The following is a 72,089-nucleotide window of genomic DNA, read 5'->3' on the forward strand; positions in this document are numbered from 1 at the left end:
ATGTAAGTCAAGGACTATTTCTAGAAAGTACCAGAATACTGCTGGATTCCTAAACATGGAGCTGAAATAGATTGTGTTAATATGGCTTTGTGAGATCATTGCCATGACACTGAAGCCTAGAAAAGACTCTGGGAATGATCCTCCCTCTCCCCTCCTCTCTCTCTCTCCTTCTCTCTGTCTTTCTATGGAAAGCTTAGGTCTTGGGCCTGATAAACTAAGTTTGTTAATCCGCACTTTTCAATCTTGCTGGGGCACATGATGCAACTTACAATTTTGTATGCACTTAATTTTCATCTTGCAGATAGTTAAAGCATTTTACTTTCCACTCCCACCTACTGTGTAGGAAATGTCTGCTAAAGGTTGGTGTGAGAATGATAAGTTTGATGACTTAAAACAGATATCAGACAAAAGAAGCTTTTCAGAAAAACAACTTAGTAGTTTTTAAATCATGACATTTTCAGGCCCACCATAGATGAACAGAGTATGTTATTCTATGCAGATGTTTGCCTGCAGTAAAAATAGACCAAGTTGGGGAAGCCTGTGATTGTGATATAAGTCTTCCCTTATTATCCTCCAATTCACCCCACTGTCTTCAGTGTTGTTGTGCTTGATCATTGAGATTGGTAAAAGATTTATGGACTTCTGGGGAAGAAATAGTAGACTGAGAACAACTCTGAAAAAAAATCAGTTTCCAGTGATACCAGTTTCTGGTGGGTTTAGAGCTATGGGAGATGAGAGAATAGCTATTTTGCTCAAACTGTACATGACCCTTTTGAAAGGACATTAATCTTGCATGTTTACTTTTCTAATCACTTTTGGAAATTGCTTGTTAACAGTTTTTCAATTATTAGGGACCTTTGGATGGACAGGTTTGACAATACTACATGAGTTTCTTCAATCCTTAGTAAAAGAAGTTTTAAATACAAGTTTAAGGACTTTAACAAAAAAGTTTTTGGGAATAAACAGCAAAAAGGTGATTAAAACTTTGAATTTGAAATAAGATTTTGGAATCTTTAATTTCTTTAATTATAAAGAATCCTTTCCATTGGAAAAGATTTTTTTTAAAAAAAAATCTTCTAAAAAAAGATTTAAAAATTGGACACTAGAGGGAACTATAGGAAACTAAAGATTCTGATTAAAGGAGAACTACACTCAAACTTGAGTTACAAATACAGAATGACATTGAAGATATTGAAGGAAATCTGGGCCCAGAAATTAGTTTTAAGACTATTTAGCTCTGTAGATAGACTGTGCTTAAAAGTCACATAAAAGTTCTTATGGAAGAGGAACAAGTTTAACTTGACAAGATTGAGGATTAAACATGATAGATTACAAGAAGGACATGGAAAAGGATGTTACTGGGCATACAAAATAAACTGGCTGATATCTTAATAACTAAAAGACATATATAAATAAATAAAAAATGAGGCTGTGACCTGGATAGTTTTCTTTTCTTGGATTTACAAAAGAGGCTTGTTAAGGCTTGATAAAGCTTTGAAGAATTTTGTGAAAAGGGACAAAGAAAAAAATGAAAAGAAATCAAATTCTAGGACAGTATTTGAAGAGAGGCAAGATCAAGATTGTTAGAAATAAAAGGAAAGAATACAAAATTGGCTTGTCTGATCAAGGTTAAAATATTGTTATCTCTGGTAATTCTTTGTGGACTTTCGCTGACATCAGGACTGAAATGACAAGGCGTTATGGGTTTGTTTATAGATAAGAGATGAGATATGGGAAGAGGAGATCATTTGTTGCATTCTAAGAGAAGGTGGTAAGTTACTAAAACTGTTTCTACTTGTGATGACGGTGGAAGTGATTTTATATGTACATATTTCTATTCTATCTTAATTTTTCTATTTTTTTATTTTTTATTTATTAAAAAGTTTTACAATACATTTTATTTTTAACAAACAAAACACAACCCCACCCCCTTCCCACTCCCCAACCCTTCCCAACCCCTACCCCCTCCCCCCTCCCCGACTTCCCAGAGCTAAGTACAGGGTATAAGAATACAAACAATCATAAACTACCTTATGCAAACAATCATAAACTATTAAAACTATTGCACTTTAACTCATATAAATTAACTCCAAACAGTATAAATATCACATCAATAATTATTCAAATACTGGATAATACTTTTTAGTCCCGGACTTCCGGTGGCTCCGCGGCGACGGAGACAGCCTTCCCGGGCTGCCCGCGGCTCAGCTGAGTGATTTTCGCCCGAAACAGCGCCGATCAGCTGTTCGGGCGAATTTGAAGCCCCCTCCTCGGGAGAAGAGGAGGGGGTGAGGCCCCAGGTAGGGGTTGAGTTCTCCGGGGCCGCCTGAGCTTGCAGCTTGGGCGGCCGAAGGATTGAACTCCCCCGTAGCCTGGGTCGCTCCCAGCTGGCCAGCGCCTCTGCTCCTGACTTTATGGAGCAGAGCCAGGCGTCTGCGACCACCCCTGCCTGAAGGAAGGACTATGGAATAAAAAGAGCAGGCAGAGCGGTACAAGAGGAAAAGGTGAAGAGGATTATTTTATTCTACTCTCGAGCTTGATGGACTTTTTAAACTCTAAGTGAAAGTGCGTCACAATTGAAAGTAAAAGATGGCGGCTAAACCTCCCCCTAAAACTCTTCGGAGTGCTGGAACTTCCCCGGTGCAACAATCATCATTGCAGGCATTGCATCCTCCTGATGTAGTGACATCGAAGGACTTACAAGATGCTCTTGAAAAACATACCCAGGTAATCTTGGAATCAATTTTGGAATCAATGGGTGATAAATTTGCACAGATGGAGGAGAAATTGAAGAAGTTGGAGGAGAGAATAGAGGAGAGGATGGAACAGAAGTACAGGGTGATGAAGGTAGACATTTTGTCTTCAGTGTATAAAGTGGCTGAATGTGTGGAAGATTTGGATGAAAAAGTCAAAGATTCGACTCAAAAGAATGCCATATTAGAAGCAAAAGTATTGGAGAATGAAGATTTAAGAGACAAAATGGATAAAGAATTGAGTCTTGCTCAATATTTCCAGATGCAGTTTGCCATTAGAATCAGAGGTTTAAAGGAGAATATTAAGGAAGATCTAAAGCAGCTGGTTTCTGAGGCTCTCGAAGTGGTATTGAATCAGCCAGCATCTGAAATAAAAGGAGGCATGGATAAAGTGTATCGTGTGAACTCATGGATTGCTAGACAGAGAAAGTTGCCTAGAGATGTGGTGGTTTATTTTACAAAAAGGGAAATTAGAGATGAAGTTATACAAGCTGCCTATGATACTAAGGTCGTGATTGCTGATCAAGAAGTTCTGGTTTTAAAAGAAATTCCTCCAAAGATTTTAAGGAGAAGGAAGGATTTTACATTTCTTGTGCAAGAGCTCAAGCAACGAGATATAAGGTTCAGATGGGAGATTCCAGCTGGGTTGATGGTGATGCATGAAGGTAAAAGTTACCGTCTGGTCACTGTGATGCAAGCGCGTGATTTTTACAATAATGTTTTAAAAGCAACCCCATTAACACTTCTGGAAGCTGCAAAGGGATCTGGAGAAGGAGAATATCAAGAGGTTGAAGATGGACAGACAGAGGAGAATGGTGCTGGAGGAGATCAAGTTATAACACTTTTGGATGATCCCAGAGAACAGAGGGTGACGCGTGCTGCTTTAAAACGATCAAAAAAGATAAAAGAACAAGATCAGCAGAAGTCTATGGAACTTTCACAACGTACTTACAGTCAAGTAGTGGGAGGTGGGAAAAGATTTGGGTGAGGAATGTAAAATTTATACAAGTTTGAAATCTAAGAGAGAATTTTTATAAAATGTTTTATAGATGGTATTTAGATTTTAAAAAGCTAAGCATGTATCTGAATTATTAGCCTAAATGTTGGAGGTGTGGTGATAAAGATGTAATATATTTTCATATTTTCATATATGGTAGACTTGTAAAAAGGTTAAGGCTTTTTGGATAAAAGCCTGATGGAATATACTAAGTTGATGTTGAATTTAATTACGGGGATAGTACTGGAAAGAGGAACTGCCGACTATAGAAGAGTGGATTTTAAAGGTTTCTGACCTGGTCGAAATGGTGAAGATTTCGGCCTATTTGAAAGATTACTCGTAGGAACGTTATATTATGGAAGGGAGAAAATGGCTTGGGTTTATTCAGAACAAGTATAGGGTTAAGAAGTTTTATATTTGAATAAGTCTTCTTTCTTTGTTTTTTTTTCTATATTAGTTTTTTTTATATATATTTATATATATTTAATATTACTAAGGTTTGTTTTATCCTATATAAGCTAGAGAGTGATAGATTTTAGAGTTTATGGTTGTTAGTATATGGTTGTTTATGATTGTTTTTTTTTATATATACCTTGTATTTAGCTCTGGGAAGTCGGGGGGGAGGGGGGGAGGGGGGAGAGGAAGGGGGGGAGGGAGAAGGGGGGGAGGGGGGATTTTTTAAGGGAAAAATTGTATGTTAAAACTTTTCAATAAAAAAAAATACTTTTTAGTCCCATATTTACTCCACAGTATCTCTCTGTTGCAAATAGTCTTTCAAGTACACTAAAATCTTTGCCATATCCTCCAAGTTGGGAACTTTTACAGTCCATTCTTCTATAATCGGCAGTTCTTCCTTCTTCCAATATTGCCCTACTAAAAGTCTTACTGCCGTAATTAAATTAATTAAATTAATTTTTCTATTTTTATTTCTCTTTTTCTTTTCTGCACTTTTTTTTGTTCCGCATTAGTTTAGACTGTTATAACTGTAAGCTATAATAGAGTTACTATAGAAAAGATTGGTACAGGATTTATAAGAGGTTATAGCTGGCTCTGCATACAACACGCCCCATGCTAAAAGGAATCTTGATTGCAGAGGACAGGAGCTCTGTGCATTCACAAACCTTTTCCAGGTCTTTATCATAAATGTAGGATGATTTCTAATGCTGGATATACTCAGAGAAGGAACAGGCAACCAGTTGCCTTCAACCTCTTTTCAATTTTCACTCTCGCTAGCCTTAGCCATTGTAGCTAGTACTAGATACATAGCTGGATATCTACAGTACTATTTTTCCTTTTTCACAATATAGCTCTATATAGAAAGAAAAGGACCCCAGACACAATTTTGAGCAAAACTCCCTATTCCTGCCCTTTCATTGTGGGAGTATACAGCCATATGTCCAACCTTCCTATTATAAGACTGTACAGTTAATTTGCAGTAGCCAACGGATTCTAGGCAGCATGATGTTGATAGATTTCAAAAACTTGTACTCTTGTAAAACTTTTGCTTTGACTCACATATCAGTCAATCGACAGGTCCTTCACAAAGTGAAGTAAATGCGTTATTGAAAGAAACTGGATAGAGAGTTTGTATTTCCAGAGAGTGGTTTTTTTTCCTGGTATCTCCTTACACATATAAAGGTAAACCTAAATGGATTAGAGTTTTGGACTGATGAAAAGAATGTAATGGGATGGATCCAGCATGAGGTACAAAGCTTAATGTTCCAGCTCCTTTTAAACGAGTCTTTCAAGTACTAAAAACTTCAGGTGCTTTCTATCCTCTAGTTGTTCTTACTTTTTTAAGTAGCAGATGGGTGAGTTTTACTTGTTAAGGTGAATTGACTTCTTTCAAAGGCATTTCCACCGTGTTGCCATAAATCAGTAAGAAAAGCAATTGGTGAGAACAGTAAATCAGCACCCTGGGCCTTGTCATTTTGCCATTCTGCCTTCAAACTGTGAGTCAACATCTGTTCTCAGCAACCGTTCAAATGAAAAGGTGTTTTAAACACTTTTTTCTACCAAATTTGCAGTTCCCTGACATTTTGAAAAGTGTTGGCATTAGAGAACGTTCTGAATTCTTCTTCACGGTACCAGTAACTTGCTGTCTTCCTGTCCTTGAGGCAAGGAGAAGGAAGGTTGGCATACTTTGCTTTGCTCTGATTGACAAGCCCTATTTTGCCCCAGTAGTGAGGCCAATAAGTAGTGATGCCTTTATTGTTTTAATGTGGGACAAGATAAGGAAACTGACTAAAGGATTCTATCAGGCACAAGAAATCAGGAACCAGGCTATCAGGATGGCAAGAGAACCATGTGGGAAAACTGGCACCTTACTTCCTGGTCTTAAATGCCCAGAATTGATTTGTGAAATCAGAAATCTAGTAGAGAAATTGCTTTCTGACAGCACCTGCCAGCCAACTTGAAAAACAGCTATCAGAGATTGGAGGGAGATAGTGCAGTGGAACAGGAGATATTCCACTTCACCAAATGATTCCTCCCCCCCCCCTGCGCCAACTGCACGTTTTTCAGGTTACTTTAGTTACTTTAGTATAGTATCTATTCTAAGTTCATTTGTATTTGGGGCAGAATGCTAAAGATCTGTTTTTCTTGTGGCGTCTGTGCCTCAGATTCAAAGTCACTTGGATTTGAAAGACCCTATGAAATGATGGCAGTAAAATTCCTTTCTATTGTTGCAAGGGTCTGTTTTACAACTCTTTTGAGACCCTGCCTCCAATTTTTACAACATCATTTTTTCACACACACACACACACACACACACACACACACACACACACACACACACACACCACACCACACAAGAGCCTTCTTCTAGCAAGGCTTAATGCCTTACCCTTGATGCTGATGGAGATAAGAGGTCATAATATCCCTTATGGAGACAATACCTATCTGTTCAGCTGCTGCTACTGAGTCAGTATGACACATTTTTCTTCATTGCACATTTTATTATGTTTGGTATTTGAAGATTATATGCTTACTTTGGGCAGAAATGACCTTCCTTCCTTCCTTCCTTCCTTCCTTCCTTCCTTCCTTCCTTCCTTCCTTCCTTCCTTCCTTCCTTCCTTCCTTCCTTCCTTCCTTCCTTCCTTCCTTCCTTCCTTCCTAGATTTCCAGGAATGTAGCAAAGGTTTGCTCCATCACTATTGCCATTAGGAGGTTTGAGGCCTGAGCCCTCCTCAGGCAGGTGGTGTGTAGTTATTTTTGATGGTTTGCAGTATTGCTGCCAACATTTCCTGCTGTTTCTTTTTTATTGGATATGGTATTGTAGTTGTTTCAGGTTAGTTTTAAAGACATAAACCTGAAGTTTATAAATTATTAAAAAAAACTTGACAGGGATAGTGTGGCAGTTGTGAGATGGAATGAAAGAAGCAGTCTACTTCTAGGATCAGCTGTTAGGCTATGTGTAACTACAAGTTCAGCACTACTATTAAAGGGTACTAAACGTATATTTGAAAATAGCCAGAATGTGGTCTTTTTCAGACTGGGGCTAAAGCTGTATTAAAATGTAACTCACACTTCTATTCTCTTCAACTCTGATAGCCTGGGGATGAATGGCAAGATCCACTAAATGTGGCAGAGAAGTGAGGAAGGAAGGCTTTTTACCCAACAGATTTCATGGATCAACTCTGTGTAATTAGAGAATTGGTAAATAAAAACTGGATTTTATTACTGTACAAAACAGACAACCCATGGGAAAGTGTTCAGGAGCCCAAAGGTCCATGTGTCCCCATAACAACTGCTAGGAGCTGGCCAGATCCCAACATTTGACAATATTGGCCAACCACACTGTTGATAAAGCATTGGAGATTGTGTTCATAGCAAGTGTTGGGAGAGAAGGGTGGAAATTCTTCTTTAAAAGATTACCTTAAGCTGCCTCATGTGTGGGCTGTAAGCAAAAGCAACATCATGTGGGATGTTATTTAAAGGCAAGGCATCTTTTGCTGCCACTACTAGAAGACAAGAATGAGCCTTTGCATCAATAAAGGAGAATGAAGATAGCTCAAGGAGTATTTTTTCCCCCCTAAAGCAATGACTGGCTTTACAAGCATGGTGTAGTCTAACGTACGGTCCAACATGGCTTTGCATGTTATATGGACCTAGCATTTTTGTTTGTAAATTGAGTGTACAATATGTTGTGTGAATCCAGCCAACTGGAGACGGCTTCTTCCAAGTATTTATTTATATATTTCTCAAAATTCACATCCTGCCTTTCCATGACATAATCCCTGCTTCTTAAATTCTTCTTAAAGCAAGGCAACAAAAATAAAAGCAAATAACAATAACATCTCACAACAACAACAACAAAAAGAGAAAATGGGTAGTTTAGGAACAGCACTTTTCAAAAGGTGGGAATAAAATCAGCTAGTCAGCTTCTACACCTTATGCAAGCTATTTGAAATTATGGAAACCACAGTTACGTAAGACTTGGATCTGTATTTCTGGTGGTTTGAGAACACAAACTAAGATGTAGTCCATTTTTCATGAATAATTTTGTTAGAAAATTTTGTTTTATTCTATAAAAATGGTAGCATTTTTACCACACAGATTGGTAGCAGAGGATGGTTACATAGCCATACAGATCAAATAAAATGTACAGTGTACTGTCATCATGAGCCTTGCTGCTTAATGGTTTCAACTGTCACAAGTAACTCCTCAGATCATAAAGAGCCATATATTATAACCATAGATGCAAATTAAGCACTGCCATCTACTGGCTGAACAATTCTGTAGTTATTGCAATACAAAATACATTCTAACATGTATTCCAACAAATTTAGAACAGGTGTCCTACCTTTTGGCTTGCCTGGGCCTCACTGATTGATGAGAAATTGTCTTGGGCCACATATAAAATATATAATATAGATAAATGTAAAAATCATATATTAATGTTGACAGTTTATAATCTTGTGGGACCACATTAATACCTGTCTAGGACTGCATATTGCCTGTGGGCTACGGGCTGGCATGCCTGATTTAGAGCATCACTCAACCACTGATGAAATGATACAGAGTCCTTCCCTCATAATGGATGTCCTGGCAGAAAGATTCCTAGGTGGTTCTGTAAGACATATAAAATCACCAGTGGAAAGTCTGCTTCAGAAGAGGAATGTCTGTAAGTCAGTACCATATTTCCCTTGCCCGCTCCAAAAGAGGCACCAGGTCTTATTTTTGAGGATGTCTTTGCCATGGTTTCACCTCATAGTGGTGGCACTGACAGTCCTGCCCAGCCAGCACACTTCTGCAGCTGCTTGCCACCACTCGTGCACATCAATCTGGATCGTGGTTCTCAGCTGCAGAGGCGTTTTCTGAAGGCATCTGACGATGATTTTTTATTTATTTTTTGGGTAGGGCATATATTAGGGCCACCCCAAAAAATCAAGTTAGGTTTTATTTTCGGGGAAACACATTATTAGAATTCCTGACTGATTTTTTTTAAATGGAAGCATTAGTTTTCTTATGCTTCCACCAAACTTTAGTCTCACTGAGGCTAGATAACTGGGTAGCGGATTGTGGACAACAGCTTATAGGACTTTCATGATGGGTAACATGCAAAAGGGGGAGAAGCAAAGAATGAAGGGTGGGAGGAAGAAGTGCTTCCAAGGTGTTGTGTCCAGATCCCCTCAATACTGGAATTACTTCTGATCTGCAGAGCTGAGGAAGATGTCCCAATTGACCACCTTCGTTTACATTTCAGATGGTCTTGGATGTGGAAATGTACCGTGGTTCTTTTACATTCCAAAATCAAGAAACTTTGTCTGAGCATCTTCTTTTTCACATCTTGAAACAATACTAAATATCTATAATTCCCATTATTATTTTGACTCCGGCTACATGTGACAGTGCAAATGTGTACATTATGCACAAAAATAATCCGTTGATTTTGGTGTAATTTGCTTCCCTATAAGAGAACATAGCCTTTCAGCTTAGTCTGCAAGGACATCCCTCTATAGCTCTTGGTAACAAAGTGACTACTTTTTGCTTTGGTTGTTCTGGGATCAAAATTTGAGATAAAACATTGCCAAGTTCTTTGAAAGATTTCAGAAAAGTCACAAAGTATACCTTCTTTTAAAAATTCTGCATTGTTGAAATTCTATCACAGAACCAGGCAACCGAATTCTTTAGGAGGGACATTTGCTCAGATGGCAGAAGTTCCCATGAAAGAGAATGAATGAAGTGCAATATAAACAGATTAATTTCCTAGCCCAGAACATTTCCCAGTTTCTGGCTAAGGCTGCATAATATTATCTTAGCATTTACCCAAGTCAGTTGTTGCTTAAAAGGTTGCATTCTTGGCCCGTGAACTACAGAGACTTTTGAGGTAGGCGGGTAGATTTGCGCTTTTACTTAATGAGCCAAGAAGTCTCAGTGATTTCTCATGGCCCCAGTCCTATTTTTTTTGTTCATGCATGAACAGTTAGAAGCCAGCCGAAAGGAATTTCGGGCAGCGTGCTGATAAAGAAATAATCCTAACTCTCCATTTCATTACATAAATTGTTACTCTTGTGACAAGGTCACATTTGAATCAACCTCTTTCCTTGTGGCATCAGGCCACCTGCTTTGAACATCTGCTTCTTTTTTTAGCCTCTTTCCATCTACTACCTGAATTTACAGTATTTTGTTTTTCTACTGCAGCTCTGCCCAATCTGAGGTTCTCCGGGGTGGGGGGGTGGGGGGTGGGGTTGGATTTTAATTCTCCGAATCCCAAAATAACATCATTATGGGTGGAAGATTCTAACAGCTGAAATCTAATACATTTGGGAGGCATCAGATTAGGACCTAAGCCTGCTGGGTCTGCTAGAGAAAAAAATAGCATTACTGCACGTTTTGTGACTATTAGTTTATTCTAGTCCTGCCTTAGCCATGAAAGCCAGCCCAGTCACCCTCTCTCAGCCCATCTAACCTCATAAGGTTGCTGTTACAAGGAAAATAGGAAGAACAAGGTGTGTTGGATAACTCATTGCTTTGAGTTATTTGAAAAAAAAAATAAAGGCAGGATATAGAATAACCGAATAACAGAGTTGGAAGGGAACTTGGAGGTTTTCTAGTCCGCTCAAGCCAGAGACTCTATACTATTCTGGACAAATGGCTCTGCAATCTCTTCTTAAAAACCTCCAGTGATAGAGCACCCACAACGTCAGCAGGCAACTTGTTTCACTAATTGTTCTAACTGTCGGGAAATTGCTCCTTAATTTGAGGTTGCTTTTATCGTATCCTGCAATTTTTGCAATATTGCAATTTTCAGGGTTGCATTTGTCTCTAGTTCCATGCCCAAACATGTCATTCTTGTTTTTATGAATTGTTGTGTGCCACTTAGAGTTATTATATAACAAAGGCAGCAATATATTGTAAATCCTGTAAAGCAGTCAGTCAGTCAGTCAGTCAGTCAGTCAGTCAGTCAATACTGAGATCTTACTTATTTCCTCACAGGGTAAGGCCATTTTGATTGCTGACCAATGGTTTTATTAGTGATTTTTCAATAGTTTGGGCCATATTACAAATGATGGGATTTGCACAAAGTGATAGAACTTTGCCTTATGATTTTCAGATTTACAAGATGTCAGCCTTGGGGTTTGTTTGTTTATTTTTTTTTTCAGTACAACTATCTCATGCCTTCTGGTGAAAATGATCACATAATATGCAGGCAACTTCTGGAGTTAACTGTATTTGTTGTAGACACCAGGTGAGGGTGATTCAGCCTGGCATGCTCTGGACAATGCTGCATGATTTTTGTGGGACGATAATCTTTTTTACTTTCACCTCATTGCTTCCAATCTCCCAAAATGTGGGAGCTCTTGGACTTTTTTTTAGTCACTTATGCTGAATCTAGGAGCATTCAAGCCAGATCAGATGACTAATGTATGCAATCTTGCCTTTGGATTCCCACTATAAATCAATCAGATGCCTATTAAAAGCTTATAAGCAAGTAAATTAGATACTGTTGAGCGAATTCCACTATCTGATAATTGGCAGACATAACCATTTTATTTCCTTAATAATAAAGAAGCTTGCCATAGATTTCTTCTGGAGGCATTTGGCTTCCCACTTTAGTGGGATAGATTCTGTATCAGGGGAACTCTAATTTTTTTAAAAAAAATGTTTTAAATCCCAAGATATGTGTTTCAGCCTATAAAGCTTTACACTGCAGAGGGTCTGGTTATTTGAAGGACCACCTGTCTCTCATAACATCAGCCCAACTAATTCAATTTAATCTTGCAGGATTGGTGTGTTCTAGGTTCCTTTAATTAGATAATGCCACTCTCAGAACCTTTCTAGAAGTGACTTTTGAATGAAGTTCCTCCCAACATCTGGATGCTGGTGTTCAGAGCAGCCGTGAAGCACTGGCTCTTTAGCCAGGCCTTTGGTGAGACTGCTCGCTTCATCACACTTTCCATATTTTATCTTTTATTGATTTCATTTTGATTGCTTTATTTCATTGTAGTGAGCTGCCCAGAGTCATTGGGAGTTTGACAATATACAAGTATAATACATTATTATTATTATATCAGGAGTTGCATTTATATATACACTGTAAATATTTATTTATTATTAAAATTACATACTGTCCTTGCCTAGAAGTGACTCTAAAAGCTTATAGCAATAAGATTTAGACTTATATACTTCTTCACAGTGCTCTATAGCCCTCTCTAAGCAATTTTACAGAGTCAGTATATGGCCCGCAACAATCTGGATCCTCATTTTACCGACCTCAGAAAGATAGAAGGCTAAGTGAAACTTGAGCCAGTCAGCATCGAACTCCTGGTTGTGGGCAGAATTAGCCTGCAATACTACATTGTAATCACTGCACCACCAATAAAACATATGTTTTTATACCAATAAAAGCAACAAGATAAAGCATTTTTAAAAATCAAAACTAAAATTGACTGAAAAATTAACAAATAATAGGGCAAGGAAGGGAACAAGATAGGGAAGAGGTGGGGGTGTCATCTCAGTCCATTAACCACCTCCATTACGATACATCTCCATTGGGGGGTCCAGGCCAATTGACAGAGCCAGGTTATGTATATCGATTTGTAGATTGGACTATGTTGTGCATTTACACTTGTCCTGTATTCTCTCTGTTGAACCTTTTTATACTGGAGATTCTTGCTTTATGCTATTCTGTTTTTAATTCTCTTTCACCAGTTTTTTTTTGTAATCTGCTTAGAAAATAACATTATGTGGTGACTCTGTGTACATTTATAATAAAAATGGTAGGAGAGGTCTTTTGCTTCCCAAAGTATGTCATGCTTCATGAAACAGGCACAGCAGGAGAGACATTTTAAGAAATTATGTCCTTGTGTTGAAAAAAAAAACCCAAACCCATTTGAGGATGTCTACACAGATTGCCTCTCGCCTTCCCTGCTATTCTACAGAGGTAGAAACTGCTGTTAGGTATGAAATTCTTAGGAATTCTATTATAAAGACAGTACTGTATTTTTTTTACTCCATTCAAGCTTTGGGGTATTTTCAAAAAGGTATAATATATTCAGAAGTCAGTCTTCATGTAATACTAGGTAACTGTGCAGATTCATGCTTGTCTGAGTCAGTGCCCTAAATATAATACATCTACTTATGCATTTGCTGATCACACAAATTTGTAGCCAGGTAGAATTGATGAAGACTTTTTGTTGATTTCCAGATCTGGAGAAAAAACACCATGTTTAAATTCTTCTTCACCTCTGTGTTTGTGTATTATATTTCCAGATGCCACATTCCAAAAACTGCAAAGACAAGAAAATTAATAACTTCTAATTTAAATTAATTGCCTGTAAAATAAGATTCCACATTCATCACATAAATTAATCCCCCATTTGATATACTGCCCGTTCTCCCTTGCACACATAAACTACTCTCACAAACAGAAATACACACAGATATATCTCCCTCCCTCCTTCCAGCAGACTGCAAAAAGGAAGAATACAAAAAACAAAACAAAACAGGATGGTGATATGGTAAAAGGGAAGATGTAGCTTCCCTAGGAAAGGAAGGGAAAAGAAAAGAGAAAAAGAAAAGTGGGTGAGCATAAGAAAAGAGTTGGAGAAGCCCCTTGTAAGGGTTAAAAAAGTCTTAATAATGATGAGATGAAGAGCTCCTCACAAGGAATAGCGAATCCCTAAAGGCTTCCATGTTTTTCAGCTGCTAATAAATTTAGTGATCTATACCCCTGCCTATTTGTTTTCAATGGTACATTCTGTTCTTCTCCACTGCTACAAAATGACCTCATGCTCACAGGTAATCTTAGCTACTAAGGCAGCTTGCAAGAGCTCCTCTATGAGGGAGATAGCAATAGCACTTAGACTTATACTGTATACCGCTTCACAGTGCTTTATAGCCCTCTCTAAGTAGGAGTCAGCATATTGCCCCCAATAATCTGGGTCTTCATTTTACAGACCTCAGAAGGATGGAAGCCTGAGTCAGGTCAGCATCGAACTCCTGGCAGTGGAAGGCAGAATCAGCCTGCAATACTGCATTCTAACCACTGCACCATTATGGCGCAGGAGGGTGGTTAAAAACTTTGATAGAACATAGAACATAAAATAACAGAGTTGGAAGGGATCTTGGAGGTTATTAGATGATAGACAGACAGACATATATGTAGAGAGGTAGATAGATAGAAAGATGATAGATAGATAGATAGATAGATAGATAGATAGATAGATAGATAGATAGATAGATAGATAGATAGATAGATAGCAAATTCTCTATGACACTGAATTTTCCAATTTCTCCTTGGATGGAGAAATTAAGCATCACCCTCTGAAGATGCCCCCAGGATCCAATTTTGCAGAATGGGTTGATCCAGAAGTGTAAGCCCTGGGTAGGTTGCTTTTGCCTTAATTGTGGAGTTGTCATAGCCTAGTTTATAACATAGCTACAGGGCATAAAAGTGGCATGAAGGATAATTGGTCACCCTGGGACTTCCAGTTTTGTGCAGTAGGGACCGGTTGTGGGCTTGCAGATTCTCCGCATCCTCGTGGCTAATTTTGCCCTGCCTGGAGACCCTAAATGGGTCTAAGTCACCTCGGAGAGGCGACGAAAAAGGAAGGGTGCTCCAGCGATTCTGGAATGGTGACAGCTGTTCTGTTTGACTTGGGGAAAGCCTTCTAACCTGACAGGAGAAAGGCTGGCCATATTGCATCGACCAGCCCAACCTACTAGCAACAGAATTCCAAAAGCACTAACCAGCACAACTGTGAACAGTGTGCTTGAAACTGGGTGAGAAATTCGATCTTCTCTTTTCTATTCTACATTTAATTCCTAGAAAAGATCCCCAAGAAGCAAAATACCTCTGGAAGGGAAGGAGGGGGATTTCTGCACCACCATTATACTAACGGAAGTGGCAAATTAATCTTTTTATGGAGGATCAAAATATATGGAAGTGAAATAAATATAAAACCTGAAATTTAAAACTTAAATCTGGATAAATGTAAAATTGTTTGAATGATTAAAACTCTCATTTTAAAAATAATTGCTCATTTTGGAAATTGGAAAACAAATAGTTGCTGACACCTAGTGGTGGATGAAGACTATGACAGCTATGACTTTAATATAAGACTTGGCAAAACCTGGGAAAAGCTAATCTGTGTTTGTGACCTTCAAAGTTTTAACAACAAAGAACAGTTGTGACAAAAAAGGACAATAATCTGGGCTGTAGACAAAGAGAATTATAAATTTCAGAAAGAAAAAATCTTTTTTGAACTAATTGGGTTACAAATATCTATTTAATTGGGACTCTAAAACTATTTGCAGAGAAAAGAAAGGAAGAGAAAAACTCAAATTCTTGGCCATCATGAATCAGAGACATGTAGAAAGAACATACCAAGAAAACATAAACACTTCACAGGAGGAGATATATGGTATACTGCAACTAATTCAAACAACAATGACTTTAAACCACAAAGAAATCCAAAACAACTTTGAAAATATAAATCAATCTATTTCTAAGTTAACTTTACAACAAAAAAAATCCCAGAAAACAACAGAGAAGGAGCAGATAAAACAGATAAATGGATATAGAATTGAGAATAGAGACTTAAAGATGGAACTTTACAAAACAAGGAAACATGATTTAATCCTAGTAGAAAAAAATTCACAAGAATTGGAAAAAACAACTTATCTCTTAAAACTACAAAATAAATCTGAGGACAAGAAAACAGATTGGATAAAATGGACTGTAGAGACATCAGGAACATCGGAGAGAAAGGAAATGATAGGAGAAGTGGAGAGAAAGAAAAATTTTTTTTTCCAACAAACATGGAAAAGCAGAAGTCCTGTACAAAGACACTTACTTTACCTGATCTACAACAACATTTATGAACATATGGAAAAACGTTTTGATTCAGCAAAATACATTGATTAAGATACTGGGCAAAGGAAAAAGACTAAAGTGGAAACCAAGAAAATAGATGGTGGGACTTATCAGAGAGAATACTTTAAAAAGAAACATTTGTTTGAATATGGTTAAAGAAATAGAAAAGTTTTGGAATATATATGTCACTCTAAGAGGGATGAATTCCCCAAATAATATAGTATGCTTTTTTCCCTTTTTTGTTCTCTTTCTTGATATGAGTAATATAAAAAAGTTGAAATGATTTAGATAAAGAAAACATTTTAGATACTTAAATGTGATTGAATTTAAGAAAATTATAATGGATAAAATGTTTTGAATAAGAGTTAAAGGACTAGATGACTAGATGTATTAAATGGAATGTTTAAAGATTAAATATTTTTATGATTAAAAAGAATAAGAAATTTAGGAAATAAATATATATTAGCTTAGGAGGGATATATATTTTAAGTAACATGTTCTTTTTTATGTTTCTTTACTCTTGCTCGCCTTTCTTTTTTCTTTTTCATTATTTTATCTATTCCTTAAGAAATGTAAAAGTGTGAGATGGTTCATATGGAAAAATAGAGTTAAATTTTTAAAGATTTTTGAGAAAATCTTAACCAGTAAGAATACCTAGAATTTAGTGGGAGAAACAAACTAAGATAAGGACTGCAACAGGATCTATCATAAGGCAACCAGAATGATTGGATAGAAAAGAAATATTATATTGATGTGATTATTATTTTTAGGAATATTGGGGAAAATTATATATTTAATTTATCTATAAAAATAATAAGAATTGTATTAACTCAATGTTTGTAAAAGAGGATATTTTGGGAAAAGAGGAAATCAACTAAAACCATTATGTGGATTATGGATTGTAGAAATCAATTGTTAATGATTGCTTTACAAATGTAACCTAGACAACACTATTATTATTATTATTATTATTATTATTATTATTATTATTATTAATAATAATAATAATAATAATAATAATAATAATAATAATAATAATACCAATTATCAAGTGATTTATGTTTTTAAAAAATCAATAAAATAGATTACAAAAAAAAGATAATTGGCTACCCTGCTTGAGAATGGCATGGGTTCTCTCACTCTACCAGTATTAAAGATGGCAGCAATTATATGCACTGTTTTATTAAAATCAAATACTATTTTCTCCTGATCTGTGATTGTTTTGTTTATTTATAGCAGACATGTCAAACTCACGATGTCACGTGACCATCACGAGACGTATCGGGACTATTTTGCCATTGCCAGCAATGGGGTGGGTGTGGTTTCCGGATGATGCGTCCGGCCCGCGGGCCGGCAGTTTGACACCCCTGATTTATAGTCTTTTCCTCACAGGACTGCAGTGGAAATGACAGTATTCATTGATATTTAAAGCTGGAGAGCTAACTAGCTACATAGGTATCTACTCGGCTCCAGTGTTATGTGAAAATGCCTTGTACAGCTGAAATGGATATTTATGCTTCAGAGAGGAAGTATCAATTTTGTCAATTAAAACTTGATCTATCTGTTTCCTCTGCCACGTTTTGCAGTAAAGTACAAAAACCTATTTGGATTTGTTTGAGGATGATGTTGTGATTCAGGGTCAGCCTGTGGGTCCGGCAGCCGGGTCGGATGACTCGGATGACTCAGACGAGGGGGAGGAGGAGGGTGTTGAAGACGAACTTGCTGATGATGGCTTGGAGGCTCCGCAGAGCCCCCAGCCAGGGCCCTCTTACTTGGTGGAGACTCAGCTGCGCGAGCCCGACAGTGCGGATGATGATGACCCACAGCTGGCCCTGTTCAAGGACGCCCGACGCAGGAGGCAGTCAAGCAGGAGCAAGCAGAGAAAGGCTGTGGGACTTCTCGGAAGGAGGCACAGAGAGGCCACGCCCTGAACTCTAATAAAGGGAGTGTTTGGGGAAGGGCTGGTTGCTGAAAGCAACCGCTCCGTTTGAGGATCAAAGCTCCGGTATCTTGTTTCATGTTTTGTTGTTTGTTTGTGTAATAAACTTGGCAGACGTTTTCCAGCCTCTGCCGTTTGTACAGGGGTTGCCTTTCTGCAAGGCCGGTAGCAGGCTGGTACAGAACAGTTTGCTTTCAGCCTCCCACCCCTTACTACTATTATGGAGCAGCTACGTGCCGAGAATGCTCAGCTCACCCAGCAACTCACTTTGCTGGCAGCTCAGGTGGCTCAACTGCAAGCTCAGGTTCATGCTGCACCCCCACCCAGGAGAAAATGCCAAGTTGCAATGCCGGATAAATTTACAGGTACTCCAGAACTGTTTCCTGCTTTCCTGGGACAATGCCAGCTCTTTATCAGCGTGAGAGCAGCTGATTTCCCCACTGACCGGGATAAGGTGGGGTTTGTGTTAAGCCTTCTTTCGGGTGATGCAGCTTGTTGGGGCACGCCTCTGCTGGCTCAACCTAGCCCATTGTTGGACAACTTTGTGGGGTTTTGTGACCATATGCGTCTGATGTACGAGGACCCAATTAAGACGCAGACTGCCACTCGACGCCTGAAAGCTCTGAGGCAGGGTCAATGCCCCCTACAGGGCTATATCAGCGATTTCCGGCTGCTTAGCCAGGATTCCGCCTGGAATGAGGCTGCGCTCATGGATGCCTTCCAGGATGGATTGTCGGAGGAGATGTTGGATGAGCTGGCCCGTGTGGATATTCCCTCAGACCTGAATGGGCTGATCCATCTCTGCCTGCGGATCGATGCTCGGTTGCAGCAGCGAAAGAGTCGCCGTGCCACCCCACAGACCCCTGCCGCCCCTGTTGTGCGTGAGCCCCCAGTTCAAAGGGAGGAGCCAATGGAGCTGGGTGCCGCCAGGTCTCGTCTATCGGTGACTGAAATGAACAGACGACGATCGGGGGGGTTGTGTTTTTACTGTGGGGACCCTGGACATTTGGCTGCTTTTTGCCCAAAGAAGCGTCAGCGGGCATCAGTGACCAAGCCTGCCCCGAGACAGTCCCCTACTTTGCTGTCGGGAAACGCCCCGAGCCCGATCTAGACGGTGTGAGAGATCGGGCGTCCCACCACAACAACACCGAGCGATGCCTTTCCGATGGTGCCTGTGAACCTCCACGGCATTTGATTTTGGAGGCACGTCTGATCCTTCCTGGCAAGCCAGAGGGGATTCCAGTCCATGCCTTAATTGACTCTGGGGCCACCACAAACTTTATGGACTCAGCCTTTGTGGCCAAATGGGCTGTTCCCCAGTGCCCGGTGGATCCGCCCATGTTAGTGGAGACTATCGATGGTCGAGTGCTCCTGTCTGGGCCTATTACGGCCGCCACGCAACCAGTATGTATGGCCATCAGTTCCCACGTGGAGGCCATCCAGTTCTATATCACCTCAGATCTGCACTTCCCCGTGGTCTTGGGACTGGCGTGGCTCCGGGCGCATGACCCACAGATCTATTGGTCACAGAACTTGGTCACCTTCCCAAGCTTGCAGTGCGTGGACCACTCCCGCCATATCTGTGCCGGCCAGGTGGAGGGTTCCCCAGGGGTTTCCTTGCCTCCCGAACTGTCCGACTTTGCTGATGTGTTCAGCGAGTCAGAGGCAGATCAATTACCCCCGCACAGGCCCTATGACTGCTCCATTGATTTAGTCCCTGATGCGCCTCTCCCAGTGGGGCGTTTGTACTCCATGTCGGAGCCCGAGTTGGCTGCATTGCGGGACTTCCTGGAGAAGAATTTGGCTCGCGGTTTCATTCGGCCCTCATCCTCGCCAGTGTCTGCACCCATGCTCTTCGTCAAAAAGAAGTCGGGCGAATTACGGCTTTGCTGCGACTACCGGAAACTCAACGCCATCACGGTGCGCAACCGTTACCCGCTGCCCCTCATCCCCGAGCTCTTGGACCGACTCCGGGAGGCTAAGATCTTCACGAAACTGGACCTGCGTGGAGCTTACAACCTCGTCAGAGTTCGGCCGGGTGATGAGTGGAAGACGGCGTTTGGTACTCGCTATGGACATTTTGAGTACACGGTGATGCCGTTTGGCCTGACCAACGCTCCCGCTGTGTTTCAGCATTTCATGAACGACATCTTCCAGGATTTGTTGGACCAGTTTGTCGTGATCTATTTGGACGACATCCTGATCTACTCCCCGTCGCGTGAAGTGCATCATCAGCATCTCCGTCAGGTCCTGCAGTGACTCCGAGAACATCGGCTGTTTGCCAAGTTGGAGAAGTGCCAGTTCTACCGGGTGACCATCGATTTCCTGGGTCACCGCATTTCTCCTGAGGGCATCGCCATGGAGCCGAGTAAGGTTGAGTCGTTGCAGAGTTGGCAACCCCCGTGTCGCGTGAAGGATGTTCAGCGACTTCTTGGATTTGCCAACTACTACCGAACTTTCATCCCTGGCTTTGCTGCCTTGACAGCCCCCCTCACCCGGCTCCTGCAGAAGAAGACTCGGTTCCAGTGGAACGCACCAGAACAACAGGCGTTCCAGGCTTTGAAGGACGCCTTCATGAAGGAGCCCATCTTGAAGCATCCTGACCCGCAACGGCCGTTTGTCGTGGAGGCGGACGCCTCCGACATTGCCATTGGGGCAGTGTTACTCCAGGCAACGACGCCCAGCGGTACCCTTTTCCCTTGCGCGTATCACTCTCGAAAATTGAACCCCTCGGAGCGCAACTATACCATCTGGGAGAAGGAGCTGCTGGCCATCAAAGCGGTGTTCGAGGCCTGGAGGCATCATCTGGAGGGAGTGCGGCATCAAATCGAGGTCCGGACGGACCATAAGAATCTGGAAAGCCTGCAGACCGCTCGGAATTTGAACCAACGCCAGATCCGGTGGTCTCTTTTCTTTGCGAGGTTTGACTTCCGGGTTCGGTACATACCAAGCGGGCACAATCAGAGAGCGGATGCTCTGTCCAGGAAGCCCGAATATACCCGAGTGGAAGACAAGCTTCTGCCCAGGACAGTGATCCCCGTCGAGTCTTTTGCTGCGGTACGGGAGCCGGTTGATATACGGGCTCGGATCCGGGAGGCACAGCAGCAGGAGGCGTGGGTGGCTCAGCGGAAGGAGGAGGTGGGGCCAGATTCGCCTTGGACGGTCACGGATGGACTCTTGTATTATCGTGACCGGCTCTATGTTCCGGGAGGGCCACTCAGGGGACTCGTCCTCAGCCAGTGTCACGATAACCCGGCAGCGGGGCATTTTGGCCTGTTCAAGACCCTGAACCTGGTCTCCCGTACCTTCTGGTGGCCCCGAGTCCGACACGACGTCCAGTCTTATGTCACCTCCTGCATCCCATGCAGGCAGGCCAAGTCAGCGACAGGGGCCCCGCCTGGATTACTGCAGCCTTTGCCAACACCCAAAAGACCCTGGGGGGCTGTGTCCATGGACTTTCTGACGGATTTACCCCCATCCTCTGGTTTCACGACAGTGTTTGTGGTGGTGGACATGCTGACCAAGATGGCGCACTTCATCCCCTGTCGCGGCTTACCGTCAGCTCGCACCACTAGTCGTATGTTTATTCAACAGGTGTTTCGGCTGCACGGCCTCCCCGATAGAGTCGTCTCCGATAGGGGGGCCCAGTTTACAGCCCGCTTCTGGCAGGAGTTGATGCATGCGTTGGATATCAAGGTTTGCCTCTCGTCCGCGCATCATCCTCAAACTGACGGGGGAACCGAGAAGGTCATCGGTATCCTGGAACAGTATCTGCGCTGCTACGTCAATCTGCAGCAGAACAATTGGGTGGACTATCTGGCCATAGCTGAGTTTGCCTTTAACAACTCGCAGCACACCTCCACACAGATGACACCGTTCTTGGCCAATGTGGGTTATCACCCCCGGTTTTTCCCCCTTTCTCCCGTGGACTCACCGGAGCCGGCAGCGAACGACTTCTTGGCAGAGTTACAGGCGATCCATCGATTGGTGCGACGGCAATTGGAGAAGGCCAAGGCCGATTACAAAAGGTTTGCTGATCGGTCAAGACGGGATACGCCTCCACTATCGGTGGGGGATCGGGTCTGGCTGTCCACCAGGAACTTACCGTCCACACGGCCGGTGAGGAAGTTAGATCACCGATATTTAGGACCGTTCCCAGTCGAGGCTGTCATCAATCCGGTCGCCTATCGCTTAACTCTGCCACGTTCCCTGCGCGTGCACCCAGTCTTCCATCGGTCTCTGTTGGTCCCCGAGCAACCGGCTTGTCCGCTCCGCCAAGCGGAACCTCCCCCATCAGGACCTCGTGATGGAGGCAGCACCCCCGAGTACGAGGTCGCCAGCATCAGGGATTCCCGTTGGCTGAAAGGTCGTTTCCAGTACCTGATCGAGTGGAAAGGTTACGGGCCGGAGGACTTCACCTGGGAAGACGCGACCGCCGTTCATGCCCCTGCGTTGGTGACTGCTTTTCACGAACAATTCCCATCCCGACCGCATCCGGATCGGCAGCCCCGGGGGAAGGGCCCTGCGGTGCGGGATAGTGTTGTGATTCAGGGTCAGCCTGTGGGTCCGGCAGCCGGGTCGGATGACTCGGATGACTCAGACGAGGGGGAGGAGGAGGGTGTTGAAGACGAACTTGCTGATGATGGCTTGGAGGCTCCGCAGAGCCCCCAGCCAGGGCCCTCTTACTTGGTGGAGACTCAGCTGCGCGAGCCCGACAGTGCGGATGATGATGACCCACAGCTGGCCCTGTTCAAGGACGCCCGACGCAGGAGGCAGTCAAGCAGGAGCAAGCAGAGAAAGGCTGTGGGACTTCTCGGAAGGAGGCACAGGGAGGCCACGCCCTGAACTCTAATAAAGGGAGTGTTTGGGGAAGGGCTGGTTGCTGAAAGCAACCGCTCCGTTTGAGGATCAAAGCTCCGGTATCTTGTTTCATGTTTTGTTGTTTGTTTGTGTAATAAACTTGGCAGACGTTTTCCAGCCTCAGACGTTTTCCAGCCTCTGCCGTTTGTACAGGGGTTGCCTTTCTACAAGGCCGGTAGCAGGCTGGTACAGAACAGATGAGCAGATTTTTCTTTTTTTCATTAGAATAATGTATATCTATTTTGCGTTACTTTGATTTACAAGTGGAGTGGATGAAGAACAGAGGGCTAAGCAGCAACACAGCTTGCTTAGAAGCACCTCTTTTATTTCATGCCAATCCTTGAGATTATGAGAAAGAAAGAAAAATGAAATGAGCACTTCCACACTATTGGATTTTGAGTCTTCCAGCCCTCAAAAGCAGTTTGAAAGCAATCCACAACAGCCTTCACTTTCAGGGACTTGGAAACAGACCAGGAAATAACTCAGTTTTTTAAAGGAAAATTAATAAAACAACAACCAATGTTCACCATGAAAGAGGAGAAGAAATTAGAGAGCCTATTCCTTGCTTTTTTTAAAGGGAGGTTACTCGATAGAGTTCTTCAGGCTTGTTATCCCTTGACAGGACCTACTGGGGCAATTGATATTCAGGAGCCAGGAAGATGGCTGAGCCAAGAAATTCAAGGGCAACATGGCAAGTCCCCAGTCAGCAGTGTGCAGTAGCAGCCAAAAAAGAGGGATACTGTAGTATCAAGATCCTGAGAAGTGTTAGTACTGCTTTACAAAGCCTTAGTAAAACCACACTTAAAATACTGAGTCCAGTTTGGTCACCATATTATAAAAAAAGATGTAGAGACTCTGGAAAGAGTGCAGAAAAGAGCAACAAAGATGATTAGGGGGCTGGAGGCTAAACATGAAAAACAGTTGCAGGAATTAGATATGTTCCAGTGAAAAGAAGGACTAGGGGTGACATGATAGCAGTATTTCAATGTTTGAAGGGCTGCTATAAAGAAGAGGGGGGGGGGGTCAACCTATTTTCCAAAGCACCAAAAGGTAAGACAAGAAATGATGGAAACTAGTCAAAGAGAGAAGCAACCTAGAACTAATGAGAAATTTCCTAACAGTGAGAACAATAAACCAGTGGAATGGCTTGCCTTCAGAAGTTGTGGGTGCTCCATCGCTGGAGACTTTTAAGAAGAGATTGGACAACCATCTGTCAGAAATGGTATAAGGTCTCCTGCCTGAGCAAGGGGTTGGACTAAAAGATCAGCAAGGTCCCTTCCAACTCTGTTATTCTGTTCTGTTCTGTTCAGTCTCCATGTTTTCAGTTGAACACTGGCTTCCAATCAGTTACTCTTCCATTATTCTGAGTTGGACATAAATTAGCTGAACTGCTAAAGGCAGAGCAAGCGAGCAAGCCATGTAGGATCACAGGGTTGTATTACCAATGCAGGAGCAGTGCAACCATTCATCTGGGATGAAGGTTTAATAAAAACCAAAGCACAATGTGTGCATACGTCAACTTGAGCTGACCCAAAATAAAGGCAGGATAAAGATCAGTCATTCAATCAAACAAATGTAGAAGTAGCCTAGTTCATAGTTTTACTATTTGATGTAGAATTGCTGGAAAAAAGAAAACATATTGAATCTGTACAATCACTATGCCAAAGAAAGCCTGGGTTCCTTATTTATCAACTCACAATGATCTTACTTTTGAGTTTGATGGATTAGTACAAATAGCAAGACAGAAATACTCTTCACAGAGTTCTAATTTTGAGATAAATTGGGAAGCTTGCCTAGTATTTATTCTTAAATATTCATGTTTTAAAAATGGAAGCTAACACTGAAAGGCATTTAACATGTTAATGCCCCATGGTGCCTTGTAGGATATCCCAACCACTGGAGTACAGATTTTAGAGGTTGGGATATGGAGTAAGTAAAAGAATATCCAAAAATGTCTTCTGCTTTGAGAATCATCTCATGAATGGAAATGCTCAAGATTCAAGACCTTAAAGAGCAATTTACACCCGGTTGCATTTTTTTTTCTATTTGTCTTATCATTATTTAAAATGGAATGATTTAATTCATCAGTTGGAGAAACTAATGGGCCATTAATGCTATATGCTAGTGGTGAAGAGAACCACTTTCTAGTATCTTCATTTTTCATTTCTTCTAAAATGCAGAGTAGGCTGCGCCAAAGATTTTAAGATTAAGATTTAGCAGGACTGTAATCTACTTGATAGCTTAGCTTCGATATGCTAATTTAGCAGTTGAGTTTGATTAAACTTGTTTAATGAGGAAAATCTCAGTTTAGTTTTCAGTGTTATTTTTATGTTTAAACTACTTTCATTTAAATTCAACCTTATTGGCACTGCCTTCGTTTAATGTTAGTTTATTATTGATTTTTATTTATCTTTACTGACTTCAGAAGCCAGTTTGGTCTAGTGTTTAAAGCACCAGGCTAGAAAGCAGAAGACTATGAATTCTAGTCTTAGGCATGAAAGCTGCCTGGGTGAATTTGGGTTAGCTCTTAATCCATGATGTCGGGCTCAGGTGACAACCTGACAACTCGATTGGTCAGTTCCTGTTGCAACCAAGGGGATCAACAGTTGATTGATTTAAAAAAAGTGGACCCCGTAGTTGTGGAAATAATGTTAGGACACAACCTTCCTCCAGAAATAAACAAACAAACCACAATAACAAAAAGAAAATAATTCCACTGATTTCACCAATGACCTTTTCCACTATGTCAGATTTAGGTTCTAAGCCAGAAAGGCCAGATGTGGAAATCCAGCACATATGAATGATATCAAGCTAAGGAAAATCAAAGTAAAACCAAGTTTGATTTGGTTTTGGTTTTGGTTTGTTGCCCAGTAACAATGATGGAAGGGAAATCTTTTCTGTAATTTATTTCTTTGATACTCTGTGTTATATACATATGTGTACACATTTCAACAGGTACTTCATACATATTTGCCATAATTATTTTGTACAAGGTGAAAACTTTAAAATTTGACATTTTAAGGGTTCACCGATGTGGAAGAGGAACTCTAATGTGTAGCAAAATACTACCACTATTACTACTACTTCGGTCTGAACTCTGATTGCATTGCTATCATCAGAAAGGAGAACAATGATGATGTGAATGATTAGCAAGGAGAAGCAACTAGATATTACAGTTAGCTATTTAACTTTGAATGGCAGCTGGGATGTTTTTATTTATGATGTAAATGATGAATAACAGCATTGTTTTGTTTTTTGGGCCAATGGCATATGGCCATATCAGTTACTGAATTGATTCTGCTGTTCCCTCTTTTTCTCTCAACTCGATATGGTTCTAAACTGCTTCTCCCTCCTCTTCCTTCTCTCCCTCCTCCTCTCCTTTTTTTACTGCATTGGATGTTTTATTTATTTATTTATTTATTAAATTTTTATACCGCCCTTCTCCCGAAGGACTCAGGGCGGTGTACAGGGCGATACAAATTTCTGGCTCTTGCTCAACTAGAGGCCTCAACCATTTTTAATTGATATTGTAGTGTGTCTTTGATGTTGTTTTTCCGTCTTCTTCTGGATCTACTTCATGTTCTTTGAATTTCTGTTTTTGTATATGCCTTGTATAGTGTGGAATCCCATGACAACCTCTACAGGTGAGCAAACCACTTAATTTGCTATATTTGTATGTAGTTTAGTGTTGAAAAAACATCATCAGGTCCAGTCCAAGCTGAGAATAAACAAAATGGAGACTGCTTGGAAAGAAGGTTATTCTTTATTTAGTTGCCAGAAACTTCAGTGACACAGCATGTTTCTGGGATAGCTGACAAAATGGAGCTGGGAGTGGTGGGTTTTTACCTTCTTTGAGCTTTGTATTTGAGGTTCTTCCTGTTCCTGTGGCATGTTCTTTGACCTGAGCTTGAGTGTGCCCTTTTGGTATTCTAATGGTGGTGGGTTAATCCTATGGAGACAAGTAAGCAGTGGGGTACCACAAGGTTCCGTCTTAGGCCCAGTACTCTTCAATATCTTCATAAATGACTTAGATGAGGGAATTGAAGGGGAACTCATTAAATTTGCAGATGACACCAAACTGACAGGAGTAGCCAACACCCCAGAAGACAAACTCAGGATCCAAAAATACCTTGACAAACTTGAACAATGGGTTCTATCCAACAAAATGAGTTTCAATATGGAGAAAAGCAAAGTCTTACATATAGGCAGGAAAAACAAAAGGTACAAAGACCTGGCTTAAAAACAGCAACTGTGAGAGGGACCTTGGAGACCTAGTGGATGATCACTTGATTATGAGCCAGCAGTGTGCAGCAGCAACCAAAAAAGTTAATAGAATCCTAGGTTGTATAAACAGAGGCATAGAATGAAGATCATGCGACGTATTAGTACTGCTTTATAAAACCCTAGTAAGATCACACCTGGAATACTGCAGCCAATTTTGGTCACCACATCACAACAAAGATATTGAGAGTTTGGAAAAAAATCAGAGAAGAGCAACTAAGATGATCAAAGGCCTGGAGACTAAAACATATGAACAACGGCTACAGGACTTGTGTTTGGCTAGTCCAAAGAAAAGAAGAAATAGGGGAGACATGATAGCAGTGTTCCAGTATCTGAGGGGCTGCCACAAATCAGAGGGGGGCAGGTTGTTCACAAAACCACCAGAGGAAGGATGAGAAGCAATGGTTGGAAACTGATCAAGAAAGAAGCAACCTGGAATTAAGGAGAAACTTCCTGACGGTGAGGACAATCGGCCAGTGGAACAGCTTACCCCTAGAAATTGTGGGCGCTCCATCACTGGAGATTTTTAAAAAGAGATTAGACATTCACCTGTCTGAGGTGGTATAGGTCAGGGGTCGGCAACCTGAAAAAGGAAAAGAGCCACTGGGAACCGGTTCCATCACACATAAAAAAAAGTGGGAGCCGCGTGCGTGCATCCATGCACGTGCATGCGCAAAAAACGTTTTGCGCATGCGCAAAATGGTTTTTTCTTCCACATGCGTGGACGCGTGCGATTGCCATTTTTTTAATGTGTGATGGAACCGGTTCCCGGTTGTGCGACAGCGACGGCCCATTTGCAGAGCTACCGCCTTCGGCAGCCTGCAAACGTGCCGCGACAGCTTTCTCAAAGAGCGGCGCCGCTGCCCGTTCGCGCGGAGGTACACGTGCACTTCTCCAAAGGTTTGGGGAGGTGTGCGCGCACCTACGGTCGTTCGGAGAGGTGCGCGCGCACCTCTCGGAATGGGCAGCGGCGCCGCTTGTTGGGAAAGCTGCCGTGGCCCGTCTGCAGAGCTGCCGCTTTCGGCAGCCTGCAAACGTGCTGCGGCAGCTTTCCCAAAGAGCGGCGCCGCTGCCCATTCACGCGGAGGTGCACGCGCACCTCTCCAAAGGTTTGGGGAGGTGCGCGTGCACCTCCGCCCATTCAGAGAGGTGCGCGCGCACCTCTCCAAACGGGCGGTGCCACTCTCCATTTGGAGAGGGGCGTGCGCACCACTGCCCATTCGAAGAGGTGCGCGCGCACCGGGCGGCTGGGAGCCGCAGAAGACTGCTCAAAGAGCCGCATGCGGCTCCGGAGCTGCGGGTTGCCGACCCGTGGTATAGGTTCTCCAGCTTGAGCAGGGGGCTGGACTAGAAGACCTCCAAGGTCCCTTCCAGATTCTATTCTATTCTATTCTATTCTATTCTATTCTATTCTATTCTATTCTATTCTATTCTATTCTATTCTATTCTATTCTATTCCATTCCATTCCATTCCATTCCATTCCATTCCATTCCATTCCATTCTATTCTATTCTATTCTATTCTATTCTATTCTATTCTATTCTATTCTATTCTATTCTATTCTACCCTTCCCTACTCTATCCTATCCTATCCTATCCTATCCTATCCTATCCTATCCTATCCTATCCTATCCTATCCTATCCTATCCTATCCTATCCTATCCTATCCTATCCTATCCTATCCTATCCTATCCGTCACATCCTGCTTCTCTGGGGCTGTGGCTGAAGGCATTTTGCTTATTAATAGGTGGCTCAATCTTTCTGAATAGGATTATCAAATCTGCATTTCTACAGAGCTGGCCTGCTCAGTTTCTGCCTGGGGGAAACTTGGGCAGAAAAGCCTTTCAAGATTTTTCCCCCCTCCATTATTCCTTTGGGTAAATATAATATTCTGCCTTTTTTAATATTCCCCCAAAATATTTGCTTCTCTAGGAGGGTGGGTGGGTGCTGACTTCCAACATTAGGATTGGTTCTAATTTGCACCACATCATTTTATTTTAAAAATGAACATGGACTTCCCAGCCCATCTAAAAGCAGTTCAAAGGAGCAGTGTGTTGATAACCTTTTCTTTAGAAATATTCAGTATTCTGTAAGAAAAAAGCAGCTGACTCTGGTTCCATGTTTCACTCTCTCTTGCCTATTCTTCCTCTGTAGCATAATTTTTAGAATTTAATTTCAGTAATTCTTCACAATTCTAAATTCTGAGGCTGTTAAATTACTCTTTTTCTTTCTCTTTCTCACTTTATGTCTATAACCATACAGAAGGTAAGATTTACCTTCTGTATGGTTATAGACATTCACGTTTGAATTTGGTGAATATAGTTTAACTAAAGTTTTCATAGTCAATTATTAATGAATACTTCATTCTATATAATGTTGCTTTGCCAAGTGGCAACTTGCTGTGAAGTTAATTACCGGTACTTTGCAGTTAGGTTGTAAGATGAAACTCAAAAAAAAAAAAAAAAAAGACTGCTGCAAGATACGGTCTTGCCATTGCTAGGGAATACCAATAAAATGCTTTCATAAGCAGGCAGAGCAGGCAAAAGACAATTTCACTATGGGAGCAACTTTATGATAATAAAGCTGCGGATCCTTTCCTTTAAATATTGCCATTTTGTGGGTCTTTGGAGGGGTGCCTTTTTCATTCCACTCCTGCCTTATGATGGAACACTGTCTCCCTTGAAATCTGACATTCCCCCCCCTCCCGCTCCCTCCAAGTTATCCTTCTGGAGAGCACTGAGGACCAGGAGCTAGGATAGGATGTCAGAGGGAGCCGAGAATGTGAGTGCCTCAGAGAAGTGCAGTTTCCTGTTTGAGGTTCGTTGTTCTTTTGTTCATTATTGTATATATTACTTTGATTGATTGTAAGCTTCCCAGAGTTGTTTTACTGTACACATAGTCCTTGATGTACAACCATTCATTTACTGACCATTCAAAATTACAACAGCACTGAAATAAGTTTGCAATAGTGGTGAATATCGGTAGCTCGGGTGTAGGATGAGGGTGAAGGTTTATCCTCCGAGCTTGTGGATTGGTTTCCGAATGCTTCGTTACCAGGCTAGGTAACATCTTCAGCGGAGTTTAGGGGGTGTCTGTGTCAGTGGTCTTCAGTTTATAAGGGCTTCAGCTGTGGGTGTGTCTAGTGAGGTGATGGGTCAGGTGTGAGCCATCAGAGAGAGGCTTGTGATGGGTCTTGTGATGGGGAGGTTACTTCACACCCTCCAATGACCCTGACCTGAAGAAACCTCCCCATCACAAGACCCACCACAAGCCTCTCTCTGATGACTCACACCTGACCCATCACAAGACCCTCACTTGACACACCCACACCTGAAGCCCTTATATGAGTATATGAAAGATTCCGGTGGCTCCGCGGCGACGGAGGGAGCCTTCCCGGGCTGCCCGCGGCTCAGCTGTTGTTTTTTTTCGCCCGAAACAGCGCCGATCAGCTGTTCGGGCGAATCCGAAGCCCCCTCCTCGGGAGAAGAGGAGGGGGCGAGCTCCCAGGTAGGGGTAGAGTTCTCCAGGGCCGCCTGAGCTTATGGCTTGGGCGGCTGAAGGATTGAACTCCCCCGTAGCCTGGGCTGCTCCCAGCTGGCCGTCGCCTCTGCTCCTGATTCTTGGAGCAGAGCCAGCCGTCTGCGACCACCCCTGCCTGAAGGAATGACTATGATTTAAAGGAGCAGGCAGAGCGATACAAGAGGAAATGGTAAAGAGGATTACTATGTTTTACTCTCCAGCTTGATGGACTTTTTTGGATTACAAATCTGAAGTGAAAGTGCGTCATATTTGGTAAAAGATGGCGGCTAAACCACCCCCTAAAACTCTTCGGAGTGCTGGAACTTCTCCCGTGCAACAATCATTATTGCAGGCGCTGCATCCTCCTGATGTATTGACATCAAAGGACTTACAAGATGCTCTTGAAAAACATACCCAGGTAATTTTGGAATCAATTAATATTAGATTTGCACAGATGGAGGAGAAATTGGAGAAATTGGAGGAGAGAATGGAGGAGAGGATGGAACAGAAGCTCAAAGCGATGAGGGTAGACATCTTGACTTCAGTGTGTAAAGTGGCTCGGTGTGTGGAAGAATTGGAGGAAAAGCTAGAAGACTTGACTCAAAAGAATGCTATATTAGAAGCAAAAGTATTGGAGAATGAAAATAAAATGGAAAAGGAACTGTGTCTTGCTGAATATTTCCAGATGCTTAGAATTAGAGGCTTAAAGGAGAATACTAAGGAAGATCTAAAGCAGCTGGTTTCTGAGGCTTTTGAAATAGTGTTGAAACAGCCAGCATCTGAAATAAAAGGAGGCATGGACAAAGTGTTTCGTGTGAATTCATGGATTGCCAGACAGAGGAAGTTGCCTAGAGATGTGGTGGTATATTTTGCAAAAAGGGAAACTAGAGATGAAGTTATACAAGCTGCTTATGATACTAAAGTTATGATTGCTAATCAAGAAGTTTTGGTCTTAAAAGAAATTCCTCCAAAGATTCTAAGGAGAAGGAAGGATTTTACATTTCTTGTGCAAGAGCTCAAGCAACGAGATATAAGGTTCAGATGGGAGATCCCAGTGGGGTTGATGGTGACGCACGAAGGTAAAAAGTACCGTTTGGTTACTGTGATGCAAGCGCGTGATTTCTACAATAATGTTTTAAATGCAACGCCATTAACACTTTTGGAAGCTGGAAAGGGATCTGGAGAAGGAGTGCATCAAGAGGCCGAAGATGGTCAGATAGAAGACAACGGTGTTGGAGGAGATCAAGATACAACCTCGTTGGATGAATCTATAAAACAGAGGGTGACGCGTGCTGCTGCAAAACGATCTAAGAAGAGAAAGTAGCAGGAATCGCAGAAGTCTTTGGAACTTTTACGATATAGTCATGTAGTCAAGTAGGGGAGGGGGGAAAAGATTTGGGTGTAGACGCAATATATTTCTATATTTGGTGGTTTTGTGGAAAGGGTGAGCTTTTTTGGATTAAAGTTCAAGTTTTGTTTGCAATTTTTTTTTTCTTTTTTGTTGTGTTTGGAATAATTATAGATGTGGTACGGGAAGAGGAACGGTCGATTACAGAAGAGTTGACTTTAAAGTTTTTTGATTTGGGATCCTTGGTTAATTTGGAAAATTATTTGTAAGAATGTTATATCATGGAATGGATAAAATGGATGGAGTTTATTTAGGATAAGTATAGGGTTGAGAAGGGTTTTTTTTTTCTTTTTCCTTTTTTTTGTTTTTAATATATGTTTAATACTATTAAGGTTTGTTCCATTCTATATAAGCTAGAGAGTGTCCTTTTCTTATTCTAGTTTTTTTTATATATATATTTAATATTGTTAAGGTTTGTTTTATCCTATATAAGCTAGAGAGTGATGGATTTTAGAATTTATAGTTGTTAGTATATGGTTGCTTAGGTTTGCTTTTTTTTATATATATATACCTTGTATTCAGCTCTGGGAAGTAGGGGGGGGAGGGGGGGAGGTAGGGGGGGGAGGAGGGAGGGGGGAGGAGGGGAGGTAGGGGGGGAGGAGGGAGGGGGAAGGGGGGTTTTTCAAGGGAAAATTGTATTTTAAAACTTTTCAATAAAAAAAAAAAGAAGCAAAAAAAAATGAGTATATGAAAGAGACGGCAAAGAAGAGGTAAAGAAAGGAAACAGAAAAAATATGTATAGGAGGGAAAGACAAGTCCATCTAATGTCAGGAAGAAAAATTGGGAAAGAATTTGTTGTCTTTGTCAGAAAAAAATATGCTTCTTACTTAGATTAGATGTAAAGGGAGAAATGCATTGTAAATTTTGTTGATATTCCTAAGGTTAATTCTTGCTAGAAAATAGAATCGTTTAACTATTTTAAGTAGATTATACCACACGTTAGACAAAAGACTCTGTTTATTTCAGAATGGTTAAAAGAACATTATAAGGAAGGGTAGAATACAAATAGCAGTAGCAATAGCATTTAGACTTATATACTGCGCAATAGTGCTTTACAGCACTCTCTGAGCAGTTTACAATGTCTGTATTATTTGCATATTGCCCCCAACAATCTGGGTCCTCATTTTACCAACCTTGGAAGGATGGAAGGCTGTGTCAACCTAGACGCGCCATCAGGACTGAACTCCAGGTTATGGGAAGAATTGGCCTGCAATACACTACATTCGTTAACCACTGTGCCACCAGGGCTCCTGACATTTTTGCTGGAGAACAAAAAGCTGCAAAAAAATCACCAGAAGTCTGTATAGGATTGGAAAATACATATAAACCAATGCATTGTTCTGCATTGTTATTTTAAAATTTATTAATCAAATTTATATAGCCATCTCATCTCAAGAAAAGTGATTCTGGGTGGCATGCAATTAATCAATAAAAATGATGTATATATAAAAATGGGCATTTAAAAATATAAAAATCAACATTAAAGCTTAATTAAAACTAAACATATATGCAAAGTCCAGAGAGAGAATGAGTATATACCTGTATATTCTCAATAGTGGAACCTTCTAAATAAGACTCAGGTTCCCTGGGACTCCCAGGCCTAACGGCACAACCAGACCTTGAGGAACTTTCAAAACATCAAAAAAGGATGGAGCTGACCTAATGTCTGAGGGAAGAATTTTCTGTAAGGAAGGTGCCATAGTGAAAAAACTCACCTCCTTAGATCCAACAAATTGTTCCTTTTTTCCCCTTATGTTATGAAAACAAATCATACTTCCTTATCCTTTTTCTTTCATTGTCCTCTCATTGTCTGGATATTTTAAAGGCCAGTTTATAGCCAGGACTTGGATGTGAAGAAAACTTCACTGGTTGAGCCATAACAATTTATATTATTGGCCATCTTCACAGAGAAGACATCTGCCCTTGTGCTTCAGCTTGAAATTGGTCAGCTAGAATCCACCTTCTTTCCCCACCAAACAAGGTTCTCCAAGAAGTGGTAGCAGATTGACCCTGCCTTGGTGGAAACAAATCCTTTTGTGCCAGTTACAATAACATCCGCTCCCCAATGCAGAGAAACATTCAGCTCCCATTTGAAAAAACGCTGTTGTGAAAGACCTCCACTGTTCCTGGCAGTGCTTAATAGCTCCTATTCTCAGGAAATCCCTCTTAATATTCAGTCTGAATCTCTTCTTAATATCATCCATTGGTTTTTATGTCTCTTTCGCTTTTAGCGGTCATTCTCCTTTTGTGTGTGATGGCCTTTTAGATATTGGTCACCCCTTTTATATCTCCCCTTAGTCTTCTGTTTTGTAAGCTAAACACGTCCAGCTCTTTTAAGGACTGTTCCTAGGGTTTGGTTTCTAAGCCTCTCATTATGTATCCCTCCACTGAAATTGCTCCAGCATCTCTGGGTCTCTTAAGTGTGGTATCCAAATGGATTCAGTACTCCCAGCATAGTTGCAAGTATCAGTTGGATCCAATGTTCCCAGCACATTCATGTAGAGCTTAATGGAATTATTTCCTTCTGTGCTCTGGATATAAAACTTCCATTAATACAGCCCAAGATTGCATTGTCCCTTTTGTTGTTGCACCAAACTTTTATTCTTATATATCTGTTAGTACATTTGGATCCTTGGATTCATTTGATATATACCACCCCCAAGCCAAGTTTCTTCAGTTCTGTACTTAAAATTTGATTTTTCATGTAAAGGAAAAACCTTAAACATTTCATTACTGGATGCTATTTTTTGGCTTTGACCCAATGTTTAATCCTATTGAAATGAAATTTAATCGGTTAAGGTATTCACCAGGGACCTGCAATGTATTATCTGCAAATTTGGTTAAATGTTGGTGCTGTTTTATTCTATAGTTTATTGGTAGAGTACAGAATGGCCCAGGCCTCTAAGTTTCAAGGAAGGGAGAGAGAGAATTTACTTTCTCTGATGGAATTACAATTTCTTTGCTTAAAGTGTTATTCTAAGTGCTGTCGCAAATAACATAAGAAGTTGTCTTTGGATTTGTTAGCCTGGCTTATCTCTTTGCTGTTTTCTGTCTCTTACAGGATCGTAGTTAGTAAACCTATTCACTATTTTCTTGCTATGTGGAAGGGAAAATTAAGACCATTAAGCCTTATAGTGTAAACTTGAAGTCACAAATGGCACCCAAGCATTCCTCTATGGCCAGTTTGCCGCACCAACATAATTATTCACTGAGATTGCAGTAGCATTAGAAATATGTTATTTTTTTAATATTATTTTTCACTGATATTTAACAGAATATGTTAATTTTGTTAACATTATCTGCCCACATTCATATGTTTCCAGTTCCAAATGCCATTAAATTCAAAGAATCCACTTTTTTCAATACCTGCTTTTTGTTTTCCAAGCCACTGATATAATTGGAAATTCTTAGAAAATAGACCTAACCTTCATATGCTAGTAACTGCAATGTTTTTAATACGGATAGTCTTTACCTTACAACCATGAGTTTAGCAATGGTTTGAAGTTGCAATGGCACTGAAAATAGTGACTTATGACCAGTCCTTGCACTTATGACAGTCACGGCATCCCCATGGTCATATGATCAAAATTCAGGGACTTGTGTTTACAATGGTTGCAGAATCTGGGGTCATGGGACTGCCATTTGAGCCCTTGTCAGCTGGCTTCAGATAAGCAAAGTCAATGGGGAAAACCAGATTTGTTTAATGGTCACACATGATTTCCTGCAATGATTAGCTTAACAACCATGGTAAAAAAGACTAGATGCGACTCACTTAACAACCTCCTTGCTTAAGAATGGAAATTCTGGCCCCTATTGTGGCCGTAAGTCAAGAAGCATGGATGGCAGAATACATGAATTGCTATGTATTCCATTTGTATGTAAAACGTAGGAATCTATGTATTCTGCCTTCCATGCTTCTCTGTGTAATAAAGATTGACACATTCTTCTTTATGGCTTGTTTTAAAATGTAAATGTTAAGGTGATGTGTCTAGGCTTTCTCTTCCATCACCCCCACCCCAGTCATTTTGTCAAAAGGGGGGGAGGGGGTTAGTAAGAGATGGTGACTAGGCCTCGACTACCAATAAACGTTTCATGGCTGAGTATGGATTTCTTGCCGGATTTCTTCACCCACCTGTTTTTGTAGGGATTAAATGAAAAGAGAAACTCATGTAAATTGCTCTGACCTGCCGAAGTAAAAGTAGGATCTAAATCTAATAAAGAGACAAATATTGACCCCTGTATCAGACCTCTGACTCTTTCTGCACATATATAAGGGAAAGGAATGCCTGACAAGAGTTTTACTTTCTTTAATTGCAAAATTTATTAAAATAATTTTAATTTGTTGAATTAAAATAAATGATGACCAGAAAAAAATGAGTGGAAAATAGAAAATATTGTACACAAGTCATAATGATCCAGATCATACTGATTGACATATCCTGATCCACATGAATATTCTTGGTTACTTTTATTCTATTTATTGCATCTTTCACACTTAGGTTTCTAAAGCAATAATGTGAAACAGATGTGGTAGATATAAACAATATTCTGTGAGGAAATATTTCCAAGAATATACAAAGCCAAAACTAGAAAATATAGCTTCTTTTATCAAAAAACCAAATCTTTACCATTTTAAGTATTTTTTTAAAATAAAAAAAAAAAGTTAGGCATAAATCTGTTTTATTACAAAGTCTTATAAATGCAAATTTTCCCAAGACTATGGCAGAAATAATTTTTCCAGTTCATATTGGAAACAGATGTTTGACTTATGAATTAAGTATGTAAATAGCCTCTTTCCAGGCGTAGTTGCTTTTTAGATCAAACAAACAAAGCTACCCTGTATGATAGAATACAGTACTGAAAAGAGCATAAGCATGATACATACTCTTATTTTCACATAGCCTTTAGGGGAAGAGTGATTTACTATTATTCAAAATCACAATTATACATCTTTTCTGAAAAACTGAAATGAATGTTTCCCAATATGGCGATCATTATTCAGTGTGGAGGATAGATAGAACAGTCTCTCTCTCTCTCTCTCTCTCTCTCTCTCTCTCTCTCTCTCTCTCTCTCTCTCTCTCTCTCTCTCTCTCTCTCTCTCTCTCTCTCTCTCTCTCTCTCTCTCTCTCTCTCTGTGTGTGTGTATGTGTTTGTTTGTTTGTTTGTTTGTGTAGGGGGGAAATTAATAACTGAAAAAGCTTTGGAACTTCCCCCCCCCTGTTTTTAATTAAATTCGGTTGCCATTGATACATAAGGTCAGTTTGAACTTATCTATACCTGTTTGGAGGATAATGGAAAGTTTGATTTACATAATTTGGAATGTAGTCAGAGGTTAGCTCATGCAGAAGTTACTTAAATGTGTATCAAATGCTTGAATAATAACAGCGGAACATTGCACTTCTCAAAATAAATGCCTACCTGGGTTTTCCAAACAATATTTTCTCTTTTTTTAAAAAATAAATATTTCCATTTTCATTTTTGTAGTAAACACGGGAGCAACAGAGAGCAAAAGAGGACCACAGAATGAAATTGTAGCAGTAAATCTATTGAAGTTACCAAGTTATTTTGAAGCTAATTATGGCTGTGTGCAAAGCAAATGAAGTGAGAAGAACTGAATTAATGAAGACCGGCTACCTCCTACAAGCTAATGAGGCATGTTTTATACCAATAGCTCTTCAAATTGAAAAATTAAACCACTTGAAAAGGAAAAAAAATACTAGGAAGTTTTGTTAAGATTAGCAGAGAACACAGAAAAATCTTATAGTGGAATTTATGTTCCCAAATTGCTTAAAGACTAGACTGGGCATAGTTACTGTTCTTCCTTTGAGATCTGTCTATTTTTGATGTTGATTTCCCGCCCCCCCCAAAATTCATGTAGTGTTTCCTATACCTCGGGTTAGTGTTGTTTATCTCTTGTGAGATAATTATTCCTTAGTGTATTATTTTCCCTCTTAATATGTTATAAATTATCCATTTTATTTTTTTTACACAAAGTCACTGTATTAGTATCTTTTTATTCGTTCGAACCCAATGGAATGTTGAAAAATAATTAGGAAAAGGACCCAGAAACTCTGTCCATCTGTCTGTCCATCCATTCGCAGGGTAACTCTCCAAAATCTGAATCCGGTATATGTGAACAAGCCAGCAAAACAACGTCTGAGTGAAAAAATAATTTGGATCAGGGTTGGGATTGTGGCGAAATATTTTTTTAGAAAAATTGCCCCAGTACATCTCTATGGAAAAGCCAAGTGGATATTAGGCCCTATTCAGCTACTCTCTCTGTCTCTCTCTCTCTGTCTTTCTCTCTGTCTCTTTCTGTCTCTCTCTCTCACACACACATACACACACTCACAGTTTCTTATTAGCCAAATCTGTTGAAAGAAAGAAGGGTTCAGGTTGTATATGTATATGATGGATACTAAGAAAGGGAGGAGCTCACTTAGAACAGCACATATAGGTGGCCAGAGGCTGACTGTGGAACAGATCACAAAACGCTTGTCTTCATTTTCATTTCCAAAGCAAGTTTCCCAAGCAAGCTGAGCAGTGGTGGGATTCAAATATGTGAACAACCAGTTCTCCGTGTGGATGTGGCTTCTGAAAGTCCGTTCTGGGCTTGGGCAACAAAAAATTAGCTACCGGTTCTGCCAAAGTGGTGCGAACCGGCTGAATCCCACCACTGAAGCTAAGGCATCTTTTCAAAAGAGTCCTATAGATAGTGAAGGTTTATGAAGGCAACTTGGCTTTGCGAAAGATTATGGGAATCATATGTTTACCTGAGAAGCTGGGTCAGAAAAGGAAGACAGAAAAGAGAGCCAGTTGCTTTTGTTTTGGTCTCATAACTGGGTACAAAAGAAGAAAAGTTAGTGTGGGAACTGTGGGAGAAAAGGCAGCTAGGGAGGGAATGAATGCTAACATTTGCTGAGGCTGCCTGCCCTGCAAGGCTGGGGCCAAAAGGGTATAGATGGAGGGGTTGACAGGTGGGTGGGGAGCTGCTCTGCTCCTGCAGCCATATGTGTGGGTGGACTGCCAAGCACCTGAATACAGGTAGACTTACGACCACAGTTAAGCCCAAAATTTCCATTGCTAAGTGAGACAGTTGTTAAGTGTGTTTTGCCCCATTTTACAGCCTTTCTTGCCATAGTTGTTAAGTGAATACACTGCAGTTGCTAATTTAGTAACACGGATGTTAAGTGAATCTGGCTTCCCCATTTACTTTGCTTGTCAGAAGGTCACCAAAGGGGATGGCATGTGCCCAGGACACTGCAACTGTCATAAATACATGCCAGTTGCCAAGTATCTGAATTTTGATCATGTGACTGCAACAGTCGTAAGCGTGAAAAATGGTCCTTAGTACCTTTTTTCAATGCCCTTGTAACTTCACACAGTCACTAAACAAACTTTTGTATGTTGAAGACTACCTGTATTGATCACTGCTGGAGAGCTGCAATGGCTATAATTTCAGACACGGATCATTAGTCTATTGTTTTTAGCACCATCATAGTTTCAAATGGAATTAAGGAATTGCCATAAGGCAAGGATTGCCTGCATTATTACTATGCGTTTGGGTCAGTCTTGACTCCTGGTGACTGCCTGGACAAGTCCCTTAAAGTTTCTTGACAAGATTTTGAAATGGTTTGCCCTTGCTGCTTTCCTAGGGCTAAGATAGAGTGACTGGCTCAAGGCCACTTAGTGCCTAAAGCAGGCTTTGTGCCTAAGGCAGGACTAGAACTCAGGCTCTCCCAGTTTCTGGCCTAGTGCCTTAATCATTACACCAAACTGGCTCTTCAGCTGGATAAATGTAGCTCTGGAATTTCCCAGGATATTAAAAATATCTTGATATCATACTTCTTGAGAAATAATTGTGGATATCAATTTATATCAATAGGTTATATTCAACATCTTACAAAAGTAGACCTCCTATCAGCAAGATAATTCTTCCCTATTTTTTGCTTTCTCCTTTCTCCATAAAATAATACGTTCATGTAATACATAGACATGCACACTAATAATTTACCTTGAAATTCATAAATATATGAAGACACTGGCATTTAAGCAAACTGTGAAAATACAGAACATCGTGTTCCTAACTATTATAAATCTGCTGATGATAACTTGTTTTGCTCATTTATACCGTTGAATGTGCTATTAAGTATAGTAATAATAACAACAAATTAAAAGGCTGAAAGGCTGATGCAATTGTGAACAAATAAATGTGAATCACATGATGTTCTATTACAAAATCAAACTCAATATACAGTAGGTCCCTTCAGAATTAACTCTGCGTTTTAAAATGTTCCCTTATTTTTATGGAACTGTCTAAGAACTAGAATAAAATCTAACCATGTATATATTTATTATTATTTTTTAAAAAAAACAAACAAAAACACGTGTATAGCGTAAAAAAATGTGGGGTCACTGAGACTTGGATGGAGAAGATAAACTGTGCTATTAAGAGGTGTGAAAATGACTATTTCCAGGCCTTTGTCTGACATGTTCTTGTAATCAAATAATGTATCTGCATGGTCCATGATTACATTACTGCTGAATACATGCATAATGAGACTACATTTAATGCAGTGCAAAGCAAATATATTGCTGCTTTCAGTTTTGTTCATTTTTGTCTTTTTCTAAGCTACAATAAGCTTGCATTGATAAAGCAGCTGTTGCAGTAGACTTAGACCTTTGACCGTTGGCTTTTTCCCTGAAATCTCATTTCAGGCTAACATTTAGAAAGAAAGGAAAAAGGTACCAGGGATGCTTTGGGGATATTTTAGTCATCTCAAAAGAGTTTGCTGCTGGCACTGCAATCTGGCAGAAAACCTGTCCCATCTTTTGTTTACTGGCAGTATAAGGGGATTAATCAGTGTTAGTTTAAGAAAGTGTGATTCAGGAAGAATACATCAGTAATTGCATGCGTCAAGTTCCTTGAAATTGTGGAATAGGCGCTTGCCTGTGTGCTGTCAGAGGAAACCAACCAGGGTATTGGACCTGATACTGAAAGTATTTGTTGTCCCCAGAAAGAAGCGATTGAAACTGGCTCCCCATCCCAAAGAGAGGGCTGCCTATTCAATTTCAATTATTTTATTTTCTTCATTACAGAGCTGAGTCAGTATGTATGTTTGGACAGGTACAGTTGGTTAGAGGGTTTTAGTATCTTGCGTATCTTGTGGAAAGTTGGAGGTTTATTGTTTTGAACTGGGTGGTGGTGGAGCCTTTTGGGGGTCATTTCCCTACTGGACTGAGCTGGATTGGCCCTCTGTCTTTTCCATAGGGTTTATATCTAGTGCCTGATTGTTTGGCAGCTTGGAAAAGAAGGTCCATTCCCTTACCTGTTGTGGCTTGGAGAACTAACTTGGTGGATTGGAACTGGTTGCAGGGCGGCAGGCTTGCTGGACTGCCAGTTGCTGGGATTGGCTGCTTCATACTGAAGGTGCTCGGTGTGTTTTATGATGACTGGCAATGCAGTGGTGGGAAGCATGCCAGGACCATTGCTGCTGTTGATGGAAGAAGCTCCATTGGCCTGTGGCAGGGACTGCTCTATGCAGCAAGGCAGACAGGGCTACTGGATCATGGATGAGAGCTCCCCTTTTCCCCATTGTGATTGTATGGAGATGAGGGATTTTGCTGTGGTGGAGGCAGGGCTGGATGAGGTAGGTTATGCTAGTGGGCCATGTGGCTGTAACTCTTTTCCCTGCACACACAGTCAGACAGCCATTTTGCCTCCTCTCTGGCTGGAAGCTGGAAGGCATTTGTGACAACTACTGTATACTGCTCAAAAAAAATAAAGGGAACACAAGATAAGACATCCTACTATTAAATACAGTACATTGTGTTGTTTAAGTGTTCCCTTTATTTTTTTGAGCAGTATATTTCTGTGTGGGCTGTTTCAAGAGGTAGTCATCACAATACAAGAGGATTTTGAATGAGAGGATTGGATATAGGAACTGGGATTGGTTATCCTGTGGGAAAGTTTTGGTTTGTGGATTGTGATTCTGCCCATTCCCAGGGGAGTAAGGCTTTATGGATTAGAGATTGTAACCATTTTGGGAAAGTTGAAAGTGGTTGCATGGCAGCTTCAAAGTTTCTACTTGCCCAAATCAGTCCAGCAGGTTGGACATGTTACAGGTCCCATCAGCCAAGGAAAGTCAGTTGATGGGGACTAGGAGACTTGCCTTCTCTGCTATAGCCCCTGCCCTCTGGACCCTTCTCTTTTCAGAGATCAGGATGACCTTGACCCTGCTGGCCTTACATAAATCCATAAAGACCTGGTTATGTGCCTGTCCTGGGCAGCTCTGGCGGTAAAACTCTCAACATTGATTTCACTACACAGTAAATAGGATTTGCATAAATCCTGTTGATAAACAGCAGTCAATAGAATCCATTCTCAATAGCTTCTTAATCTATTTTTTCTACAATAAATTACTTATCAGAGGTGCCTGGATTCTTGTGTGATTGTTTAACTGATGTCAACAAAACCTTGCTGGGGAGATGCCTGGCTGTAGGGCCCACTGTAGTTACTGTGCACTGTTGTATCATGTGGCTACATCTGTAAAAGTGAAATAAATGACAGTGAGACATCTGTCTGAGCTCTGCCAGAATTCTTTATTACAGTTCCTTTGTTGTCATGGGAAGATAACATGGAAAGCCTAGTAATAATAATAATAATAATAATAATAATAATAATAATAATAATAATAATAACAACAACAACAACAACAACAACAACAACAATAATAATAATAATAATAATAATAATAATAACAATAATAATAATAATAATAATAATAATAATAATAATAATAATAATAATAATAATAATAATAATAATAATAATAATAATAATAATAATAATTTTATTTGTATACCGCCCTTCTCCCGAAGGACTCAGGGCGGTGAACAGGGCAAACATATAAAAATACAAGAATACAAACATTAAAAGAGATTAAACAAGTGCCCAGAAACTAACAACAATGAATTAAAATACATTAAAACAATATTAAAATCTAAACCCATCACCCATCAGGCCAGGCCGGCTTGTTCGAACAAGTAGGTCTTCAGATCGCGTCGGAAGGAGCGCAGGTCGGGCGCCACCCGGAGCTCAACCGGCAAACGGTTCCACAATTCTGGCGCGCCCACAGAGAAGGACCTCCCCCTGGGGGCCACCAGGCGACATTCTCTGACCGGTGGCACCCTGAGGAGGCCCTCTCTGTGGGAGCGCACGGGGCTGAGGGATGTTGATGCCGGCAGCAGGTGATCCCTAAGGTACTCCGGACCCATGCCATGTAGGGCTTTAAAGACCATTACCATCACCTTGAATCTCACCCGGAAGGCAACTGGGAGCCAATGCAGCTCACGGAGCAGAGGTGTGACGTGGGAGTATCGGGAGACTCCCAACACAACTCTCGCGGCTGCATTCTGTACCAGTTGGAGCCTCCGAGTGGTCCTCAAGGGCAGCCCCATGTAGAGAGCATTGCAGTAGTCTAAACGAGAGGTCACGAGCGCATGAGTGACCGTACGTAGGGCATCCCGGTCTAGATAGGGCCGCAACTGGCGCACCAGGCGCACCAGTAAAGTTTGGTCTAATGGTTAAGGCACCAGGGTAGAAATCAAGAGACTGTGAAAAAAACAGTCCAACCTATCAACCTACCAAAAACAGTACTGTAAAAAACAGATTAAAAACACAAGTTAAGATAGGCAAGAAAATGGTAAGTGAGCACCTGTCCACCCTAGACGAATTCAGATCACCAGGACCAGATGGATTACACTCCAAGCTTCTGAAGGAACTGGCAGACGTGATCCCAGAACCACTGAACTATATATTTCAAAGATCCTGGAGCACTGGGGAGCTATCAGAGGACTGGAAAAGAGCTGATGTAGTTCCCATCTTCAAAAAAGAGAAAAAAATGGATCCAGGAAATTGCAGACCTATCAGCTCTATTGCATTCTTTGCCCAGGTGACAAAATTAGTGGACCAGAGGAATGCTGTGGATATAATTTACTTGGATTTCAGTAAGGCATTTGACAAAGTAGACCACAACCTACTACTTGATAAGATAGAAAAATGTGGGTTAGACAGCATCAACACATATGAGATGGTCTTTTGACTAAGCTTGCTTGCAGTTAACATGCTCATATATGGATTGCAGACAGAAGGAATTCAAATTACGTCTTCTGACTATTCTGTATCAAGCTGATGTATTGTGATTAATCCCCTTGTTAACACCTTTGCGCTTGGTCTGTATAAACAGATGCTATCACTGTTAACAGCCCTTTTCCAGATAGCAGAACTCATGGAAACACCTTTTATCATCTAGAAATACCTTTATTTGCATGCAGAGTAGATTACAGCAGATGAGGTGCGTTAAGATGATATTTGAACAGTATTCCCAAGGTCAGAAGACGGTAATTACTCACAGCGTCTGCACATGAAATGAAGGAGCATATGAATCTGCTGGTTATGGGGGAGATTAGGCACGGAGCCAAGAAGAAGGGGGCAGTTAGCTCAGAAAGAGGGAAATACATCACAAAGAGGGAGGGATTGACTGGCCCATTAGCATAATGTATAATTTCCCAAAACAGTGACTGGCCATACTCACTCACAGGGTTGTTGATGTAGGGAAAATAGGAGGAAGTAGTAGTATTGGATATGTTCTCTGCCTCAGGTCATTTCTAAAAATAATAAAGGCGGAATAAGCTAAAATAAAATAATAAAATAAAATAAAATCATTTTCACCCCAGTCTTTAGGACCTAGAAAGTACCTATGGTGCTATCCTTGTTGATAGGATCTTCTATGCAAGGTGTCTTCTAGACCAGAATTCCCCAACCTTTCCAGTTTTGTGGACCAGAGGGCAGAGAGGGGAGACGGGATGGTTCCGTGTGCGCGACGGGCAGGTGCGCCTGTCGCTCACACAAATGAAGAGTTCATGCACACACTGCTTGTACAAGTAGTGATGCAAGTGCGCACACTAGCCCGCTGCTTCCATAGCCCAGTTCTGAACGGCTCACGGCCCAGTAATTGGCTGCAGCCCAGGTGTTGGGGACCCCTGTTCTAGAGGGCAACATGTTCTCTCCTCTTTAGCTCCCACATCTTAGCACTTCTCTCTTTTCCAAGCAATGCTGTGCCTTTGGCCGTGTTCTTTTCCTCCTCACGTTTCCCAGCAATAGCAGTGTGGTACCTGTGAGAAAAGTCCTTTGGGGAAGAGTATTTATGGCCTAAGAGCTAGAATTTAAAATTCTCCCTAGGTTACCAGGAGGGTTGCCAAGTAGTAATAAACAACCACCCTGGCCTACTTGTATGCCTTTGATAGCTGCTTCATGTCCTGAAATCAGCAGGCAAAACTTTTCACAGCATGGATGTCAGGCTTGCCACCTACTAATGTCTGCAGCTTAAGCAGCTATCAAAGGCAGAGAAAGAAAGGCTCTTTTTTTTAACAGCTGAGTTTGAAACCAATCCTTTATACAATTCTTATTTGGGTTAATGTGTGTGGATTGTTTTGGCTCACAATATTAATTTCACTTAATGAAAATGGAAAAGTTAGAAAGACCTTGGACAACGGATGTGTAATTTGCCTCAAGGCTACATTGGCCCACTGTGACAAATCATCTGTGTTTCATTTGTCATGCCTATTCTTGGCAAGCACTGTGACTGTAGGACTTGTGTGAACAAAACAAATCTTCCTCCACCTTCTACCTCTGTTTTTTGGTGGGAAAAAATAAGCCTCCAGCAGCTGTGTCCCTCAGAACAGGAGAAATTTATCAAAAAAGAAAAAAAACAGAAAAGAAAAGCACTTCAAAATGTGAAAAAAATATAAAATTTGGAAGGAAAATAAATTACTTCTGTAGCTCAGGGATATCATCCATCAGATTAAGGGTTAAAGAAAGACTCTGAAGGAATGTGCATTAACTTCCCTAGATGGGTCAGATAGATATTTGACTAGTTTGTGGTTTGCATTCAAAAAACCAAATACAGTAAAACCTTGATTTAATAGTTTAGTGGGAGAGGTTTTGTTAAATGTTGAATGTCTTTTAAATTGAAAGTTCACCCCAATCCTAGGAAGACCAAGTAGGTGGGGATGAGACAGCATACAGGGGGGAGGTACAAAAACTATCCATATGGTGTTGCAACAACAACTTGCACCTGAACATTGGCAAGATGAAAGAGATGGTGCTAGACTTCCGGAGGAAAAAGGAGGAACCTGCCCCACTTTACATCGGGGAAGACTGTGTGGAGAGGACTGTGTGGAGAGTTTCCTCCTTTAAATTTCTGGGAGTCTATCTCTGCGAAGATCTTACCTGGAAAGTTAATACAACCCAGGTGGCCAGAAAGGCCCAACAGAGACTTCACTTTCCCAGGGTCTTGCGGAAGAACAGGGTAGAACAACAGCTAATGACCCTCTTTTACTGGTCTACTATAGAGAGCGTCCTGTCGTACTGTATTGTGGTTTGGTATGCTGGTCTGACAGCCGCAGATAGGAAAGCATTACAGAGGGTGGCGAGCACAGCACAAGACATTGTGGGCTGTCCCCTGACACCACTGGATGACATCGCCAGGGCTCGCTGCCTTGGAAGAGTGAGGAAAAATCTCAGGGATGACTTACATCCTGGACGGTATGTCTTTACTTTCCTACCATCGGGTAGGAGATATAGGAATATAGCCAGCCGTACCAACAGGCTGAAGAACAGCTTTTATCCGTGGGCTGTTAGGCTTTTGAATGGGAAATAATTTTATAAACTTTATGCATGATTGACTTGTGAGGCCGGTGTGTTGTGCAATTAGCTCACATGGTGTAATAAGATGGAGGGTTTGTGTCACTGTAAGTTGGGGGTGGGGGCACGAAGGGAGGCTCACCCAATCTCAATGTATACATGGTTGTACTTTGACAATAAAGGTTCGTTCGTTCATTCATTCATGGTTGGTTATGTTGCTCCTCTCTCTTCTGCTCTCCTATTGGCCATTCTCTATGAATTTCCCAGAATGCTCCCGGCCTCTCTCCCATTCTTATCCTTAAGTCTGTGCTGCCAACCTTCCATTGTAACATCAGCCAGTTCATCAGTTTTTGTCAGTTGGATAAACCAAAATCTATTACATATGTGCAAACTTCTTGAAGCTGGCCTACTTGTCTGCCATATTGATGATTCCAGTGATAAGCGTGGACTTGTTTGATGACAATTTTTATCAAAATGCAAGTGACATTGGAACAAGCATATCAAGGTGGTGCATGAATGCTAAAGCCTTATGAAGTACTAACAGCACAGATTTCAGGAATAGTTCTGTTGTTTATATTTTGTTGAACAAACACTCTCCTATGTTTAAAAATTGGTAGAAAAAACAGTTGGAGAATATTTGTTCTTTATAAATTGACTGGCCAATTGCAAGTGAACCATGTTGTCTTAGTTTATATGCCTGCCTCTCTAATCTCATAACTCTACTGAGAAGGTTGAGTAGAATCTATTTCATTAATATATGGTGCAAGGGAGCCAAGCAATGATCTATGGTATGTGGAGAAAACCTATGTTATGTGGATGATATATTGGGATATGAGTCCGGAAGAGGTAGATAAGGACAACTTGATGATTGGAAAGAGTTAGAAATAGATCAGAAGACTTAAATCATGTGAATGTTCATTATGTCAGTTTGGTCTAGTGGTTAAGGCACCAGGCTAGAATCTGAAATGAAGGCGAATATACGTGTCCCAGGATAATGCTGCAGGATCCAATCTGGGTCAGTCACCGTGACCAGAGATTTAGTCTTCTGAGTTTTCAGACTCATGCTGGAGGCCATTCTCAAGGAACTTCTTTCTAGCAGAGAGTCTGCTTTGGACTATTCTGTCTGTGGGATTTATATGGTGCCTTTGTGTGTGGCTTTTTACATGTTGATTGAAGTGTTGATGACTGGCTATTAAGTCATTGGCTGTTATTTCCTTGTGCTGCCAAGCCGTCACTAAGTACTTGATAAGCTGGATGGTAAATCTGCACTCTTGTGGACTGATGAAGGGTTCATTTCCCAGGCTTCAATAACTTCCCTGGCTGTTTTTGTGCTTGGTCATCCAATAATCTTAGTAGCTGCAAAACTGAATATATATCCTTGTTTATTGCAATGTGTGATTAGAAAATGGAAGATTTTGAGTTTCTTGTTCCGCCTTGAGCAGGAAAGCCAACAGGTGATCTTTGGCCAGTCACTCCCTCTCAGCCCAGCAACCCTAACAAGGTTGTTATTATGGGGAAAATAGGAGAAAGGGGTATTAGCAAAGTTCACCACCTTGAGTTGTTTATACCAAAAATAGTAAAGGCAGAAAACAAACAAATACCACACTGTAATGTGGATCATCACCAAAGTTTTTGAGGATGAACTGATTCCTTGTTTTCATATATTTTTTTAATTAGTTATACATCTTCTCTTCTTAGTTAGTCTCTTTTCTTGCTTAGTAAAAAGCACTAACAAAAATAACAATAATAAAAGAAAGAAATTATTTGCAAATAGCTTAAGGACTTTGTTTAAGAAGTTGTCAAAATCATGCAGCTGTTATATATAACACCAAGCAGGGAAGCTGAAAGCATGGTGAGATCAAAATCGCTATGCTTTTAAAATTGGAAATAGCTTTTGATTCCGCTTCAGACTAGACCAATAAATCACCGTGACCATCCTCTTTCCACTTTGGGGAAAATGAGCACTGAATTATGTATATCTGTTTGTCTGCTGCCTTACTTTGACTAAGGTAGACATTACTATCAATTAATAGATTCTGGTGAAGACTGGCAAGAATGAGTGGATGAATTTTCGAAAATCCATTTAATTAGCTTTTTAAAAAGTAGTAGTTATTTTTAAATTTAATCACATCAGTTGATAGTACTGTAAATCTTGGGTAATAAATTTTTCCCACTTCCATTGGGTGGAACCCTGACTGAACGCTGAGTAGACATGTATGGCATTATGCTTCTTAGTTACTAATTACACCCTCTTTTTAGCAGAAGTTTGTAATCTGCATTAAATTGTTAGCAAAGACAATATATAATCTGGGAATGAAAGCACGTTCTGAGTCCTAAAGGCAGAAAAAGGCTGATCCCATAAATTAAGGAAATAGCACAAAGTTCTTTAGACAGACTACTTCAAGAGAATCCTAATAAACCGCTATTTCAAATATATTAGGTACTCTACATATGGCTAGTACAGATTAACAGAGCTAAAATTACAGGTAGTCCTCAATTTACAACAGTTCAATTAGTGACCATTTGAAGTTACAACAGCACTGACAAAAATGATTTGCATACTTATGACCATTGCAGCATCCTCATGGTCATATTATCAAAAATTCTGATGCTCGGCAACTGATTCATATTTATGATGGTTGCGGTGTCCCTGGGTTGTGAGTTCACCTTTTGTAATCTTCTGACAAGCAAAGTCAATGGGGAAGACAGATTCACTTAACAACTGTGTTACTAACTTAACAACTGCAGTAATTCACTTAACAACTGTGGCAAGAAAGGTCGTAAAATGGGGCAAAACTCACTTAAAAAAGGTTTCGCTTAACAACAGAAATGTTGGGCTCAGTTGTGGTCGTAAGTCAAGGACTGCCAGTAATGTGTTCGGATTAATTTTCTTTTCCTTCTTTTCAGACATTAAATTTTGACTTTTTAGTACATAATGGTAGGCTAATTAGGTCCCCAAATATAGGCATCCATTAAAGTTTTCCAACAATGTCACCAAGCGAAAATGTTACTGTATTTGTAACTTTGTTAGCTGGGTTCATCAATAAATTATGATTTACATACTGCAATAACATGTTTTACATATTGCAATAAGCCAAGATACTATTTGATTGATGTTACCTTGTGAATTGTTCTTTAGATAAATATTCCCAAATGTGCATTTGGAGTTCAGTGGGGATATTGCTGCAGAAAAGTGAAAAGTAAGGAAAGAGTTAAAATCTTTCCTCCTCCTTCCATTTTTCTACCAAAAATACTCACCCCAAAGGTATTTTTGTATATAAAAAGCCCTCTAGTACAAAACCCAATAATGTTTATTTATATTGTGCCCCTTTATTTCAGTATCTCCAAAAGGTAGCCAAAGTACTCTTTTCATTCTCTTGCTTTTTATATTTTTTGACAATGTTATTTTTATTTTTCAGGATTGCACTGACTTTCCGGCAACTCTCCAGTCATTTATGACACTATTAAAACACCGCCCAAGTCTTTGTTGCATAAACATCTAGTTTATTAAAAAGTCAAAATAGAAGTGAACTGAATGAAGAAATGTTTCTTATTCACTTCTAAGGTGGAATGGAAAGTTGCTTGTACTTTTGTATGCCTGTATTCCGGTTAGGCTTTGACGAGAGGAGAACATATGAAGTAAAAGGAAGCACAGAGTAGTGAGCTGTAAATTACAATGGCAAGCAATCTGAATTTTTATCAAGAGGAAAATAGATCATTTAACACTTAGGGTATATTAGAGGGACCATTAATTTTTCATATAGAATCTGAAAAGTGGGTTGGATCACATTTCGACTAGAAATAACAAATAACTCCAGCATATAAATTGCTGACAGTGCTATATATTGTCATTGTTTTTTAGTGAGGTGAGGGAATACAGTTCCACATAATTTTGAGAAGCCTGGTGTAGCCTTGAGAAGCCTTTCAGTTGTTTTGGATGGCAACTTTTATTTATTTATTTCTGTGATCTATGTATCACTAAATTCAGTAGTGGGATTAAACTGGTTTGTACTACTTTGGCAGAACCGGCAGCTATTTTTTTGTTGCAATGGACTTCTGGAAGTGGCATCCACACAGGGAACTAGTTGTTCACATATTTGAATCCCACCACTGACTAAATTCCAAAACTCTCTAAGCAACTTACAAATAATGCCAGGAACAGAAGGAAGAACAAAGAAAACACAACAAAAATCAATAGTAACAGTAAACTTTTCTGCCCATTAACACACTAGAGGAAAGCAGTTGTGATAAAACAACAATCTTGTGTAGTGAGGGGACCCACCAAAATATCAGTCCTCAATGGCTTTCTAGATCAGCCAGATGTTGTGGCCTTCCTGACTTACAACAAGGCTGGTGCAGATGTGGCTTCATGTGGGGCACTCTTCCAAGAAAAGGAGCATCTTAATGATTCTTGACCATAGTCTCTCAAAGTGGGGGCTTGAAGAACACCCTACCTTCTAGATTTTGTTGAATGGAATAAACTGCCAGGAGAAAATGGTTGGGACCTCCTATAATATTGATTTAGAAGTTTTACTGCAAACCTTTTGAGGCTACTAGCTTGGGGGAATATAGGCAAAATATTTCCCCCTCCTTTCTCCCAGGATTAAACCGAGAAATTTCTTCATTAGAAGGACTAAGAAAACCTAGGTTTTCAAGGCCTTCAAGAAGACTATTAAATTGAGGGTCACCTTAATCTCGGGGGATGTTGGTTCACAGGGCTGGAACTGCAGCAGAGAAGGCCCTTCTCTTAGGACCACTCAAAGGCATTGTTTTACAGAAGGGAACCAGATCTGGTGGGATGGTTTGAAATAATTGGAGATAAGGAGTCCCTCAAGTAACCTAGTTAATTTGAGCTAGTCTTCTCTTTTCTAAATAATAGCAGCTCCAAGAATTAAACAAAGGCAGATCCCATCATCCATTGCCTGTTTCTTGTAAATGGTGATGACAGAGACTTGGACTTTTACGCCTGAAATCTTATGCTCTATTAATAAACTATGATCCCTCTCTTCATTTTCTTTTTAATTCACTTGCATAAACTAATGTAATATAGGTATTTGGGGGAATATAAATAGGAGGTCTTTTCTTTTGAAAATATTCTTGCAGCTTATTCAGGGTTTTTCTTTTTTAAAAAAATCCCCAAAGGTACTGTCTGTCTGTCTGACTTGCCCATTGAATCATATGAAGTTATTTTAAACAGCCGTCCCAAACCGAATGCTTTCAAAATAGGATAAAACCACACCTCTGTCTTTCTCTGCCAGCACATCCTTTAGTTTAGGCAGAGGATCTCTTCCCAGCTCATTTAGCTGTGCTTCATTAACTGAAGGTGCCAAGAATTAAACAAGAGACTTTCATCATGCAAAGCAAGTTCTCTATCATTGAGATATAGCTTCTTCATTGTGATGATCACAGCCTTGTGATTTGGGCTCAACATTATTAAGTGTAAGTGTACCGTGAAACTTTTAATGTCCCTTGTTCAGCAAATTGTAACCAAATAGTTGGCTATCTATGTTTTCTTTCTTTTTTCACTTGTCACAGTCAAACCCATGACAAATTCTGATTTTCTTTAAGTGGTAGGTAAGATCACCTACTGTAAACAAAAGCAGAAATATCTCTGTAGTTGATCAAATTACAAATAGGTTTTCAGCCCTGATAGGTATGACAATTTTTTATGAACATCAACAAAGCTAAAGATAAAGCAACAAATCCTTATTCACCAACAAGTTTTAAGACATCAAGTAGGACTTTGTTTTGAATGTAGAGTTGTTAATTTTCAGAATAAAAGTCTAAATATAGGAATTGAAAACTTAAATGTATTTTTTAAAGAAAGTAAGGCTAATTTAAACAATGCTTTTGAGAAGTATCAGTTTGCATTTAACATTTTTCCTATCATGTACCTTATCAACTTTTTATCATATTTGCTTGCTAAAATAATTTACGCACGCAACAATTCAGCACATAAAACAATGAAATTAGCAGCAATGGGTCGATCTAGATTTTCTTTGTGAGCATTTGAGGTGATACTTTTAAAATTATTGATGTGAATAGAACCAAAGGAAGAAGGGGTTAAAATAGGAGAGGTAACTTTTCATAAATATATTTCAAAGCAAGGAAGAGTCTCATTAAGATTAGTAGGAGTGTATGTTAATTCTCAGTTTGCATTTTATTGTCTCTTTCTCAGGTGATTTGTTTATGTAGTTCCAAGTAGACATAATACAGAACTGTACAATTCTGCAGTTGGAAGGAGGGATTTGAGGCTTCCCCAAGTGCAAGAATCCACTCAAACGTCCCAGATGTCTGTCTGTCCTCTACCTAAATAAGTTGAATTCAAGAGAAGCCCACCTGTTTCCCCAGGTTGTAGTGTCAAAACTATATCTTTATAAATACACTCTAGACTTTTCTCAGTATTAATACTGGTCTATAGCTTCCCTGTGTCCTCTTTTTCCTCCATTCGCCCTCCACTTATCTGTCAATTACCTGTTTCTCAAAGATAACGCATAAAGTGTTAGTCAGACTATTCTGTCAGGGTACTTATATATGTAATTCTCCTCACTCTGGAGAGTTAAATTCAAAGTGGGTAGATATTTCCTGACCTGTTTCTATTATCTCAAGTTTCAACTTTGCCCCTTCATTTTGCTCTTTGGAATTTCCTGGTAGAAAGATGAACCAAAATCTCTTCCTTGGTATCTATTAGGATTAGCCTTCAAGCTCTGAGCAGCTTATGTACTGATTCTTTTCTCTTGTTTACAAACACACAAACTCGCTTTTTGTTTTTCTTTGCATGTTTCTCCCATTTGAGCTCATCCCCACATTCCCTTTTCACAATTTTGGACTACCTGTCTTCTCTTACTTTCTGAGCTGTCATTTTCCCACTGTTTAAATCTAAATCCTTTTTCTTTTCAGATCTTTCTTTGTTAAGTGTCTTCTGCTACTTTCTTTCCCCACCCACCCCTTTACATTATTTGTAGTTATATTTTTAAAAATTTTAAAACGTCACCCATTTTGAGCTCCTTTTCTCATCAGACATTGGTCTCTGCTCAGTTTTCATTCCTCTTAAAAATCAGGAACTCCAGATTACATGCTATTATTTTTTTTTCAATATTTTTGCTAGATTTACTTCACTGGTTAAGTCTTCCTAACTATAAAAGAGTATAGATCTGGAAGGGGAAAGGGAGAACGAACTATTAAAGAAGAGTCTGTTTCAAGAGTCTGTTATTTTACCCTGCAATGATACAGAAAGTTTCCGCGACTTCAGTTTTGTGTCCTTGCCAATCTCAAAATACTTAGTATCAGGTCAAGGATATCTAATTCTCTTGTGCGTTTGTCCACCTTCTTCTTTGAGTTTGCACTCTAAAAGATGTCTTTCAAGGACTTAAAGAAAGCATGGATAACCTCCACCTTCTTCAGCCTTATGAATGCCCACTTTTCACCTGCATCAATAATTCCCAGACAATTAATGCACCCCTGGGTCTTACGAATGCAGGTGAAACTTGGCTAAAATGTTAAGAGTTGATTCCGGTTTCACAAAGAGGAAAACCTGTCCTTGCATCTATAGCATGGACAAGGTAATAGAGATAACAGGGCAAATGCTTAAAGCCAAAAATAAAAAGCTACTTCACATAAATAATGGAAATTCTTGAACATAAGGGCTGAAGAAAAATGTGATGTCTTAATTCACTTTGTCTTTTAAATTCCCTTGGGTTAAAAGAGAGCTTTTCAGTTAATGCCAGATAATGACAGTCAATATATCTTTGACTCGTACATAGTCTTTGTTCTTATGGAATAGTTCTTTTGTTGGGGAGAAGTGTTTCCAAAGAACAGCTGGCAGGGTTTGGGTGGTGCCGCTAAGACATCATACAACAAAATCAGGGATGTGGGAGATAATGCTGTTTAATTATAACTCTATTTTAACAATATAGGAAGTCCTTGACTTACAAGCACAACTGAGCCCATAATTTATGTTGCTGAGCAAGACAGCTGTTAAGTGAGATATGCCCCCATTTTACAACCTTTCTTGCCACAGTTGTTAAGTGAATACTGCAGTTGTGAAGTGAGTAACATGGTTGTTAAGTGAATCTGGTTTTCCCATTAACTTTGCTTGTCAGAAGGTCACAAAAGATGATCGATCACACCACCCCAGGACACTGGAACTGTCATAAATACATGCCAGTTGCCAAGCATCTGAATTTTGTTCATCTGATCATAGGGATGCTACAACTGTCATAAGTGCAAAAAACTGTCAAAAGTCACTTTTTTCAGTGCTGCTGTAACTTTGAATGGTCACTAAATAAATGGTTGTAAGTTGAGGACTACCTGGAGATATCAGAACCACCATGTTTCAGCTTCTAAGAAGTAGAAAGCAAATACCTGTTTGCCTACCTCTCTTGGGAAAGGCCTTTTTGTTCATTGAGAAGAGTGACATGAGTGAATCCTACATTAGAGGGTGTATAGTGAATCCAGATCTTTACCCATGTAGTCAGCTGTATTGCTATTATCCTTCTCGTCTTCTCATCTTTCTCATCTTTTCTTCTATCTTCTCCTATTGGTATCTTATGATTTATCACATATTTTTATTTTTTTGTACTTGATGATTAAAGATTATAACTATGATTTAGGATCTATGACCTAGCACCTTGTTGTTTGTATGTACACCGAGAGCTTATGAACTGGAGTCAAATTCCTCATGTATCCAATCACACTTGGCCAATAAAAATATTCTATTCTATTCTATTCTATTCTATTCTATTCTATTCTATTCTATTCTATTCTATTCTATTCTATTCTATTCTATTCTATTCTATTCTATTCTATTCTATTCTATTCTATTCTATTCTATTCTATTCTATTCTATTCTATTCTATTCTATTCTATTCTCAGTGAAAAGGCAGGATTTCTAGCCCAAGAGGAGTCAGCTTGTTAGGAAGTTCTACCTCCTTATCAGTGCAAATGTTCTTTCATGTCTAATGGTATCAAAGGTGATCTGGAACTTGTCTGGGGTTTTGGTCTTTTTTTTAAAAAAAATCAACTTTTTTTGGAGTCTTATAGTGTGAGCAATGAGAAAACTAAATATCCATTCCAGCATTCCTTCTGGAATCTCATTTATGTCCAATTTGTATTCCTCTGACATTGATTAAAGTAGCTCGTCCAACTAAAAAGGAGAAAGAGGAGGATAAATATCTAATGAAATAATGTAGAATAATAGAAAATGGGTTAGACTAACTTTCACCAGGCTGATTCATCAAACTTTTCAAGAATGCTGGCTGGGAATTGTAAGCTGTAAGGATCTCCCATATGTCATCCTTTATCCATTAGCAAATAATAAAACCTCATCATTTGAACTTAATCAGCAATAATCCTTTAACAGTTACCCAGAAATTAATTAGTTAAATAATTAAACACACACACACACACATACACACACACACACACTAAACAAATATATTATTGTAATATTACAGTGGTTATCAGCACTGACCACTAGGAGACACTATATAACCAATTTCATTATTGTTTGAACTTCTCAAGCAAGAGTTTAGAGAGCTGCCTTTGGCTTGGAAGCAGGCAACTTGTGAGTTGGGTTATGGTTGCCAAACTGCCTTAGAGTGAATATTAGAGGAAAACAGGTTGATCTCTTCCCATAACTAACAGTTTGAGAGGCTCCACCACCAGCTCCATGGAGTCAAGGGAGGCTGGTATAGTAGTGGCAAACCCAACTGCACCCTAGAGCGCAATTCAACCACAGGATCTTATACTCAGCTTTCTGTAGTTTCACAAAAAGCCATTACAGCTTTTTTTACCCTCCCCCCCACCGCACACTCAACTACACAGTTACAAACCCATCTCCAATATCAGACCACAACATCCCCAAGCTGCTTCTGCATATACCTCTTGTAATGTAATATACCTCTTGTAATGTATTGGGTTGTGTCTTACTAAAGAGTATCATGTAGGGTTAATTACTGGAAGGTTGTTTAAGCAGGGAAGCTGGCTAACGGCTCCCAGCTCCTCATACAACCCATCTTAAGCCGAAGTTTAGACTCAGGTCTAAACTACAAGGGGTCCCTTGCAAGATGGAGCTGGACATGGGCTCAGCCGTATTCATTATTTCACTTGAGATGTTTAATTTTGTCTGCAATCACAGCAAGAGATGGGCCAAGCTGACTGACTTCCAGAATGCTAGAGTTGCAGTCAAGGGTGAGGCCACACTAGCCATTAAATTTAAGGGGTTTTCTGGGCACCTGGACATTGTCGTAGTAGGGGGTCAGCGAACAAGCCTGATCGGGCTCAACTGGTTTGATGCGCTAGGCATCCAAGTAAGCAGAATCAACCGGACGCAAGTAGCAAGTCTAGCAACAGTATGTGAGGAATTCACAGATGTGTTTGACTCAGCTCTGGGGATGTACACGGGCCTGCCAATAACATTTAAACTAGATCCTACTGTAGTGCTGGTCAGGATTAAACCTTGTAGAGTGCCATTTGCTCTTAAACACAAGATAGACGCTGAGTTAGATAAACTTGTAGAACAGGGAATACTTCAGCCAGTAGATGGGGGTGAATGGGAGACCCCAATCATCACACCACTAAAAACCAACGGGGAGGTCAGGATCTGTGCTGATTACAAATGCACAATTAATCGTGCACTCAAACAGCATGCGTACCCAGTACCAGTAGTAAGCCACATCCTGGCGTCCTTGCAAGGTGGTACAATTTTTTGCAAAATTAGATTTGGCTCAGGCCTACCAACAGCTTCCTTTTGACGAGGCCACAGCAGCGGCACAGACAATTGTAACCCACAGGGGGGCATTTAAGGTAAAATACCTGCAATTTGGGGTAGCGTCGTCCCTGGCATTTTTCAAGGCATTATGGAGCAAACGCTCAAGGGTATTCTGGGGGTTTGCCCCTATTTTGATGATGTGCTCATCACTGGCGAGTCCACTGAGGGGCTGGCAAGGAGGCTCAGAGCCATCCTTCAAAGACTGCGCAAACAGGCCTCAAGCTTAAAAAGAATAAGTGTAGTATTGGAGTCCCCTCAACTGAGTTCTTGGGTTTCCGTATCGATGCCAATGGCATCCACCCTGCTGAGTCAAAAGTAAAAGCCATTCAGATGGCACCCAGCCCCAAAACGAAGGGAAAGCTTCAGGCATTCCTAGGCCTCCTAAATTTTTACCATGCATTCCTTCCTAACAAGGCTGCAATGACAGAGCCGTTACACTGGTTCTTGGACAAAAATACTGCATGGAAGTGGACTAGTGTTCACGAAAGAAGCTTTTAGGAATTGAAGGTTCTTCTGTCTGTCAGTTCCACGATCACTCACTTTAAGGAATTGATGCCAGTATGCCTTGCATGTCATGTGTCCCCATATGGGGTGGGGGCTGTCCTAAGTCACTTGGAGAGCGATGGGACTCAGGTTCCGATTGCTTTTTATTCGAGGACACTGTCCTCTGCTGAGAATAATTACGCACAAATTGATAAGGAGGCATTGGCCATAGTAGCTGTTCTGAACCAGCCTGCTACCGGCCTTGCAATAAGGCAAACCCCTGTTCAAACAGTAGAGACTGGAGAGCGTCTAAGGCTGGAAAGCGTCTGCCAAGATTTATTACTCAAATAACAGAACAAGAAACAAAAACACTGGAACTTGAATCCTCAAACGGAAGGGTTGCTTTCAGCAACCAGCCCTTCCCCAAACACTCCTTTTATTTAGAGATCAGGGCGTGGCCTCCCTGTGCCTCCTCCCGAGGAGTCCCACAGCCTTTCTCTGTTTGGTCCTGCTCGACTGCCTCCTGCGTCGGGCGTCCTTGAACAGGGCCAGCTGTGGGTCATCATCCTCCGCACTATCGGGCTCACGCAGCTGAGAAGAGGGCCCCGGCTGGGGGCTCTGCGAAGCCTCCAAACCATCATCAGCCGGTTCGTCTCCCACACACTCCTCCTCCCCCTCATCTGAGTCATCCGAGACATCTGAGCCGGCTGCCGGACCCACAGGCTGGCCCTGAGTCACAACAGTAGCTGGAGTAAAAAAATTCCATGACTACTTATACAGCAGGGACTTCACGGTCTTCACAGACCATAAACCGCTACTGGGGTTATTCACTACAGACAGACAGACACCCCACATCTTATCCCCTAGAATGTTAAGATGGTCCATTTTTTATCAGCTTACAGCTTTAAGCTAATTCACAAACCCGGCAAGGATATGGGCCATGCAGATGGCCTGAGCAGGCTTTCACTGCCTCAAATTGAGCCAGATCCAGCCTCAGCAGCCCACGTTTTGTCCATTCAGGACTTACTGGAGTTCCCCCTCCACGCGGGGGACATAGCCGCAGAAACGGCGGCAGACAAAACTCTAAGCAGAGTGCTATCTTGGGTCCACACGGGGTGGCTAGAAAAAAGCCCTGGCCCTGAGTTCCAGAGCTACTTCACTAGGAGACACGAACTCTCAGCTCATAAGGGTTGTATTCTATGGGGGAACAGGGTCATTGTTCCCACCTCATTAAGGGACAGGGTATTGCAATCGCTTCATGAAGGTAATCCGGGTATTGTTCGTATAAAAGCTTTGGCATGAAGCTATTTATGGTGGCCAGGATTCAATAAAGCCATTGAAGCTCAAGTACATGGGTGTTACACCTGTAAGCAATCTAGGCCTGAAATGCCGCATGCGCCCATCCACAGGTGGGAGGAGACACACACAAACTGATCGAGGATTCATATAGACTTCGCTGGGCCCTTTCAGGGACAGCTCTTTCTTATAGTGGTCGACAGCCACTCTAAATGGCTGGAAGTTATACCAATCGCAAATATGACTACTGCTAGGACCATCCAGGTGCTTAGGAAACTCTTTGCAATGCATGGGCTACCGGATGTTGTAGTGTCCGTTAATGGGGCCCAATTCACTGCAGCAGAATTTCACTCACTTTCCTTGTCTCGTCAATCAAGCAACGAACCTAGTATCTAACACCTCTCACGAGTCCTAGCCATGCCTGGCTACTGTCGTTACCCAGTCACATATCCTACATCCCAATACAATCCACTTTGTCCTGATAGCCCCAAACCATTGAGTCAGCTGTTTGGATTCTTCCATTTCTACCTTACGCTCCCCAGTCTAGCCCATGTCCAATCTAACAATCTGGTAGATAGTCCAGCAGGCAATCTCAGCTGGTGGCAGAGTAATCTTGTGTGAAAGAGAACCTGGGGGAAGACAGAGAAGATCTATCTCTGGGCAGAGCAGAGGGTCAGACCAATAACAACCTGTCAATCACGAAAAATCAGATCCACATTGGAAGGTCCAATTAAACTGATTTATTGTGACTCATGCCTATGTACAGGAATATTCTCAATTAACAGTTGCTAGACATTAATTAAGGATCAATGGAATTCAAAAAGAGTTGGACCCAGCCCACTTGTGGCTATATAGGGATTCTACACTGATTCCTCTTTTAAATCTGCCCCCAGGTTCTGCCACTCCTTCTCCTACAGTCACAATCTAAACTTAGTCTGCTACTACTGCCCAGGCTGCTCGCGGTCATGTCTTAGGATGTTCTTTGTTATGGGTCCAGCATGCCTTGGGTGCCAAAATCTTGCTACTGTATTCCTGGTTCTGGAGAGCCTCCAGCTGGTAACCATGTGCCAATCATGGTTAATGCCCTCCTGAACAATCCAACCCCAAATCAATCTCCATGCAGTCAAGAGGCTGGCATCCATCTCCTGATACCATTTCACAGTAGATCTCTCAACTCCAGCCTCTGCTTGGAAGTGCCACAGCCATGCTCTCTACAGAGTTCAAATCCATGCTGACACCAAATATGCCCTTAGCATCAACATTCTCAGATCTGCTGTCCCCACAATATCACAGACAACTAACACTGAATACCCCCTGCCAATCTTGGGGGGGAAAAATACAAAATCCCCCACAATTTCTGTTCTTGTATCTTTGAATATTATGTCACAACATGTCCAAACTGGTGGTTGATGTTTTTCAATTGCCTAAGCAGCATTCCAAAGTGAAATGTATCACCTGTACAAGTCCAAAGTGAGTAAACCAGTCACCTGTCCCAGATCTGTAAGCCACTAAACATCCATCATTCTGACAAATGAGAGCTCTGCTCTGAAGATCATTGGAAGGTTAGCTTGAGTTTCTCATGGCAGATATTAGATTCCAAATGTTTCTGCAGCTGTGGTGCCATAGTTTTCTGAACTCCTCCTCCTCCTGCTCCTCCTCCTCCTGCTCCTCCTCCTCCTCCTTGGAGATGGAGAATAGATGAAGAATAGCAGGTTCCAGGGCAGGGCAGATATGGATGAACTTGTAGAATGCTGAGTGTTTTTCAATAGATTAGCTTGGAGTTCTTGTGTTTTGCAAATGCTTTATAATGGCAACAATAATAGTAATAATATGAAAATGCCAAATCCAGTATAAACATCATTTGTCTACACAATGAACCAATAATAACAACCAAAGAATACTGCTGAAAAAGAAGATAGAAGGTGGCATTTCAAAATTCTAAATGTATGGATTTGCATTAGGCTTTCATTAACAGACTTTTTATTCATGTTAAAAAAAAGATCCTAGGATGCCTCCTAATCAATTGTGTGAAAGATTCAGCAAATCAGGAAGATTCAGCAAACTCAAATGTATGAGTAATCCTAGACTTATGATGACAATTGAGTCCAAAATTTCTGTTGCTAAACAAAGCAATTATTAAGTGACTTTTGCTCCATGTTATGACCTTTTTTGCCACAGTTTTTAAGGAATCACTTCAGTTGAATCATGTGATTGTTAAGAAATTTGGCTTCCTCATTGACTTTGCTTATCAGAAGTCAGCTGGGAAGGTTACAAATAATTATCACATGATTCTAGCACAGTGCAACCATCTTAAATACATGCCAGTTGCCAAGCAGCTAAAGTTTGATCACATGACCATGGGGATGCGGAAACGGTCTTAAGTGTGAAAAATGGTCATAAATCACTTTTTTCAGTGCCATTGTAACTTTGAATGTTCACTAAATGAATGGTTGTAAGTCGAGGACAACCTATACATATATCTTAAGACCATATTGAGAAAGACTTGTTCGTAAGAGCTCTTCCCTATAAAATAATACAATAAAATAGATGAAATAAAATAAAATAAAATAGAAAACAAACAAAATTTCCCTCCCAATATATTCTACCTTTTCATTGAGTATTATCCACAATCTTGGGTGGGTTTATATGTGTTTCCATATGACATTTCCCAATGGCCAATAGGATAGTCCTACGATTCCTTGTATCTTCAAGTCACTGCTGAATATTGTCAGAACCAATGTCAGGTTTCCCTCAGATTAAGCTTTTATGGCACTTTTCAATAGGTATTGAATATTTAAGGCAATGAGGCTTAAAACCTTAATAGTACTTGTTACTTTGAATAAAGCTGCTTTATTATCTCAGCTCTATTTAGTGGCTAGTAAATTAGACAAGGAAAAATGGTTATTGCTTTTATGGAATCCTGCCATATATACTAGCCCATCGTCAAAATACTAGACCCCTGTATTGCTTCACTTTGAGATTATAAATGATCATCAATTTCATCTTATTAGCTTTGGTAGGAACTCCTATTTTGCTGGTGTTTTGAGAAACAACATTTACAAGCAACCTTTCTTAACCAATGTTAAAATAAATAATGCGTTGTTAGGTGAAATTGCTGTATTTCAGTGTTTTCTTTCAAGGGCTGGAACTCTTTTATCTTACTAAACCTAAAAAGAGTGCCATTAGTCATTCTGGATTAAGAAGAATTATAGTAAGGGAGATTTAAAAAAAATGGTGGTGGTTTTCTTTATGTCCAAAATGGATTCTACTGCACACACACAGACACACAGACACACACACACACAGACACACACACACCGCCTATCTCACCATGGGGCTACTCTAGGTGTAGAGTAAAAAAGAAGAAACGAAAAGAGTGTAAACACAAGTGAAATAATAGAACAATACAATAAATAATGAAAAAGAACAAAATGAGAGCAGAGAATAAGAAGGGGAAGGTGGAGTTTTTTCACTCTAGTATAAGAACATTACTTCACTTCATTGCTTCCATTTCCAGAGGAAAAAGGTAGGGATCACAAACTTCTCATTCTTTCCTTTATTTGGGTCCAATCTTGCCCGTTCTTACAGCTTTATGGAGATTGTATTTCTCTCACAAAAGGTAAAAGGCTTGAGGACCCTTGTCCCTCCCTCTGTGACACAGAAAAGAATTGGGCAAATTGTGATGCTGCTATTTTGAGAACCTTACAAAAAGCAAACCTGTTAATCGTGTAAAAGCTGTAGCAGCATGAAAGCTAATCATGCACCTACATTCTGTTGGAACTTCAAGGTCGCCTACTGTAGAGGCACTGACATGATAGTTTGTTTCCATTTCATTCTTGGGGTCCTGACTTTCATAGGACGAGCGAGCGTTGGTGATTTTTACACTAACATTTGTGATTTGGTGCATGACATGGAAGTTAGTTTTGTAGGCAATGTTTTCAGAGCAGCTGGCCAATATGAAATTGTGCTTAAAACAAAGGTTAGGATTTTTTCCCCCCTTCTGGAAGCCAGAAAACTCACTAGGTTTCTTTTCATCCAGCCTTTTCAAGTTCAGTAGCCTGTAATATATTAGGACTGAAACTCTCACAATTCTCAATTAACACAGGGAAACTCTGTTCTTGCTAAAAAATATGGAAGCTACAGTCCAAACAAATCTAAATGAGACCAAGTTAGAAAAGGCTGTGTTAAGCTGTTGCTGATAAAGCCATCAATTCAAACATTTAACTTTATCTTTCCTTTGTAAATTCCCTTCCTTATATATTTCCTATAACATATGTTGAAAATTCTTGTAGTATGTAGGTTATGTGCTTCTTAGCACCATGTAGTGTGTTTGTTAATATGCGTCTGAATTATTCAACTGTATGAGATGTCTGCTTATTTTCACATTTCAGTCCGTGAGTCCCTTAGAAAGGGCATAGCTTATTCCTATTTTTCTCTTCTCTTGTAATACAAGCAGATAAAGCTGGCAGCCATGGCTGTGTCATGGTTTGAACTGAGATAATGCAAACATCATTACTCCATACTCTCCGTTTTCATAACTTAGGCAGCAGATTATGTCTGGTTTTGTTAGTTATGCAGGTAGTTCTCGACTTACAACCATTTGTTAAATGACCGTTGACTTATGACTAGTTTTCAAATTTACAACCATTACAGCATCTCCCTGTGGTCACATGATCAAAATTCAGCACTTGGCAACTGGCATATATTTGTGACGGTTGCACTGTCCCAGGCTCATGTGATCACCATTTATAACCTTCCCAGCTGGCTTTTGACAAGCAAAGTCAATGGGGGAAACCAGATTCACTTAACAACTGCATGATTCACTTAACAATTGCACTGATTTAATTAACAACTGTGGCAAAAAGGTTGTAAAACAAGGTGCAACTCACTTCACAAGTATCTTGCTTGGCAATGGAGAATTGGGGCTCAGTTGTGATTGTAAGTCGAGGATTACTTGTACTTGGTTTAATGTGTAATGGCTGTGAAAGGTATTCATATCCCAAATCCCGTTGGCCCAATCAATAGTAAAATGTGGATCTTTTCTACCACAAAATGCTGTCTCCTCATCTCAATATTTATTTTAGCCAAAATACTAGGCTAAAACATCTGATATATTTTTTGTCTGTGCAAGAAATAGTAAAGGTTCCCCCGCACATGCGTGCTAGTCATTTCCAACTCTAGGGGGCGGTGCTCATCTCCTTTTCAAAGCCGAAGAGCCAGTGCTTGTCCGAGGACATCTCCATGGTCATGTGGCTGGCATGACTAGACGCCAAAGGTGCACGGAACGCTGTTACCTTCCCACCATAGTGGTCCCTATTTTTCTACTTGCATTTTTACGTGCTTTCGAACTGCTAGGTTGGCAGAAGCTGGGACGAGTAACAGGCGCTCACTCTGTTACGCGACACTCTGGATTTAACCTGCTAAACTGCTGACCTTCTGATCGACAAGCTCAGTGTCCTAACCCACTGAGCCACCGCATCCCTGTGCAAGAAATACTGAATACTGAATAAGATGACCTCTATTAGATCAAATTCAGGTCCCTCCAGAGGCAGTCTTTCTAGCTTAACCCCTTCTGGAGGTGTTGAGATTTCAGCTTTTAGATTTGTTAGCTGTGCTGGCTAAGTTGTTTTGGAAATGCAGCCCCAAATACAGTTGAAAAGGATGTATAAGAAGTGGCCATGAACTTTTCTATGTTCCTTGTTTTTTTCTAAGCCTTCCCTAATCCTCTAAGACAACTCCATTCCACTCTGCTATTCCTACTGACTGACTCCTGAAATCACATACAATACATTGCACAAATTCTAAAGTCCTGTACATGAGTACGGTCCATGTTGGCTGAACTTCCCCTTTGCCCAGAGGAACTCAGACTAAGGTTGGAGAAGATGTAGTGTTTAAGATGCTTTCTCTAGATACATAGCAAGATAACCTTGACCATGGTGGATACTTATCTTTCACAAATTTATCATCTTTAATTTTCTATAGATGGGAAATAATTACACACACACACACACACACACACACACACACCTTTAAACTGAACATTGAGGGACACCAGGTTCTTTGGAATATTTTTTTACTATTATATGATTAATTTTTTTAAAAAGGCAAATTGAAAATTTGGGGCATATACTCTATGCTGCTCAGAGCTGGTTGGTTGGAGCAGCCTATGTGTCCCCAACATACAGAACAGATAGTACTCAACTTACAACCATTCGTTTAGTGACTGTTTCATGTTACAACAGCCGTGAAAAAAGTGACTTATGATTGTTTTTCACAATTATGACCTTTGCAGCATCCCCATGCTCATGCAATCAAAATTCAGAAGCTTGGCAGTTAGTTCATCTTTATGACTGTTAAAGTGTCCCGGGGTCTTGTGATCACCTTTTGCAACCTTCTGTCAAGCAAAGTCAATGGGGAAGCCAGATTCACTTAACAACTGTGTCACTAACTTAACAACTTCAGTGATTCACTTAACAACTGGGGCAAGAAAATGGGGCAAAACTCACTTAACAACTGTCTTGCTTAGCCACAGAAATTTTGGGCTCAGTCAACATAGGTCGAAGATTACCTGCAAGTCACTTTTTTCAGTGCTGTTATAACATAGAACAGTTACTAAACGAATTATTGTAAATTGTAAATACATAAGAAGCCAATTTCCTTCAGTCGTTTGTGTCCCTGTGCCTGATATGGATTGTATTTCCTGCCTGCGAAAGGGAAATCTGCTATCTTCTCATATTTCTTCTCACAAGAGCTCAGTCAGGACTGCCTAAAGATTAAAATCTCCTTCTGTGCTGAAACCTTTCAATACCTCTGACTTTTGAACTGATTAGAATTTCATTTCTCTCAGCAATCTTTTTTTTAAAGCCAGTCAGCTATAGGTAACAACTATGGATGGAGAGAAAGTGGGTTGGAAGGAGGAGACATTCATTAGGAAGTAAGTGTATGGGGATTAGAAAAGTCTGTCTGACTCACAAAGCAGAAATGGCATTTAGTATCTGAGTCTCCTTCTAGACAAAATTAGCAAATGCTGCAGTGAAGTTTAAAGCCTGCTGGCCGCAAAATTGGAAATTGGTTTCCTGGGGCTCTCTGTAAACTCTTCATTACTTTACTCAATCATGCTTCATTAGCAAGTTAACAGACAGAGTACTACTGCACTTTGGGAGTTGTTCACGCGCCAGCCCTTCCATCTCCTTGAACGTCATTTAAAAGTTGAATGCCCCAGCAGATTCGACACGGTGTCCAACGGCATCTTCTTCTCTGGCTTCAGCATAGGCAGCTTGCAAATCTGGGCCACTTAACCTCCTGAAGATCTTCAGGTGCTTTTTAGCCTGTTTGGGTAACTGGAGGATTTAATTCAAAGGGATTACGGTGGTATTGAGACACAATCTCCAAAAGCATCTGGAAGGAAAGGGGGGTGGGCAAGAGGTGACAACAGATCTCTGATGTCTCTTGTTAACTTCATCCTGGCAGATGTCATAGCCAGATCTCCCTCGCATCCAATCATTTGAAAATGGCTTGGTAAAATATTCCGACTTCTGAGTGACTTTTACTGACTCACCTTCAGTTATATTTTTCATGTTTCATGCTGGCAGTACAGGATGAATGTTGAGACCAAACTGGTCTTCTTCCAAGTCCAATTCAAAATGTTGGTTTGTGACTTTTAAAAACCTACATGGCACGGGGCCAGGTTATCTACGGAATTGTCTTCATTCCATTATATCAGCCTGTCCCATCTGGCCAGGCAGGGCATATTGTAGCCAAAGAATTCCCATTGATGGGATCCAGGAGAGAGAATTTTCTCTAGAGAGAACTTTCTAGAAAGCTCTCCACCCAGAGGTGAGGCAGGCCCCACTCACCTGGCCTTCTAGAAAACTGTGGAAGCATGGCTCTGCAGCTTTACATGGGGCCCATAGAGGAGCACGCAGCGGTGGGGCTGGTTAGCACCCTGAAAGCCCTCCCTCTGCCTCTTAATCAATTCTTAACATTCCTTGCCTGTTTTAATTTTACATAGTGTTTTTACGCTTTTAATATTTTATTTATTTATTTATCGTAATATATTTTATTGATTTTTTTTAAAAAAAACATAAACATAAATCACTTAATTGGTGAATAGTGTGTTGTCTGGGTTTACATTTGGAAAACAATCACTAACAATTGATTTCTGTAATCCATAATCCACATAATGCTTTTAGTTGATTTCCTCTTTCCCCAAAATATCCTCTTTTGCAAACACTGAGTTAATACAATTCTTATTGTTTTGATAGATAACAATTAAATATATAATTCCCCCCCAAATATCCTAAAAATAATAATCCCATCAATATAATATTTCTTTTCTATTCAATTATTCTGGTTGCCTTATCCTAGATCCTGTTACAGTCCTTATTTTAGTTTGTTTCTCCCACTTTTAATATTTTATTGTATGTTGGTCCGGAGTCCCTCTGTGAAGGAGATGGGTGGTTTTTCAATAAGATATGTTTATATCTTGGGCCCAATTGGCAAAAAAAAAGCTCAAGAGCGTATTGCTTGGAAACACGTGGAAGAGGCCTTCATCCTATAGTGCAGGGGTGTCAAACTTGCAATGTCTCAAGACGTATCACAACATATCACAACTTTTTCCCCATTGCCAGCAATGGGATGGGCACGGTTTCGCCATGACACATCCGACCTGTGGGCTGGCAGTTTGACACCCCTGCTATAGTGGATAGACAATGGCTAGAATGATGATACTTATATCTTACACTACTTTATACTTTATTTATTTGGCCATGTATGGCCAGACACACAAGGATAAAAAAATAATAGTTCCTTCTCCTCCTCTTTTATTGATTTGATTTGAATGTGTGTAGCAATAGCACTTAGACTTGTATACTGCTTCGCAGTGCTTTAGAGCTCTCTCTAAATGGTTCACAGAGACAGCCTGTTGCCCCCTACCATCTGGATCCTCATTTTACCGACCTCAGAAGGATGGAAGGCTGAGGTCTTCAGGATCGAACTGCTGGCATTTGGTAGTAGTAGCTTGCAATACTGCATTCTAACCACTGTGCCACCATGGCTACCTATCTGGCCATAGCAATTCTGAGTGGCTAACAACACATAAAAACATGGCATACATTAGTAGTCATGATTCCTTGCAGCTTCAGAATCTTTACAGAGGTCTGAGAATCTTAATATGCTTGGTTAAAATATTAAGTTAAATTCTGACAAAGATATTCTTGGTACTGTTAGAGATGAATACACATTGTTAGGGTTGTGTGACTGGGGCACTATGGAAATTTGATTAATTCACACACAGGAACATATATACACCCAGAATATATATATTCCAACATGTACTGACTAAGCTACTGTGATTCATTGCTAACATACATTGTATAGTTTGGCTTTAAAATATACCAGTACTAAGTTGTCATTATCTGACTCCCCCAAGCTTGCTTTTGTGAAAGTATTTGGTGATTTATACATTGTTTTTGTTGCTATTATTTTTACTTCTTGCCTTATTGTAAGTCAAGTTTCTTGGATTTTTATTGTGATAGCTAATCTTGTGTAGCAATTAGTATTTTTTTAAAAGATTCCTGGGTTTATTACCTCTTTATAAATATACCTTGCTTTATCAGTCAGCTTCTGAAAATGTACTTATCATTTTCACTTTTCAGAGAAAAGACATCAGGCTCCAGATTTTCAAACTCTTAAATGTTTTTATATGAGCAAATTCAGACTCCAAGCAAGATTTTGTTATTTTTCTAAACTACTGCCCTAAATGTTGCATACTGATTAAATGTTTTCAATGACACTATTGGTATAAGCTTATTCTGCTTGGGTTTATTTCTTTCACTTTATGTCTGCATTTAAATTAAATTGTGAATACATTAAGAGCATATTTTGACTTCATAAGAAGATATGTATACATATGTTTTCTTTGCTTATTACGACATACATATGCTTATCTAAGATTTTGAATTTAAGAGAAGAATCAAAGAAGACATGCTTTGCACGCTGAAGTTCTTGCTTCGAATCTGATACCTTAGCTAAGGGGAAAGAAAATGTCTATCTGAAATCTTCAATGACCTCTGCTAGTCTATAGATAAAAGTGGATTACCTAAACCAGGGGTCCCCAACCCCTGAGCCACAGCCCACTACCAGGCCATGGCCTATTTGGAACCAGGTGCTGCGAGCGGCAGGCTGGCACACGTGCCCACATGCATGCAGCTCAACTTGCACAAGTTGAGCTGCACATGTATGCATGTGCGCGCCAGCCCGCCGCCTGCACAAGTCCAGCTGTGTGCATGCATATGTCTACCGGCCTGCAGCTCCAGTGGCCTGGTTCCCCTCTTCCCCTGCTCCAGGACTGCCAATCTGCAAAGGCTGGGGACCGCTGACCTAAACCATGGTCCGACTACTTCTTGTGTCCCATTGTAAAGCTGTGTCACTATATCAAGTGAGGTTACATTGAACGTTTCCTCTTTGTTGACCCCGATTGGGGTCACATGATGTCTCATTTACAGGTGATTTGCTTAATGACTACAGTAAAAAAGGTCATAATATTGGATGTCACTTGACTGCACTGCTTAGCAACAAATTTCCCAGTCTCTATTGTGATTGTAAATTGAGGCCTACCTATATATTATTTTCATAGTGCTATGCTATAGCTACAGTATGTAAAAGCTCTAACATAACATCAGAATCTACCTGACAAAGATGAAAAATGACAGTATCTATTACTGGGAAGCTAATTATGAATGTAGAATTACGTGCTTGTAATTAATTGTTATTTTTATGCAGCTAAATTCTATCCAGTGTATGTTTTCTCATGGGTCTATAAATATTCCCATGCTAATAAGGTATTAAAGATACAGTATCAGATCATTACACATTTGTGACTTATTTTGAAGTAGACGTTTTAGCTTGCATCATTGGATATAACCTGTGAACACAGTATTGTAATGTTGCTATATTAAAGAGACACTTTAAAAATTGGTTTCCAGTTTAATTAGCATATAGGCATAGCCAGCAAGTTTGTGATTGTGGATATAATTTAGCCTATCACTTCAGATGAAATTCCAATCATTGCATTTGTAAAGTAACACTTGAAGAAAAGTCAGGCACATTTCAGGTGATTTTTGGGGAAATTGAGTCCTTAATTATGTTTTGTACAAATATGAAAATGTCATGGTTGTATTAAATATAATGTGAGTTTTTCTAGCTTGTAACATTAGCAGTGGCTCATTTTCTGTAATGAGAGAAACTGTAATTAATGAAAGTGTAAAACAATGTCTTGATATATATTAGAATTAGAATTACAGACTTGGAAGAGACCTTGTAGGTCATCTAGTCCAACCCCCTCCCACCCAAGCAGGAGACCCTACACCATTTCTGACAGATGGCAGCCAAGTCTCTTCCTGAAAGCTTCGAGTGATGAAACTCCCACAACATCTGAAGGCAAACTGTTCCATTGGTTGATTGTTAGTTCCAGTGCAAGGTAGAATATTTTTTTCCTATAGAATTTAATAGACTTATATTAAAGAGAAAGAGGAAAGAGGAAATAGAGGCTGTTTTCCACTTCAACAGAAACAAGACAATGGTTCAATCAGTTATCAAGCAGTTTTCAACTGGTTCAGCTAGTTTTGAGTTTCATTATTTCCTCTGGTTTCCAGTGAATTGTGGTTTGTTTGTAAATATTAGTGAACTTGCTGTCCAAAACAATCTGTATCTGCATGCTTACTATAGATGAGAAAATGCTGGCTCAGGAATTCTGGGAGTTGAAGTCCATGAGTCATAAAAGAGCCAAGGTTGCCTACCCCTCGTCTGCTGAGATCCAGTATCTAAAGAAGACATACAGTACTTATAATATTTTGCTACATAAGAATTCTTTCAAACAATAGCTGCTGATATGTTGCTAGCCTAGGATAATCCTCGTCTGGATGTTTTATCCAAGATTGTCTAGCTGGGGAGGTCAAACTTCTTCAAAAGCAAAGATAAACTCATAGATGACTTTTCAAATTTGTCATTTTGATGATCTTTAATATCCTTAAGGTAATTGAGTAAGGAATTGCTGTAAGTGATTAGAAAGTGAATTAGCAGATTAGTGTCTTTTAAAAGGCTCTGCCACAGCTGCAACCATGATAGTTTCCTTTTGTCTCCTTTTCACTGTTGTGCATGGTTCGCACAAGGATTAGTTGTTTGGAGCACAAGTGGGCAATTTCCCTTCCTCTCCTTATCCAGAGAGGTCCTATGGGACCAGTCTACTTTCCACTTCTTCAGTCTTAGCCATATTTGTCATCTTCACTCATTCAGAGATGTCTTAGCTTGCCATTTTCTTCACCCAGAGAATCAACAATTCCTGATTTTGCCTGATGTAGAAATGCCAGAACATAGAATTTGCAGAATTACTGGAAAGTACAAAAAGGACTATAAGGCAAAGAAAATCCCCCCCCCCAAAATCCTAAGAAAACATCTGAATGAACTAAAAATTGTTAGAAGCAAAATAAAGGAATACAAATGGTTGGTTTGATCAAGGCTAAAATAAGACATGTTTGTGTAAACATGGGATCCCTTTATGGACCTTTTGCTATACTGGGACTGAAATGTTAATGTTTCATGGATTTACATATAGATAAGGGATGGGTTATGGAAAGAAGAGATACTTGCACGTAAAGTTATAAGGGGTGACGAATGATTAAGTTTGTAGTTGTGATGAAAAGTGGAAGGTTCTTTAAATATTTCTTTTTTCTTTTTTCTTACACCTTTTATCTTC

The sequence above is a fragment of the Vipera berus genome (assembly GCF_964194415.1).
Source record: "Vipera berus genome assembly, chromosome: 1".
NCBI classification, from domain to species: Eukaryota; Metazoa; Chordata; class Lepidosauria; order Squamata; family Viperidae; genus Vipera; species Vipera berus.